The following is a 72089-nucleotide window of genomic DNA, read 5'->3' on the forward strand; positions in this document are numbered from 1 at the left end:
GGAAGGTAATTCTGAAATAATAATTTTTTGAAATAACATGGTTGGTTAAACACTCTTGAAGGCAAGTTAAAGGAGAGCTATTGAAAATATTTTCAGGAATGGCAGCATCCTTAGCATACAATTATTTCAGAGGCTTACATTCAGACAAGAGGCAGTGTGCTATAGTGGAAGGTATATTGGAATATATGCCTAAATAGTCATAGCTACACTTTTTGTGGTAGCAAAACAAAGCAAGTTGGATAAGTATATCTAGAAAGGGTTATGATCAAAAAACCCATTTCTGACCAAATTAAATCCAAGATCTTTACCCAGGCATACAAGCATTATCATCTCCATTCAACAGATGAGGAAATAAACACAAAGAAGGGACTTGTCCAGGGTCATAAAGCTAGTAAATGGAAGAGTCATTATTCAAACCAAAGTCTTTGGATATCAAGTGCAATTTTCTTTAATGCAATATGTTGGGTATATTTGTTAAATAATTACCAATAAATTAATTTAATTTTATAGTTAATCTTCAAGTGTGTGCACAAAACAAGATATAATACTTGTTAATAATATGATAGAATGGAATTTTATATCTCAAGAGGTGTGAAAATGAAGTTTGGGCTATTAAATAGATGTTGAGGTTATTTGTTTTATAGTCCCAGATATCTAAGTATATGGAATTTGCTCCCAGTGAGAACACTGAATGAATGCTCCAGACTGAGGGCACTCATGCACAAAAAGGAGACCTATGAATAATGGTTTTATCTTTTTAATGATGACATAGCCTCCTCTGGTGGAGATTTTCAAAAGACTAGCCCTACTTGGTATGGATAAACACTCTTGTGAGACTTAAAAAATCAACTGCATCACTTAATCTCTATGTCCAGAAACTAAAACTGTTCTTAAGTATAGTCTAATAAAAAAGAGCAGAAATGTACCAGAAAATACATTCACTTTGTTTTTATGGAAGAAAATAATAATGTTTTGTCTAAGACATCCCTCAGGATTTGCCAGCCATGACTTGATTTATTATTTTAAACTTCACATGGAGCATCTTTTTTGTTTTATTTGGCTAAACAAGGGAAATGACAATGTTTTTACTTGAACTAGATTACTTTTGGATGTTTTATATCAACAAAAGGATACATGTCACCATGAACAGTCTTTGCTTATCACCTCTGCTTCCTTACTGCCCATTCATTCCCCAACCCCAATGATCTTGCTTCATTTCTCACGGCCTTACTGAATTTTTTTCCTCAAAAATCATCATCAAGTAAACTAATACATCCAATTGCCATTTTTGATCTTCATCCTCTGTGAACTCTCTGACTCATTTTTTCATCGATAAACACCTCCCCCTTTATACCTTCTCCTTGATTTCTATTCTGGTTTCCCTCTCATCACTGCTCTATTTCTTACAATGGCTCCTTCTACTCCATTAATGAGCTGGTCTCATCCTTCTCTTTTCTGTCTTCATTCTAACCCTTGGTGACTTGTGGTTTCAAATAAAATTTCTGCCCACATACCCTGATAGAAGTATCTCTTTTTAAAAACCCTTAACCTTTCTTAGAATCAGTACTCTGTATTGATTCCAAGGCAGAAGAGCAGTAAGAATTAGGCAATGAGATTTAAGTGACTTGCACAAGGCCACACAACTAGGAAGTATCTGAGATAATATTTGAACCCAGGACTTCCCATCTCTAGGCCTGGTTCTCAATTCACTGAGTCACCTGAACATATACTTTTTAAAGTCAGGAACTATTTCACTGTTTCACTATTTATTTCAACAGTGAAATTTCTGATATATGATAGGATTTAATATTTTTTTTTTGTTTGTTGATAGATTGGTCTCCATATCTACTCTCTCTTTTGAACTCTAGAGGATATCTATGGGGATTCTCAATATGGAGGTTCATGAAGCCAGTGCCTCAAATGCTAACGGTTAAGGCTGAATTCATCATACTTTCTCCCAAGTCAGTTTAAGAGAAATAAAACAAATATCACCATTAACAGCTTATTTGTGAGAAACTGTAATGCTCAAGACATCAAAATAGTTTTTGACTATACCTTTTGCTTACTCTACCATATCCAATGAACCACTATTATTGTTTTTTACTTTCTATATTTAGGAGCCACTGCCATCTATCTCCATATTTTCCATTTCCATACTTGTTCAGATCCTCATAATTTCTCATCCAGACTATAGCAAAACTCTCCTAACTTTCTTCTTTTTTTTTTAGGATTTTCAATTCATTTACATACCACTTCAAGTACACTATCTCTGTTGGGTGACTCTTTAATGAACTATCTCAAACATGTGACTAGACTGTTGAAAATTATTTAATAGTTCATAATTTCCTATCAAATAAAACAAACTCATTAGTCTGGTATTCAAAGACTTTCACATGTTCTCCTTTTCCTTCCTCTATAAGTGTCTTATATCTGAGTTACTTCCACTCTTTATCTCCTGTATGAACATAGTTGTTTGAATATTCTTTCCCTCATTAGAATATGAGCTCCTTGAGGGCAGGGATAGTGTTTTTTTGCCTCTCTTTTTATCTTCAGTGCTTGGAGCATCATAAGTTTGCAACAAATGCTTGTTGATTGATTGACAATTTACCTTCAACCTACTTTTGTAGTCATTTTGTACTAATATTATTATATACTTTGTATTCTATTCAAATTGTTATTTTCTCTCTCTTGAACTTGCCCTATGATTTCCCAGCATTTGTTCACATTGTGTTGTGTTTTACATCCAAAATGTCCTTTCCTCTATATTTGCCTATTAAAATCACAGCCATCTTTCAGAGTTTGAATGCTACCACCATGAAGCTTCCCTCTAATCTTTAAAGGATCTGAAAAGTCTCCTTTCCCTAAACTCTTACATTTTATCTATAGCTCTCTGATGCTCATGTCACTTATTGAATGACCCCTACTGGACTATCTGCCCTTGGAGGACAGGATCTATGTCTCAGTCATCTTTGCTGTCCTGAGCACTTAGCCCATTATCTCACATGTTGTTAGCACAATGCATATTGAACAAATGAATAAAGTTAGTTTTTTTCAACATCTGACAGACTTTCTGTGATTGTTTATGATTGCTTGGCATATGGCATTATCTAAGTTTTGGGTGCATATTGAAAATTATGAATATTTTCAAGTTATTTTAGTTGACTTGATTTCTATATTTGTCATACATTTAAAATAGTACTTTTAGAGAAATTGGCTTCAGGTCTTATGAATAGTAAATATCTAATTATAAAAGCAGCATTTGAATAAAGGAAAAAAGGGAAAAATGGTCTTATTTTACTTTATTTGGTTCTCATCTGAGATCTGCTACCAACAAGATATATGACCTTGGACAGGGTCTCAATGTTCCTCATCAGTAAAACAAGGGATTTGAAACACATGACTTGCCAAAGTTCTTTTAAATTTTAAGATCCTGTGGATTTTAGTAGTATTTTTGGGATTAATGGTGGAGTATATGGAATTATAGCCACAGAACAAGGAGAGGTCATGACTAGCTCACTGTATCATAAATGAATTCTTAGATAGAAAGGATATCTGAAATAAATCATTCTCTTGCTGACATCTTGCATCCTAGCATGTTTCCCTGAAATCATTTTTTATTTTCCTGGCTTTAGACCAATGCTGTGAATTTTGGATTCACTTGGTATGGTATTATAACCATGGTCAGTAAGGCAGGACAGTAGAGGGATAGTTACTGCTGCCAATATCCCTAATGGGCACATCAGCTTCTTATACATTCTGAGGTTAGCTTCAGTCAGTATATCAAGGGAGGGAGTGTGCTGGCTTTTGGGTTGGTGTTGAGTTGATGTTCCCCATACTGGACTTTATATTGATGCCATAGAGGTGCTAGAGAGAGTAAATGGGCCAAGTGAGATTTCTTCATGGCAGATCACTAAAACTCTGGGGCATTAGGTGACCTAGACAAATTTTTTAACAGGAATTTAAAAATTGTCGTGCAAAACACACTTCCATATTGGTCAATGGTAAGAGCAAATTCACACATAACAAAAGCTCCAAAATAAAACCATAAATATATTGATGTGAAAGACGATTCCAACAGTTCTTTCTCCGGAGGTGGATAGCCTTCCCCAGCATAAGTTTTTCAGTATTGACCCAGATCATTCCTTTGTTGAGAGTAGCCAAGTTTTCACAGATAATCATTGTCCAATATTGCTGTTACTGTGTACAATGCTCTCCCAGTTCTGCTTATTTCATTCTATATCAGTTCCTGCAGATCTTTCCAGCTTTTTCTGAAATCATCTTGCTTATTATTTCTTATAGCACAATAGTAGTCTTACCAAACATGTACTATAATTTGTTCAGCCATTCTCCAGTTGATGGATATTCCCTCATTTTCTACTTCTTTGCCACCACAAAAAAAGCAGCTATAATTTTTTTTTTTGGTACAGGTAGGTCCTTTCTCTTTTTAAATTATCTCTTTGGGATATAGACCCAGTAGTGGTAATACTGGATCAAAGGGTAGGTGCAGTTTTATAGCCCCTTGGGCATAGTTCCAAATTAGACAATTTTTCACATGTACTTGGGTATGTATATCTCCCTGAAAATATTATAAAGTGAACTGTATTGCAAGTTACCTGAGATCTTAGGCACAGGGCTAAGAAATGATGACCATTTCACACGGTCAGTGTCATTTACATCTTTGACAACATCTCCTAGGACAGATCCTTTTCTATTCTTTTGGGTGAATTTATGTGAAGTTTGTAGTAACCTGATAGATGTCTACGCTTTTCTTTTGGATCATGTTTTGGAATGGCCCCTAGATGGGTTCTTTCCTTTAATTCCTAACTGGTCCGTAGTCACTGTTATTCTTTGATATCATCCCCTCCTCACAGTCCAAAGGCATGAAGGTTTATCATGAACAAGTGTTGGCATGTCAAGTTTCCAACAATCTTTCCCAACTTCCAGGACTGTGTTTGTGTGCTAATTCTTATGAGTTAAGTTATCAGGTATGGGGAGTGGGCAGCTTCAGACTTTTGCCAATGGGAGTGTAATACCAATTCTTGTTGTGGTTGAGTAGATTTTTTTTTTTTTGCAAGCTACACAGTAGTGGAGCGCAAAGGCTATCTCACAAACAGACATTGGGAGTGGAGCATGGTGGCAATGGCTGCCCCAGCATGCCATTGAATATTGGCCCATTTGCCTTCTTTGGCCTATTTTCTGTAGGTTTTGACTTGAAGTAACAGAGCAATAATATTTATTTTCCAAGGTTATTTATATTTATCTATATCTATATCTATCTATATCTTTGTGACTTGGAACCCACAAGTTTATATGTAGAATTCATGTATATATATATATATATATATATATATATACACACACACATATTTGTGATTTAGAATTCACAACAAAAAGTTGTCAACAACCTAGTAATATTTTATAATGCCTAGTAAAAACTTGGTGTTTCTATATTCCTAAAGAAATTTGATCATTTTGAACGAACTGCATAGTCAGTACAGTTACAGTAAGAACAGTACATTTGATTAAAACTTTTTTTCATCCATTGATTGGTCTTAGCCTGAACTGATCAATTAACCTAGGCAAAATAGTTACATAGCTTTGAACATTCAGGCATATATTTAGTGACAGGGAAAGGGAGTAATTCTGTGTTAATGTGACACATGGATTGGCATTAAAACTTTATTAACTATTAAGCATAGTGGTTGTGGTAGTCTTTACAGTGTCATTTTATTGAACAATTCCCATGGGCACTGTGAGAAAGATGCTCCTTATCTGTCAAAGTTTTTATTGTTCAGTTGTGTTCCACTCTTCATGACTGTTTGTGGGGTTTTCTTGGCAAAGATACTGAAGTGATTTGTTTATTTCCTTCTATAGCTCATTTTACTGATAATGTAACTGAAGCAAACAGGTTAAGTGACTTGTCCAGGGTCATGCAGCTAATAAGTGTGTGAGGCCACTATTTGAACTCAGGAGGAGGAGTTTTTTGGACTCCAGGTTGAGTCCAAAAAAAAAAAGAGTACTTTATCCTCGGCACTACCTACCTGCCAGCTGACAAAATTTGCCTTCAATCAAATTTAAAAATATAAGTATACTAAAAGGTTTAAAAATAGTCTCAAATTAATGTCCAAAGAAAATAATATGGATTCGTCCTTTGAATCTTCAGAGTTGAGAGGAATTTGAGGTCACTGGGAAATATACTTGAGTGGAAAGCATTGACAGAAACCAGTAGACAGTAAATTCCTTGGGGGCAGATACTGTTTCATTATTGTCGAAGACCTAGCTTCAAGTCTTGCCTCTGACACTTAATAGCTCTGCGAACTTGAAACACTCACTGCTCCAAGTATCTTGTGATTCTATGAAATTACATCAATTTGATTATCTGAATGGGAGGGGAGAATTTCCAAAGTGGGAGTTACATACATTGATTAAATCATAGATCTGACCATGAAAAAAAATCCCATCTGGACTTTGTATTTTCTTATATGTGTTCTTATTATTTCTTTCAGAATACAAACTCTCCAAGGGCAGGGACTGCTGTATTTTAGTTGCAGCTTTTGTATCCCTGGAGCATAGAATAATGTGCAATATATAGCAGTCCCTGAATAAATTCTAGATTGCTTGTGATTGCCTAACTGGAGTGGAATGACATATTTATCATGAGGGAGAGGAAGAGGAGAGACCTGGGCAAAGTAAAGGAATAGGGAGAATGAGGTCTGAATTCTTCTTACCTTTGCCTCAACTTACCATTCTCTATATCAGAGACTTAGGGTGGGAAAGAAGAGAAGATTTGTTATAGTTAAAGAAACAGAGAAATAAGGAAAGGGAGAGAAGGGAAAAAAAGTTGCCCATCTGAACCAATTCCCCATAAAGCCTATAATTAAAGCAATTTCACTCTCAGGGCTAGCCTTTTGTATGGTAAGATAAAGGGCAAAAAGTAGGTTCTCCTGTTCCCCATTCAACTATTACCAATTCCCCCCAAACAAATTCTTCAATATTTCTGGGAGGTGAGAGTCCCACCGCCCCAATAACTGATGCTAACCGTAGCAACTTAAAAGCCTTTGAGAATTGACTTAGCTGAAGAATCTGTTACCCAGCAGCCAGTGGTGACAAGCTCTGAAAAGACTTGTTCTGAGACCACAGGAATTTAGCCCATTAATTTATCCCATCCCATTGGGAGTTGAACCACTGTTACCAAGGTGAGCATGGAAACAATGGAAACACGCACTTTGTTGGCATGCTGCTGGAAAATCCAGGGTCATCTCTGCCCCATGAAGCATTGGAGTGGGGGCTTAGTGCAGTGTGTGTGTGTGTGTGTGTGTGTGTGTGTGTGTGTGTGTGTGTGTGTGTGTGTGTGAGTTGCTTAGGATTCCTTGAATAGGCAAAAAAGCCAATCTTCTTTAATTAGGCATAAAGAAATGAAAATGCAAAGACCCAGAGAATGAACACACTGGGGCGAATATGTTTCAGTCAAGAGGCAAATGGTAATTGTAGATTGATTCTTGTTTTAATAGGAGAGTTGGTTAGAGAACAGTAAAGCCCTGGATGTGTGAACTAGAGGGGGAGGGATGACATGAAGGCACAAAGGGAAAACAAATGGTGACAATGTCAACCTTCAAAATTTTGCCTTGGGTCTTTTTCTATGCCACCTAGCAGGAACCGTGTGCATTTGGAATGCCCACATGCACTGAATTGTATTTATCTGGGGTGATTGTGACCACCTATACATCATCCATCAGTAAGGATTACTTTGACTATATTAATTCCAATAAAATCATATGAAAGCACACATAGTTTATGTTCCTGGACATTCTGACTTGATTAGTATGCTAGGCTTCAGAGACAAATTCATTTTCTTCCTGAAGTTTATAGATTATATTGGAGGGTGATACAATTGTCATTCACACAATAACTTGTCTTTCCCATTGACCCAGTGTAGTCTCACCATGGTAATATGTGTAATTTAATACTTGCTGATGGATTCTGAGGAGCTCTTCCAACATCTTCATTATTCAACAGCAACAGACCCCATTCAACATCCACTTTGTCATGAAAGTAAGCATTAAAAAAAAGCACTGATGACTTCTGATTGGGAAAATCTCTCTGCCTAAGGGAGGGTGATGTTTGAAAGTCAAAAGTCCTACTGCTTTTAGAGGCACCATCACAAGATCAATGGGTAGATTTCCTGGCTTCTGCATTTACTGAAAATTGTTATTTATTGAAGCAGCAATTGCAGTAGAAAAAAGTCTGGGATTTTGAGTGAGGGGATACAGGTCCAAATCACAGCTCTGCTACTAACTTATTTATATAACCTGAGGCATATTCCTTCACCTTTGTGGATATCTCAGATACCTCAACTTTAAAATGACAGAGTTGGATAAGATGATCTCTAACATCCCTTTTTGCTCTAAATCTACGAGCCTTTAATTTTCATATGACCCTGAAACTTAGGAAGGAAACAAGAATTTCTATAGTGCCTGCTATGTGCCAGACCCTGAATCAAACACTTCACAAACATTATTTAATGCGATCCTTCTGCTATTATTCCCATTTTTTGGTTGAGGAAACTGAGGCAGTCAGAGAGTAAATGACTTGCCTGGGTCATACAGCTATGAGTCATGAAGAAGGATTTGAACTCAGATCTTCTTAACATTATCCACTCTATCCACTGAGTCATGTAGCTTCCTCTTATGAACACTAACAAAAGATTGAATTCCATTCCATTGGTCTTAATAACAAACACCATAGTAACTAACTATATGTAATTACCTAAAAAAATATTTCAGTGAAGTTTTACTCATCCTTGTCAATTTTAGGGCGCCAAACTAATGTATTAATTAAAATTCTAAAGTACTGCTAGATACTCAGGTTTATTGATTCTACTACAATGCTTCTTGGATCCATTCCTTCTTTTTCTACTCGGGGCCGCAGCTCTTGTTCAAGCCCTTTTTGTTGTATATAGCTAATGGATTTTTCTACCTCAACTTTCTCCCCTCTCCAATTCATCTTCCACAAAGCTGCCAAATTGATATTCCTAAAGCACAGGAAATTTCAGTGGCTTCCAGTTTCCTCCAGACCAAAATACAAACTCCTCTGTTCAATGTTTTAAACCCTTCATTGTCTGGTACTAACATATTTCTAGACTGATTTCACATTATTCTCACTGTTCAACCCAACATAGTGTACACTCCAGCCAGAGTGTCCCTACTTGTTCTCTCTACTCAACACTCCATCTCCAGCCTTCATACCTTCTACTTCTGGAATACTTTCATCCTCTCTGACCACCTGAAATTCTTAGAAAGCTCCCTTCAAAGCTCAGTTCAAATGTCATCCTCTTCATAAAGCTTTTCCTGATCTCGCCAATTGTCAGTACTTATTCTGACCATAACATCCCTTTCCAGAGACTAGCCCAAACTAGAACCTGACCTTTGGAGCCTGAAGGTCTTTATTTGCTGTGCATATTCAGTGATTTTGGGGAGACTGACAGAGAATTGTGGAGATAGAGAGACAACCTAGGGAATTTGGGGCTGCCTTTTACTCTTCTAATCTCAAATAGTTCATTCTTTCCAACCCATCAAGAACCAGAAACAGCTATGTCTAAAAAGCTCCCTGTTTTTGTCCAGTTCAACTCTTTAATGATCTTCACAAAGCTCTTTTTTTAAACCAATCAACAAGCATTAATTAAGCACCTACTATGTAGAGAGGCAGTATAGTACAGGGATAGCAAGCTGGCTTTGAAGCTAGAAAGATATGGTTCAGATTCCTCCTCTGATCCCTTGGGGGGAGGAGTACAAGTCACTTGACTTTTTCACTGTTCTGGGCAGCTCTCTGAGCTAAATTGAAGAGAAGCCACTGACGTATATTGGTACAGATAATTTCTTCACCTAAGAGTTCCTTTTACTAATGAAATCAGAGATTCAGTTCCTATGAAGAAGATAGTCTTTTGGCTTTCTATTCCTGACACCTAGTACAATGCTTGGAATATCTTTAGAATTTAACCAGAATTTGTTGAATTGAAATAAATACTCTGCAGTGTCGCTGTTTTAGAAGTGGAGAGTTTGAGCCTCTTGGAAATTTTGCCTAATGTCTGGGCATTGTGGAAATTTACCCTACCTTCCCGTGGCAAGCTGTTCAGTTCTGAAGAGATTCCAGTTCCAAAACAAGCATATCCATTCAGAAATGCTCAGATAGTGAGATGAGGACACTGAAGTGGATTCTTTCCTCTTCAGTCAGTCCAACAATGCTTCAGGTTGGAACAAAAAGAGGCCAAGAAGCCATCTCTATAGAGACAACTTTTAGATTTTTTTTTAGGCTCAGAAATATTCAGGGTTTCCTCAAAATGATTTCACAGTGAACCATTCTTTACTTACCTATTCTTTTATCTTAAGGCATCATAATACAAACTCATTTGCTTTAGTTTGAGTGTAAATGTTTGTCTTTTGCTTTGTATGTAGTGACCTCAGTGGCTATATGCAGATGTAATTGATGTTATATGGGTAGTTTATTTTTATTCTTCTGTATGGGCAATATAGCAAGGAGTGGAAGACCAAAGTTGAGTTTGAATATGCTTATTAAGCAACTATGATAAAGAAGTGTCTAATGTGGAGTGAAGCTTGATGTTTGTTTGTTCTTGTTATTCATCCTTCATTTTCAAAGAGGACCAATGACATCGTAGAATGATGTCTTGGCTTGGGTGTGAGTTGGATTAAGTAAGGCAGAGTTGCACAAAAAATCATCAGCCTCACTCTCTCTTGAACAGTCACAGAAGTCCAGTGGCAGAACAAAAATCAAAATGACTGGGGATAGCTCCATGATACACTGGATGACCTTGGTGTCTTTGATGCCTGACCAAGCTTGGTATGATTATCTAGATGACTTAGGGTAAGTCACTTAAACTCTTTGGAACTCAGTTTCCTTATGTGTATAATGAACACAACACCATGCTAACATCTACCTCACAGGGCTGCTGAGAAGATCAAATAAGGAAATGAAGGTAAAGTGCTTTGTAAACTTTAAATTACGATTAAGAACCAGATGTCTTTATATGACTGAGATAGCCTGGGCAAGTGACTAGGAAGAATAACAATTAACTTTTATTAAGCATCTCCTATGAATTTAGTACTGAGTTAGGAGTTGAGGATGTAAATGAGAAGAATGCAAAGCACACTCATTTTTAGTTATGGTTCCAGCAGCAACATACTCTATTGAATTGAGGCCAGATTAAAATGATTAATGCTGGGGTTCTTCTCAAGAATTAACATTTGACAATTCTTTATTGTATTTTTATAGCATGTTTGTTTCAGAATTTATTCCTTTCTTTCTCCCCAGTGTGCCATCTCTTATAACAAAAATTAAGAAAAATTAAAAAGTAGTCAATAAAACTAACCAATATATTATACACATTATTGTACATTCATAGTCTTCTATCTCTGCAGCGAAGGGGAAAAGGTGTGTTTTCTCATTTCTTCTCTGGAGCTAGACACAAACCCATCAGTGAATTAGAGGATGCCTACCCAAAGCCTGTGAAGACATTCTCTGGTAGGATGAGTGGATAAGAACAAGAACAAACAAACATGAAGGTGGCTGAAGCAGGTTATATGGAGTCCTTGGAGCTTGGTCAGACATCGAAGATGCCAAGGTCATCTACTCGATCTCAGGCTATTGCTAGTCCTCCTGACTTTTCTCCTTCTACTGGATTTCAGTGACTCTGGAAGAGTGAGGCTGACAACTTTGGGTCACTCTGCCTTACTTAAACCCAATTCTTTCACAAGTTAAGACGTGACCCCATCATGTTGTTAGTCCTCTTTGGAATGAAGGATGAACAATAATTTCAAATATTTTGTTGTAAAAAAGACCTATTAATAATTTGACATATGTAGGACCTTTCTGCCTTTGATATTCTTGGATTATATGTCTATCAATGAGCTCCTTGGGTCAAAGGATAGATAAATTTTCATTACTCCTTGAAAACATGATTCCAAGTTGTTGCACCAATTCATAGCCACATCATCAGTGTATTGGTCTTGTCTTTCTACAGTACTACATTGGCTATTTCTATCTTTTCCATATCATTTCTAAGTGTTTTGGGGCAGATTAAAAGTTGTTAATGAGCAGAACCATGTAGTGCTTCTCAATTTATAGTTCTTAGAAGGGAATTCTTTTATTCCTTGAACCTCGAACGGGGTGCAGTTTCATGGAAATGAGTGTTGGACCTGGAGCTCAACCAACTGAGTTTTGACTTCTGCATCTGTTACTTACTTGGTGACTTTGGTCAGGTCATTAAACCTCTCTGGGCCTTAATTTTCTCATTTGTAAAATGAGATTTGATAATCTCTGAAGCCTTTTATTCCTGAATCTGTGATTGTGGAGACAAAAACATTTGGCTGCCTGATTTTTTCCTTCCCCATATGGCTACTGCTTGGTCTGTGGTTTTGATCACATTAAAATTTCTTTGACCAGCTGGGTAAAAACCCAACCTATCACTTACCCATCAATTAGGGAATGGCTAAATAAGTTGTAAATATGGCCGTGATGGAATACTATTACATTGTAAGAAATGATGAGCAGGTTAATTTTAGAAAAACATGGAAAGAGAGGCAGCAAGGTGGCTCAATGGATAGAGAACCAGTTTGGGTTCAATCTGACCTTAGATACTTCCTAGTTATGTGACCCTTGCCATTCTTCTGTTTAGGAATCAATACTTAGTTATTGATTTTAAGACAGAAGATAAGGGTTTAAAAATGAAAAAGAAGAAAAACATGGAAAGATCTTCATGAAATTATGAAGAGTGAAATGAGCAGAACCAAGAGAACATTGTAGACAGCAACCAAAATATTGTTTGAAGAATGACTTGTGTATAACCATTGGCAGAGAAAGAACTGATAAACAGAAACAAACATGACATGGTTTTAGATATACATATATCTTTTTGTCAAAGAATACCTTCCCTTGTGGGGGGTGGAGAAGGAGAATGGGGGATATTAGGGATTTTAAATGTAACAAACTAATAAATTAAAAAAAAACAACAACCTCTAAATCAATGTTGCTCTAGGGATCAGTCAATTAATGATAATAAAATATACCTCAAAGTAGAATTGAATTTTCTAAAGTTGATCTATATTTTGGTGTTTCTGTCTAGGGTGTGGAGGGATATGGGGGTCAGAGAGTAAGAAGCTAGAAATTACTAGTAGAATTGTTGGTGAGAATACATTATTCCCTGCAGCTTTAAGCCCTAAAATCAGAAGGCACTAGATCAGTGTCAAGTATTAGTAGTGCTTTCTTGTATTTTTAAATATCATCTCAGTGTTTGTGATAAGATCAGCAGATTCCCGTGTATAATCGAAATCGTGGAGACATTTAATACCATCACTACTTACTACTCTGCTGTGAATGGCTATTACATTTATGCCCATGGGTATTTAGCATGTTTTTCATGATGGTAAAATCCAATAAAAGATACTGTAAACTACTACTAAAACACTGATTAAAGCAGCATTTGTCTTCCTCCCCACCTCTTCGTTTGATGTCTACTATCACCTGATAGAACATCGGTCAAGACCTGCGTGGTGTTTAATGGATGTTCCCCTGATTATTGATTATAGAGCGATGCATCAAAAGTAAGTCCCAGAATTAACTCTACAGCTTGTTAATAAATAACAATCAATAGAAGCACATTAAGAAGATCAGGGATTGGTATTTCAAAGAGGAAATGGTCATAGCAGAGTCCACAGTGAACCGTTTTCAGAAATCAAATTACAGATATTCAGAAACTTTCCTATGTGTCTTATCATAGGCACACTTTAAATTCTGGGCCAGCTTTCCCTACTTCCTAGCATATTCTTGGCCTGCTTCTCCTCTCCACTCCCACATAAGTGCATGCTGGGGAGTACCAAGCAATTTGCACTAAGCAAAACATATTTAGGAAGGCAAATGGGCTGGGAAAATAATAAAGTTTTTCCAGAGCTAAATATACATGGCTTTTGGATCATCCAAAGGTTTGAATTGTGCATGGTACAGCTCGTCGTCCCCCTCTCCACCAGGGATAATTGAAAGCTGAAGATAGAAATGGTTAGCTTACTAAAGCTGGGATGCCTTTATAAGAAGCATAGATTCACTTGGGGAGAATTGAATATCTTTTGTATCCAAGGAGCAAACTATATTCAGGCCCTCACTCAGCTTTTCCTGGTTTCAGTGCCCTGAAGGGTTAGAGGAAAAAGCTGAGAAAAATACTGGGGAATTTCTCTGAGAAACCTCAAACAATAGGGCTATTTGGTTTACAGGAAAAGGAATTCATTATTTTTTGACTGCCACTGTTTTTCTCTCATTGGCATGCCTTTTATTTTCTTCTCATTTCTTTCTAATAGGAAAGAGAGCAGAGGTAGAAGAAAACGGCTCACATCTGAGAATGAGATATCATGCAGTGGGTTCCCGAAGCTCTCAAAAAATTGTTTTATTGATTTTTTTATGCCACTGTCACTTTCCTAGAACCCTCCTCTGCAGAGAAACTTCACTGGTAACAAAGAAAAAGAGTTAAGTGAAACAAATCCTCACAGTGACCATGTTTGACAGCACAGGCAACATTCTGTACCTGCTGTCCACCACTTCTCAACCAATAACAGGGAAGTATGTTTCATCACCAATTCTTTGAAACCAAGATTGGTTATTGTACTTAACCAGAACTCTGATGTCTTTTATCTTGTCTTTGGTTACTTTATTGCAGAGCCCCTTTTATAACGCCAAGCTTCTCTGAGAAATAAAATCTATCTTTTCAATAACAATATTCTACTGGTGGTGTATTACGGTGTGTCATGGAATGCTGCAGTTTTGGAGAATTAAAAATAACTATTCCTCAGTGGGGTAGGTTCATAGTGGACTTACATAGGCTAGAACACATCTAAAGAAATAAACTTCAAAAAATTTGGACATTTAGTAAATGGGGTAATAGTTCTGGGGAGGAACGAGCATCAAGAAGAAATCACATCAGTTGAATGCAACCCACAAATCTATTCTACAGAAATGTGACCATGGTTAATGGCCAGGTCTTGCTCTCTAAAAGGATTTTTTTTCTTATCAAATTATTCCAGGCTTCTTATGATGTCTTCAAAGACATATTCCCAGATGTTGATGGTATGGCCCTGGATTAAACCCCAAAGTATTTTTTCTGCAATACTCACTCTGATAATATTTATATGGAATGTCCCAATTCATTATTAGATGGGCTACTGCTACAATAAGCATATGGAAGAGAGAACATTTAGGTGCCTGTAGTCATCGGGTGACTTTATGTCAAATGACTTTTTAGTCATTCATTACTATTGATGTGGGATGAGGAAAGGGATGACTGTGGGAAAGCCAGCCTGAGTATTAAATCGAGAGAGAGAGAGAGAGAGAGAGAGAGAGAGAGAGAGAGAGAGAGAGAGAGAGAGAGAGAAGGGAGAGCAAGGAGAGAGCAAGGAGAGAGGGAGAGAGAGAGAAAGGGAAGAGGAGAGAGAGGAGGGAGGGAGGGAAGGGGAGAGAGAGAGAGAGAGAGAGAGAGAGAGAGAGAGAGAGAGAGAGAGAGAGAGAGAGAGAGAGAGAGAGAGAGAGAGAGACTGTAAAAAACTAGAGTGGAGGAAGATATCTGGGAAATATGTGGTAGAAAAAGAAGATGGGATAGTAATACAACTAGATAGAAGGATAATGGGTGGACTGTCTGTCCCTGGCCTCCACTGAGAAGAAGGCAGCATCTTAGGCAGATTGTTGGTGGCCAACTTACAGGAAGATATTCATGGACAAGACTCTTACAGAATGGTCCAATATGGATGGATAGTCATTTTCATCTGCTTCTGCAGACCTCTTTCTAATCCTGCCTCTGAGGACAGTAATCAGATATCCATACTGATGAACTAAGAGATCCACCTGAATATGATAGTCATTGTATATATTGTTTTCTTGGTTCAGCTTTCTTACCTGTTCTATATTCAGCCTGCCCTACAAGATGCAAATTATGTCACCTTCTGCCAATACTACGTGCCTTTCTCTATCTCACTCACTTCAAACTCCACTAACATCTCTCTTGTGCAGTGCAATGTGAAATCAGTTTTTGATTGGTTTGGCTATTTTCTTGTTTCCCTACCTGAAGTTTGCATTTCTTTCAATACTGTGGTAACTGAATATTGATACTGTCAGATTTGACCAGTAGAGACCCTGCTAACCTGGTGCCTGATCCTGACCCAAATGTTGTCAACCCAATACTCATCCCTAATCATTATGCACTCGAACTCATACCAGAAGGTGGTCTGGTGTAATACCAGGCCCTCTCTGACTCTCAGAAAGCTGGTTAAATTTCTCTTTGAGTTCATTTTTCTGTGGTCAGCAATGCTTGTCTTGGTTAGTCTAAAGGTTTAATGAATATATTTGTCCAATCAGACTCAGATCAATGCTTTCATTCACAAGAGAAAAACTAACAACCCCTGTCCCCCAAAAGAAAACCTTTCACTCTTATCTGAAGCTTACTATGTTCAGTGGAGAGTTTACTTGAAAAGTCATGTCAAAATTGAATCTTTAATCATAATAATAATATAGGAATAAAACTAAATATATATTACATTAACCAGTGTAGTTATTTCTTTAAAACCTATAAAGGCTGTATTTTATATGTATATAAATTTCTAAAATATAAGTTTATAAAATAATTTATATTTTATGTTATTTCCTTAAAAGCCTATACCTTAGGTCAGATACTCCTGAATTCTCTTTTGTTTCAAGAAAATCATTCTTCTCTTCCTCAAGGGTTCAAAACCCTTCCTCACAGCCTTTTGCATGAGATGCTAGTTGATTTTCACCCTGGAGTTTTATAACACAGGGCAAAAACTTCCCAGAGTTTTACTGTCTAGGCAGTGAAATCAGGAACTTGGGACAGTTTTTGTCTCCTCTTTGAGAATTACAATTTAAGGTACCAAGCACATTGGCTTGGTGATAATCTCTCATCCAAATGAACCTGTGTCTGTTTCGGCTCTTGGCTTGACTCAGGTCCACTTGACTTCATGAAGAGCATTCTACCTACTGCACTACTGAGCTGCTTATGCATACATATATGCATGATTTTTGCAGAAGCTATTAAAATTATTTAAAGAAAATCACAGCTAAGTTGGCTAAATTTTCCAGGGAAATATGTATATATATTTCATTTTCCTCCCCTAACTTTTCAGGGCAGCCTGAAGTTATAAAGATAACATATTTTCTGAATTTCATCGTTTCCTACTTTAGATAGTATTTTGCCCTTTCATAGAACTCTTTCTTCAAGTTGTTGACTATTGAACCAGATTTGATTTTTTTTCTTTATGGATTAGAGAATCCACAGATTCATGTTTCTTTTTATTGAGGTTGCCATGAAATAATTGCATACCACAATGAACCTTGATTTTTTTTCTTTGTAATTGAGAAATGCTTTCCAGTCATTGAGATTTAATTTACAAATTGGCCACTTGGATTGTCTTCCCAGAAGTCACACAGCAAGGATAGTAGAATTAGAATCAGAATTGCTGCTTTTTGGGGGATTTCAGTCATATTCCTAATCTGTGGAACCTAATCTGTGAGGTATTATCAAAGAGCATTTGGAGGTGTTTAGATATGGAGGAAGTAATGACTCTGAACCTGAATAGATTCATTTAGAATAAATCATACAATCTCATTTTATTTTTTAATAGTTACTAGGCTGGTCCATCATAGAAACCTGTCATGGGATATCTTGAATACAATACTCCTAAGAATGTCCCTAGTGATATGTTGTGAATAAATGGAGAGATGGGGACTAGGTAAAAGAACTGATTGGATTAGGCCAATTCGGAACCAATTGAAAGACTATGCACAGTGACAAGAAATCAAATTAACCTAGAAAGAAATCTCTGGTAAAGGACTTCCCAAGGCTCTCTTGTCCTTGACATTGTTCTATTCAATATTTTTTATTGTTGGGGTTAAAGCATAGCAAATGCTTTTCAGATATGCATATATACAAGATGAAGAAATAATGTTTAATAAACATATCAGATAATGGAAACAAGACCCTTAAAGTATATATAGGAGAGAATGAAAGGCTAAATCACAGAACATGAAATTTACTAAGTATAAATCTAAAGTCTTTTACTTGGGTTAAAAAAATCAACTTCATGTGAATAGGATTGGAGAGGGGGAACTAAACATCAGCTTATGTTAAAAAGATCTTCTTTTTAAGCTTAACCTAAGCTAACACGACATAATCTCTCTCTCTAGTCAATAAATCAGTCAGCAATAGGGGCAGGAAAGGAAACAAACATTTATTAAGTACTTACTATGTACCAGACATTGTGCTAAGTCCTGAGGATTCAAAGAAAGACAAAAGCAATCCTTGCTCTCAAAGGACTCTCATTCTAAAAGTGGAGGCAACATGCAAACAACCAGGCATATACAAGCAAGATCTCTATAGAGTAGATGGCAGATAATCTGAAAGTGGAGGGGAGGGGGAGCAGGAAGGGTCTCTGGCAGAAAGTGAGTTTTGAGCTGACTTGAAGGAAGATAGGAAAAATAAGAAGAAGAGAGGAGGGGAAGCATTCTAGATATGGAGGCAAGCCAATAAATGGAGACGGAGTGTTGTGTGTAAGGAAAAGTGAGTAGGTCAGTGCAGTTGGATCAGAGTGTGTGGAAGGAAATAAAATGTAAGGCTAGGAAGGTAAGAAGGAACCAGGTTATGAAGAGTTTAAAAAACATTAATTATTTATTTTTAACATTTATTAATTTTTTTGTTCTGAATTCACTCCCTTACTTCTAGTATTCCCTTACTCATTTTGAAGGCAAAAAATGTGATGTTAATTATACATTTTATGTCATGTAAAACATATTTCCATATTATCTATGTTGCAAGGAAAAGAATAAAGAGAAATAAAGTAGAAAAAATTTATGTTCCCATCTGCCTTCAGACTCCATCAGTTCTTTCTTGGGAGATGGGTCTTGGATCATTGTCTTGATCAGAGAAGGCTGTCTGTTACAGCTGATCATCCTTACAATATTGATGTTACTGCATACAATATTCTCCTGGTTCTTCCCATTTCATTTTGAATCAGTTCATATAGATTTTTGCCATCTGTATTCTGGAACCACTCCCCTTACCATTTCTTATATTACAATAGTATTTATCACAATCATATTCCACAATTGTTCAACTGTTCTCCAATTCATGTGATGTCTAACTCTTTGCCACCATAAAAAACGGTTGCCATGAATATTTTTGTATACATAGGTCATTTTCCTTTTTCTTTGATCTCATTGGAATACAGAGTTAGTTGTATTTTTGGGCCAAAGGGTATGCAGAATTTTATAGCCTTTTGGGCATAGTTCCAAATGGCTCCCTTAGAATGGTTGAATTCCACCAATAGTGATATGAAGAGTTTTGAAGGCTATAAGAGGATATTTGCTCTTGGAGGTAAGAGAGATCCATTATAATATACAGAAGGTGACATGGTTATATTTTCTTTTAGAAAAAAAATTGAGATGAGTGTAGAATAGATTAGAGTGGGGGGGGAGATGAGGCAGGGAAGTATTTAAATAATTCACATTGGGTATTTGAACTAGTGTGTTGGGTGTTTGAACTAGTGTGGTAGCTGAGGGAAGAAAGGAGGCTGTATAGGTACGTTGTGAAGGTAGAAATAAAAAAAAAATTCAGAGCAGATTAGATATATTGGGTGAATGAAAATGAGGAATTAAGAATAGAATTGAGGTTTAAGCCTGAGTGATGAGGAGGATGACTATATACTCAATATTGAGTGAAGTTTGAAAGTTTTGAGGGTACAGATGATGAGTCTTATTTTAGATGTGTTAAGTTTGAGATGCTTATGAGTTCTCCAAAAATTGATATACCCCAAAGGTATTATGTGATGTGAGCCTGAGATCCAGAAATGAGGGTAGTACTTGATAAATAAATCTGGGAATCATCTGCATAGAGATGATAATCAAACCCATGGGAGCTGATAAACTCACCAAGCAAGATAGTATAGAGTAAAAATATAAGAGAGCTCAGAACAGAGATCTGGAGGATATCCACTGTTAGTGGACATGACATGAATGAAGAAGGGAGACTGAAGAACAAGCAGACAAATAAGAGTAAAGTGAGATCAGTGACAAAACCTAGAAAGGAGACAGAATCCAGGAAGAGAAGATGATCAACAGTTTCAAATACTTCTGGTAGGTCAAGAAGGATAAAGGTTTTGTAGTTAAAAGTTCATTGGTAATTTTGGAGAGAAAATTTCAGTTTAATGATGAGTTTGGAAGCTAGATTGTAGAAGATAAAAGGAGAGGCTGTGAAGACAAGTAATATAAATGTTCCCCAAGAAGTATAGTCTCCAAGGGGATGATAGCTAGTGGGGTGGTAGTTGAGTGAGAATTTTTTACAGATGGGGGAGACATGGACATATTTGTAGGCAGCAGAGAAGAGACAAATAGAGAGGAAAAGATTGAAGATAATAAAGAATGGGGATGATAGTGGGGGCAATCTTCTGGAGAAGAGAGGGGATGAGATCTAGGGTGCATAAAGAAATGCTGGCTCTGGTAAAAAGAATGGAGAGTATCTGTATAGAGTTAAGGTAGTAAAAGCTAGAGAGTCCAAAGCAAAGTCAGGAGAAGAATAAATTATAGCCAGCCTGGGAACCTCATGAAAATGGAAACCCTAAGAATAAGCTCCCCAAAATGAAGTTTCTGGAAGAAATACATCAATGGGAAACATGGGCCACAGAGGCAGAATATTGGTCCAGGGTGAGAAGGCTGAGGGAAAGAAGGTTGTTCCAGAGTGGAAGCCACAGTTGCTGAAAGAAGTTTCAGGGTAAAAAAGCAGTTCAGACATGTTGGTGAAGTCTGGAGAGTCAGACTGGAACAGAGCACAAAAATAGCACAAAATGGTAGCTATACTGAATTATAATAAGAAATATGCCAATATTTTTAAAATTTAAAAAATCAAGAGATGAATGAAAGAATATCAGACTTGGAATTTTGTTGACATAGCCTTGGGGAACCCAGAGTAACCTCAACATCATGATGGGGCATCCAAGTATACCTTTAGTACTCTTTGGTTTCATTAATAAAGATAGGGAAAGGCAGATCCTGTAGTACCAGAGTACCTTGTGATGGTCAGATTATATTGGAATAGTCTATTTAGTTCCAGATTAATTTAGCAGAATTAGGAAAAATGCAATTAGTCTTCAGATATTGAATTGGGCTCTTCCATGGAATAGAGTAAACTTTTCTACATGGAACCAGAGGGTAGAATTGTGATTAATGGATGGCAGTTGCACAGAAATAGATCTGGGGCCAATGTTAGGGAAACAACAATTAGAGCTGTCCAAAAGTTGAAAGGACTGCCTATAGGAGCTTTTATTTTTATTTTTTAAGAAACTGATATTTATATTGCATTTAAAAGCACATCATGTATGTTATCTTCACAACCATGTTTAGAAATAATTACTAGAGGAACCATATATGCATTTTACAGATGAGGAAAAGTAAGGCTGACAGAGGGTTGCAAAGCTAGTCAGTGTCAGAGGTGCACTTCCAGTCCAACTCTTCCTTACTGAAGGCCTCCAAATAGAGCTGGAGGGCCATTTTGTTGGTAATTTTGCTGATCAGATTCCTTCAGGTATGGGTTAGAAAACAAGTCCCTTCCAACCCTTCAGTTCTGTGAAAAATATTTGCATTTATCTTCAAATTAAATTTCTCATTGTTTCTTTCTGCGACATTATTTTCATGTATTCTTCATGCTTGGTTTTTGTGTTAGGCTGCATGCCACATTCTCTGCCTCCAGAGGAGTATGCCTGATGGAGCATTGAAATGTCTTTTATAACATTCAGTTTTCTCTGACAGCATAACGTCAGTTGCAATCTTCGTTTCAGGATTTGAACTTCAATTGTCCTTAAAATAAGAAGCTGGCGTGTTTCTCTAACTCGGGCGTCCTCTTCAGTTGTCAGATGCCTATTATGGTGTGTGTCGATGGCACTGAAACTAAAATACATATCAAATCAATGAGTGCTCATCAACGCAGTGGCAAAAGCCAAAATCAAAGCCGCTCGTTTGTATGTCATTTTTTACGGGCTGAGCCTACTCTTGGAAAAATAAATGAGAGATGGTGTAAGAAGGCAGTCACGCTAATTCCTGAAGCATAGTACCACAGTGCTACATTTCGAATTCTTGGGAAGGTGGCCTTCAAAACACATTGTATCTTTCACATAATTTAATTTCTTTAATTTCCTTAGATGTTCCATGTAGGGGCTCTAGTATAGGGTATGTGCTCTGAAAAATATGATGGATGAATGGAATATGTCAGGAGTCATCCAGGAGAAAGAAGAAAAAGGGGCCATTCCCAGATGGAAAAGAATTGCCATGTTGATGGTACAAAACCTCCAAAAGGAATTATCTCCTGCCTAATGAATTGTGTTAATTCAATCCTCACTTCTGATGATTCCAGCTACAGAAGAGAATCCTCAGATTTTTTAAAAAATAAAAGATTGTTGGTGCAGTCCTATGTGAATGATACTGACTCCCTCTGGTTATGTCAATTCAAGTCAACAAAAAATTATTAAGCATCCAAATCTAACCCTGCTGCTAAGCACTAAGGATAAAAAGAAAGATGAAAATAATTCTTGCCCTCCAGGGGCTCACAATCTAGGGGGTGAGGAAACCATTTACAAACAATATATATTTGAATGTGTACATATGTATGCTTATATAGCCCAAGAACAGAGGCCCAAAAATCTTAGTGCAGTTTTAAGTTTTTATAACTTCAGAATAATTCATCTATACACACAAATACATAATTTGGAAGTTTCATTATTTAAAATGATTTTTTGTTGCTATTTAGTTATTTCCAGTCATGCCTGACTCTTCATGATTCCATTTGGGGTTTTCTTGGTAAAGATACTGGTGTGGTTTGCCATTTCCTTCTCCAGTTAATTTTACAGATGAGGAAACTGAGGCACAGTTAAGTGATTTGCCCAGGATGACATAGCTAGTAAGTATCTGAGGCTGGATTTAAACTCATAAAGATGCACCTTTCTGACTCTAGTCCTGTACTCTATCCACTCTGCCCCCTAGCTGTCTCTTGCTGCTATAAATTTCTTTACACTTATTTAATTTGATGAATCTTCCATAATAAATTAAAAAAATAATAATCTTAACAAGACAGGGCACCCTCTCATTCATTGTATATCTGAGTTATATTTTCTACAGGTGGTTTTTGGCCAATTCAGGCACCTGATCTATCTCCCTTAGACTTATTTTGTTGTTTATTGGATTAATATTTCCTTTGGGTCTGAGATTCTTCTGTTTCTGAAACTCTTCTCTTTTGATAATATTATTTGAAGGGTTTGTTTTAAGCTGGTTCAATAATATGTATTTGTCTCTTGTGGTCCAGATCACTCTGAACTTCTGGGTTTACTTGGATAGTGCTTGATTCTGGGGCTGATGCCACAGAGTTTTTGCCTCTCTTTGGACCAGTGCTTCTACCTGGAGTTCTTTAAGGAAAATTGCTAAAGCACTGATTGTATAGTTTGAATCTAGGTTTTACCAAGTGTGAGTAGTAGGTTTGGGGAGAACAAATTAGATCCCATTGATTCAATTATCATTTCTGTATAGATGATTCCCAGATTTATAAATCCGGCTCTGATCTTACTCCTGAGCTCTAGGCTCACATCAGTTACAACTTTTCAGACACACTGAATTGGATGTCCCCTAGATGCGTTAAATTCAATACATCCAGACAAGCCCTCAAGGCAGCATATGCAACCTGGATATAGGACAGTCTTTATTTTATCCCACTAAAATTACAGAAAAAGGATTTATTGGCTGTTACTAAAGACCTGGACTCTCTTTGAATTCATTAAAGACATTTCAATTAGGTAGATAGGAAGATGGGTTAAACTGGATGAGGTACCTTGTTATCCCTTGAGGAGCTTCTGTCAAAGAAGGAGCTACTTCAGAACTAAGCAGTTTGGAGGGCCTGGCAAAAGAGAGGAAGGAATCAAAATGTGGACTGGAAAAAATTCCAGCACAGGGGTGACTGGCAAAATTAAAAATTGAGCTGTGGTCAAGAAGGGAAAGACTGAGGAGGGTCACTGACCCTGCAGGCATCTCAAATCAAAAGACTTGAACTGTTACCCACATCCTTAGGGGATAAGGGAAGCAATACTCTTCCCAACTTCCACTTTTTGTGCCTATTAATAGGTTCTGTAATCTCCTCTGCTGCTTCTTGACCCAAATGTTTTGGGCGATGTGAATTTGTCTTAACACCAAGGAGGCCAAGGGTGACAAGAGGGACATATAAATGTATGTTAAGACAGCAAGTCAAACTTCTGCCTAATAATAGTAGAAAATTTTCCAACTGGGGGCTCAGAGCAATAAACGCCCCAAAGCAGCCAAGGAGAGAATGAATCCCAAGGACCTGAAGGTCTATTATGTTGCCCATAGGCTTAAAATGAGCTAATTATCTTAACAGGGTCTTATTTTTAATTGTAGAACCTCTTCTTGTAGGTTTTAAAAAAATTAACCATTAAGATTAAATGGTGCTATTGTTCTTGGGGGCAGTGTAGCTAATACTTTACCAGCTTTCTGTTCTATTTTACTTAATCACTGTGGTTAGGCTGAGCTTTTCAGTTGCTGCACTTTGGTCTTACAAGGAAATCTTGTGTTTTTTGGTTGGTTTATTTGTATTTCTTTAAAAAAAAAAACCAAACAAGCCAGGGGGTTTCAACTACATCAAATTTTTATAATTGCTGTTTTCATTGATCAGATTACCCTTTTAGCAGTTATTATTCCAGCTGCATACTTTAATGACACTTGAACAATCTGCCCTTCTTAGTACTTGAGTAATTTGCTGAGTTAATTTGTCGCTTTGTCTTATTCTGGTCTAAATAATTTCGTCAGGGCTGGCAAGACCTGTGTTACATACCCTCCCTAGTCTTTTTCAATCAATTTCTTTAGAATTTTAATTAGGTAGAACAATCAATAAAAGTTGATGCTAACTAAAGAACTATTGAGGCAAATGATCATGAAGAATATATGCCCACAAGTTCTATTTTATTGAGATACATTAATGTTTTTTTTTTTTACTAAAACATTAATTAATTCATGCAGCATCCCATGAGAAGAGTCCATTGTGATTCAGAGAAGTTTAACAACTCTTTGAAAGTTGTGTGGCAAATAAGAGCCAAAGTTTTTGAAATCAGAATATCTGATCTAAGTATTACATGCCTTTTTTGTGGTAAAAACCTTAATAAATAAGACTTATTTGCAGCCACATTTTACTTTTTTCTTTTTTATTGTCATGTAAAACAAAATTCTATATTAATCATTGTTTTAAGAGCAAATTCATAAACAACCAAACCCCCTAAATAAAGCCATAAACACACTAATGTGAAAGATAACTCCAACAGTTCTTTCTCTGGAGGTAGATAGCATTCTCTGTCATAAATCTTTCAGTATTGTCCCAGATCACTGCATTGCTGAAAGTAGCCAAGTTTCACAGATAATTATCATCCAATATTGCTGTTACTGTGTACAATGTTCTCCCAGGTCTGCTTATTTTACTCTGCATCAGTTTCAGCAGATCTTTCCAGCTGTTTTTTCTGAAATTATCTTGCTCATCATTTCTTATAGCACAATAGTATTCTATCACCAACATGTACCACAATTTGTTCAGCCATTCCCCAATTGATGGACATCCTCTCATTTTCCAATTCTTTGCCAACACAAAAAGAGCAGCTATAAATATTTTTATATAAGTAGGTACTTTCCCCTTTTTTTATTATCTCTTTGGATACAGACCCAGCATTGGCATTAGCAGATCAAAGGATACATATAGTTTTATAGCCCTTTGGGTTTAGTTCCAAATTGCCCTCCAGGATGGTTGGATAAGTTCACTACTCCACCAACAATGCATTTGTGTCTTATTTTTGCCACATCTCCTCCAACATTTACCATTTTCCTTTATTGCCATATTGGCCAATCTGATAGGTGTGAGGTAGCATCTTAGAGTTGTTTTAATTTGCATTTCTTTAATCAAGAGTGATTTAGACATTTTTTTCATATGATTATTGATGACTTTGATTTCTTTATCTGAAAATTGCTTGTTCATATCCTTTGACTATTTGTCAATTGGGGGATAGCTTATATTCTTATAAATTTGACTTAGTTCTTTATAAATTTGAGAAATTAGAGATTTATTAGAGATGTTTGTTATAAAATTCTACCCCCTCAATTTGTTGTTTCCCTTCCAATCTTGATTGGATTAATCTTGTTTGTACAAACACTTTTTAATTTAATATAATAAAAACTATTCATTTTATAACTTATAATACTTTATATCTCTTGTTTGGTCATTAATTCTTCCCTTCTCCAAAGATCTGCCCAATAAATATATTCTATCTTCTCCTAATCTGGTTATGGTATCACTCTTTAATCTAAATTATATATACATTCTGAGCTTATCTTGGTGTGAGATATTGGTCTATATCTAGCTTCTGTCATACCATTTTTCAATTTTCCCAGTAGTTTTTGTTAAAGAGTGAGTTCTTATCCCAAAAGCTGGGATCTTTGGGTTTATCAGACAGTAGGTTGCTAAGGTCATTTACCTCTGTATATTGTGTATCTAATCTGCTCCATTGATTTACCATTCTATTTCTTAGCCAGTACCAGATTTTTTTTGATGATCATCTATTTTATTTTTTTTAAAATAAAACCAATTCCTAGTCTTATTTATTAGTTCTATGGTTCTCTTAATTTCAATTTTATTAACTTTTCTTTTTAATTTTTAGGATTTTTAATTTAGTCTTTAAATGAGGATTTAAAATTTGATCTTTTTCAAGTTATTTTAGTTGTATGCCCAACTCATTGATCTGCATTTTCTCTATTTTATTGATGTAAACATTTAGAAATATAAATTTTCCCTGAGGTATTGCTTTGGCTGTATACTATAAATTTTGATATGTTGTCTCTTCATTGTCATTCTCATTAATAAAACTATTGATTGTTTCTATAATTTGTGCTTTGACCCACCCTTTTTCAGCATTATATCATTTAGTCTCCAATGAATTTTTGATTTATTTTTCCATGGAGCTTTGTTGATTATAATTTTTATTGCATTATGATCTGAAAAGGGTGCATTTATTATTTCTGCTTTTCTGCTTTTGGTTGTGAAGCTTTTATGCCCTAATACATTCTTAATTTTTGTGCAGGAGCCATTTATTACTGAAAATAAGGTATATTATTTCTATTGCCATTCAATTCTCTTCAGAGGTCTTAGTTCTAACTTTTTTTTAAAAAGATTTCATTTGCTTCCTTTACTTCTTTCTTGTTTATTTTTTGGTTTTATTTACCTAGAACTGAAAGGGGGAAGTTGAGGTCCCCTACTAATAGAGTTTTACTGCCTATTTCTTCCTGAATTTAATTTAATTTCTTCCTTAAAAATTTAGAGACCATTCCATTGGGTGCATATATGTTTAGTATTGATATTACTTCATTGTTTATAGTACCTTTTAGTAATATGTAATTTCCTTCCTTATCTCTTTTAATCAGATCTATTTTTGCTTTAATTTTGTCTAAGACCATGATTGCCACTCCTGCTTTTTTTTTTTACTTTAGATGATGCATAATAAATTCTGCACCATCCTCTTACCTTTACTCTGTGTGTGTTGCCCTGCCTCAAAAGTGTTTCTTATAAGCAACATATAGTAGGATTCTGGTTTTTAATACACTGTGCTATCTGCTTCCATTTTGTGGTTGAGTTCATACCATGCACATTCAAAGTATTTTGAACTGAGTATTTTGAACAGTCAACAAATCAAGTCAACTGAGTCTTTATAGCAAGGCAACATTTATGTACCTTCCAAATGAAATCACTATCCAACTCACCTTAGTGATTATTCCAAACCTTTTTAAGCCTTGGGATTTTACCTAATTATTCTGAATCCTTTGAAACCAAGTTTCCTCATTTCTAAACTGAACATTGGATCATTAGCTTTTTATTCTTCTTCTTTACCGATCAGTCAGTTAACAAGTATCTATTAAGTGCCTTCTATGTGCCAGGTCCATGCTAGGTACTCATTTCCATTCCCCAAACTATTTCTTCCTTAGTGATGAAAATCAGATACAGTATAGAAATTCCCCTTGTTGATTAATCCATATTTTGAAGAATATGATTATCATTTAGGTAAATCAAAAAATTATTTGCTCTCTGTATTGGGTACAGAAAGAGCTCTAGTACTTGTTAGAATAATTGAAATCTTCTATCTGTCTTATCCTCTTCCTCTTGTCAGGATTTTGATAGATTTCCTGGATCCCACATTGATTTCCTTTTCCGGTACAGGTCATCTCTCCAATGATAATTTAAATTCTCTTTCTGCCTCCATATTTCTTTCATATGCCCTCTATTGGTGTTCAAGAAGACCTCAGTTCTCTGGTGTGCTTATTCATCTTTGGTGTCTACTTTTCACTCAACTTTCCCTTTGTGGCTCCAAAAAGCTGCAGCATGCATAGCAGCTATACCCAATAATCACTGAGTGTAGCTGACAGGCTTTAAACCTACTGATGATCTAGAGAGAAGTTTACCCCAAGCATGGGAAGTCTTCCCCTAGTGAAATGGTAAATGAGAACAATTTATTCCAGCAGCCATGAAGATGGTTGAAGCAGGTGCTCTGGAGCTCTTAGAGCTTGGTTAGACATCAAAGAAGCTAAGGTCATTCTCTGTATTATTGGCCATTGTTAAACATCCTGACTTTTGCCTTGCCAGTGGACTCTGATGACTCTGGAAGAGGAAGTAAGGCTGATGAGTTTGTGCACTTCTGTCTTATTTAAATCCAAATTCACTTACAAGTCAAGATATCACCCAGTAATGTCATTGGCCCTCTTTGAAATTGAAGGATGAACATGTTTCTCCCTACCCCTTGTAGTTCATATATTTGCTCTTATACTTCTACTTTCTAAAAATGGCTTAAAATATAGGAACAACAGACTATTGGGCAGGGATAAAGTGCATTTAACAACTGTTGGTAAGAATGTGTTTGCTTAGGGTCTTGCAAACATAATCAAAAGGGTACATAGATTTTCAGGGCAATTTCTGGAACAAATTCCTCCCCCCATTAAAATGATCCCCAATCAAGATAATAATTTATTTTAGGAACCAGAAGAACCAAAACTCACAAGTATTTTTTCTAAGGAGGATGGACCTAAGTAGGTAATATGTCTTCAATCCAGCTTACACATTCACCAGAGGAAAACCAAGGACAGTCAGTCCAGCACTGAGGAACTGCTGCTGGGTCTACTGGGGCTGCAGTACTGCAACAATTTCCTGTTCTGAACCCAAGGCATGTGGTTTTCCTCCTGGGGAACCTGGCAAGTAATGAAAGGGAAGCAAGACTGCCTGTTCTCATACTCTCCAGCTCATTAGAAAACTACACTGGGATCGTTGATAGTACTATTATCAAAAAAAGCAACCGAAATTAGCAACTCCTGACCCATATGCCTGCTTTCTCATCTTTTTAAAATTGTTCTGATAATGGTCTGGGCAGAAATTAAGCTTCCCCTTGGTAAAAACAAGGGAAGGTAATAGTCAGGATTTAATAAGCAATTTTCTATAGCAAAGTAACCTTTCATGGTCAGACAATTGACTGCATGATTGGGAGAGAATAATATCCCAATAGTTTTGCTCATAAATAATAATAAATAATAACAATGGTTAACATTTATGTATTATAATATGTGCAAAGCAGTGTGTTAATTGCTTTATAAATATTACCTTATTTTTATACTCACATCAATCCTGGGCAACAGGTGTTATTATTATCATCATTTTACAGTTGAGTTAATTGAGGCCAACAGAAGTTAGGTGACTTGCCCAAGGTTACACAGTCAGATTTCAACTTGGATCTTCCTGACATTTGGCCCAGTGATTTTTCCACTGTGCTCTCTAGCACCCTCCAATTAAAAAAAAAAGATTTACTCAGCAGTAAAATTTACTCTTAAAACTTCTTCACAAATCAGGTAGAATCTTCCAGATACACTATACAGTAAGATCACAAATGAGTTCAAGATAGACATAACTATCAAAATAATTTTGGTTAAAAATCTGCTAATGATAAGCATTAGAATGTGGGAAAAGAAACTGCCTGAAAATGGTCCTCAGCATCGTTGAGGATGTCTTGTGTAAAATCCAAAAGGGTTATGATAGTAGCTGGTATTTATATTCTATTTTAATATTTATAAATCACTTTACCTGGAATCTTAGATTTAGAAAGAATATGAGAGGTTACCTAATTTAACTCCACTTTACATATGAGTAAACCAAGGCACAGAGAGCTGAAACACCTTGCCACAGCTCTCCCTCCTGGTGACAAAATCTGAATTTGAACCTCAGTCTTCTGACTTCTCTTCCAAGATTCTTTATATTCTGCCATATTCATTTGATGTTCACAATCCTATGAAGGAGATTCTCTAAGTATTTTTAAGTTTCCATTTTACATATGAGGAAAATGAAGCTGATAGAAGTTAAATGACTTCCCCATGATTATAGGGTTAGTAAAAAGCAGGTAAGATTTGATCCCAGGATTCTAATTCAACCAACATTCGACACTTTTCCCAAAACCTTATGTTGTTCTCTATCAATTGAGATGTTTCCCAGATTCTCCTGCTTGTGGATGATGCTGTTGACTTAATTGAGTCCTGAAACACTATTGTACCTCCTTGGAGAGCCAGTGTTGTATAGAAAAAAAGAGTGTTGTATTTAGAATTAGGAAATTTAGGTTCAAATATCAAAGCTCATTGTTTCCAGTTGGACTATCGGGAAATCCCTTGCCTTTCTGAGCCTTATCATTTATAAAATAATACTTATATTATGAATCTTATAGAGATGTTTTGGGGAAAGTACTTTGAAAGTTTTAAATCTCTAAGTATATATCAGTTACTATTATTATCATTTGTATTCACTCAAAGTGGTCAAATCATTCACTCTGGAAAAACAAATTGGATGAAAAACGTGTAATGAAGACATGTAAATAGATAACCCATTAAGCCATCAGTACAGAAAATGTCAAACAGGGTACTACAGATCAACAATGAGAGAGGTCCATAATTGGATGGGGGAAGGAATCAAGCTATATCTGTAATTTGGACATCTTGTAAGAGGTTCAATGACTCCAAGTGGCTGCTTGTTTCAAATTTTTTGACAATATCATTTCAATTTTTTGACAATATCATTCTTCTGGTGTTTCTACATGGCTACAAGTGATGGAATACTACAGTCTCAGAAGCATGAAGACTACAGCTGACATGAAAGATGATGCAAAGACTTATGATGAGTGTAAGCAGATTGAATTATATTAATTTAATTATGATTTGTATTCAATTCAATTCCAATTCAGTACTGATTCATATACAAGGAATACCATAAAAGATATCAATAAGGAAAAGTTTGATCAGAAAAGGATGCAGACAATCATGTAGGATGATGATTATTACAGACTGTGCTGCAGTTTACTCCAGCTTGACTCAAGCTGTTAGGTGGGCAGCAGAATTTTCCTCTCTACATGTCCATTTAAAACTTTGCAAATCATAAACTTCTAGTTTTGACCTCCATCATTAATTCAGTTCCTATTTGATCTTGCAAATAATGCTAATCAGTGCCTGAACAAAACCAAATGCCCTCCTGAACTGTAAGAGCTTGTAAACCTTTCTCTCTTTTGAATGTGTCTTGTCCCTCCACCTCAGCTCCCCTTTTGTTCCTCTTCCCAGCACTCAGAAACCACCCCCAGCTTCATTTTACTGCTTGTTCTTTTCATCTTGGCATGGGGGAAGGATCTATTTTGTAGCAGCACAAAACTGCTTTTCTCTGGCAAAAACTAGGGAAGTAAAAAAGAAGACGAGGAGCTTCACAGAAGATATACAGGGCATATATTAGTTTAATAACTTTGATTGGTTGATTTAATAGGGATGTTCTCACCTGATAAAGGTATCAAGGTCATAGTTTCTTGTTGATGTCTTTAAATTGGGTCAATTAACTCAATTGACTCCATACCCTTAAATATGTACAATCCTCTTTTTCTATTTTACTATGTCTATTGCAATGTTCATTAGTGTCTTAGCAGTAGCTCATGGATTAATTGTGCTTGAAAGGAGTATCTCTATTGGGAGCCAGGGACAAATTGGACATACTGAGGAAAGGCAGTTTCAGGATTCTACAAAGAACCCAGAAGAAAGGTTTCACCATACCTGAGGGGTTGGAAGCAGCAGCAGCACAGGAACCTTCGTGCTTAGTTCTGGAAGCTAGAATACCCAGACATCCTCATTTGTTGACTATTTGTTGGATCATAGGATTATAGTCCTAGAGCTGGAAGGGATCTTTGAAGCCTTGAACTCCTCCTGCTTATTTTATGGATGAGTGTAAAATTGAGATTTGAACTCTGGACTTCAATCCCCACAAGCCCTTGCTCCACTTCCCCAAAATGCTTTGTAATCTCATGGAATTCTGAGGTGGGCGAGATTGAGAAGGTACTTAAGCTGATTGCAAAGGCTTTTGAGGGCTCTTCTCTCTTTTTGGACTTCCGTTTTGGAGCAGATGTGGCTCTTTCCATAATGTAGGTGAGGTCTTGTCTAGGCCTCTGGCCTAGGCACGTTTTCCTTATCCTGTATTTTCTTTAATCCTTAATCCTTTAATAAACCTCATAAAATATAATACTCCTTGCAGAGAGAAACTAATTTCTACCTGCCTCAGTCTCCCCTAAATTTTAATCTTTACATGAGGAAACATAAACTCAAAGATTAAGCACCTTAGCCATGGTAGTGTGCCTTGAATCCTCAGGGCAGAGTAACATGCGATGAGCAAAAATGATGAGAACTGCTGAGAGCAATGGTAAGACATAGAAAGTCCAAAAGCTATGCTAGTTTCAAGAAATATGAGGAAAATGGAGAAAACCTTCAACATGTTGAGTTGTTCCTTGTGGGAAGACATGTATAAGAATTCCATAGTTTGAGACAGTATGGATAGACCAGGACAGTGATGGTGAACCTTTTACAGACAGAATACTTAGCCATGCCCCATCCCATCCCCCAGCCTGTAAAGATTAAATTTTAGGGGAGATGGGGAGACTGAGGCAGGTAGAAATTAGTTTCTCTCTGCAAGGACTATTATATTTTTTAGAGGTTTATTAAAGGTTAAAGATTAAAGAATATACAGGTAAGAAACACGTGCCTAGGCCAGAGGCCTAGACAAAATAACCTCACATCACGCAAGAGACCGCCTGCTCCAAAACGGAAGTCCAAAAAGAGCCAAGAGAGAGAGCGAGAGCCTCAAAAGCCTTTGAATCAGCTTAAATACCTTCTCGATCTCGGCACAGGTGAGATTACAAGGCATTCTGGGGAAGTGGAGCAAAGGCTCGTGGGGATTGTAGTCCTGTATTCGAATCTATTTTTTACATTTCCCCATGTGATCATTTTTGGAAAAATTAATTTTCCCCCAAAAGGATCATAAAAACATAATAAACTTAAAAGATTACAATAGTGTGAGTATAAGAGAAAAAAGAATAAAACCAATAATTGCGGAACACATTGACAAAAAGCCGTTAGGGGGCAGTCCCCTTTGGCATAAAAGTATACATACAAATAAATGTTCAATCAACCACACCCAAAGTTCAATTTTGTGCAACTTGTGGTCTGTAGGCTTCTTCATGGTGGCTTCTCCAACAGTTCAGTTCTGGATTCAGAGAGGTAGCATCTTCTTTACCTAAAATTCTTCTCAAAAAGAATTTAAACTTTGCAATTTAAATAATGATTTTTTTTAATAAAAGTAAAATCTTAAACAAAATTCTTGGATTTTTATAAAAAATACAATCTCAAACAAACAAAAAAATTAAAAAAAAATTCTTAGATTTTAAATTAAAATACAATCCCCCCTGAAGTAAGTATTAAAAAATATATCAAGTTTAGCTCAGAATGCAATGTTCAGTTATGGGGGTGTATGTGTCAATTATCAAAAGAATAGAAAAATAATCAAAAACATAAGAAAAATTCAAAATAGGCCTTGTATAGGTCCAGTTTAAAGTAATTTCTATCCCACAAGTATGTAGGACAGAATGCAGTAATATTTCACTTAGCCATTTGTAGCCAAGACTACAGGAAGTTGCCATAATATAAGAAGAAAAGAATTAGAATTCTATTTTGATGGGGAAATGTCATTCCCTCATCTGATTTTTTTTCCTCAGGGATATAGGGAGCCAGCATGATAGTCAAGCTTTGTACTTGTTTGATACTTCGAAAAGAGTGTAGATACAAGGAAGTCCTACAACTTAAACATAAGTTAAGCGTCGCAACCTCGAGTCTCACTTTAATATTTCTTGTGTGCTCTATTGGCACTATTCAGGTTTAGTCTGTGCTCCTTGTTTTTATCCCTTCGAGTCTATTTTTTACAGCCTGAATGTCATGCCCTGCCATTTCCCCCTCCACCAGCCTCAATTTCCCCCTCATACCCCTTATCCCAGATGGGGGGTGGGGGTAGAGGAAGCATTCTCGTTGGGCTGCTAGGGAGAGGGGTGGGTGAAGTGAAGAATGTCCTCAGGTACATGGAGAAACAGCCCCATATCAAGTCACTCTGGCTTTCTAGTAATGAACTCTGGCAGGTGATTGAAGACATGCCCACAGAGAGGACTCTGCATGCTCTTTTTGGCACATGTGCCATAGCATCGCTATCACTGGACTAGGAATTTTGAAGTAGAAGGAAAATCCCCAATAATGGGAGCAAATACATCAGTAAGACTACATCAAGCAGGAGTTTTATGCCAGGCACTGGAAATAGAATCAATCAATCAATCGATAATCAGTAAGCATTTATTAAGCATTTGCTATGTGACAGGCATTGTGCTAAATGCTAGGGATATAAAAAGGGCAAAAGGTAGTCCTTGCCTTCAAGAAACTAAAATAAAAGGGCAAAAATGAAATTTTTTTCTTCAGAAAATTTTGTTCTATCTATCCATTGAAGTTCTGTTTTTAGGGGATAGACTTTATATCTCTTTTTAACGATTATAGATATCTCATTTTCAAGGAGAACTCAGGAAGGTGTGAAGCAGATACAGACTTCTTTATAAACTGGTAAGGGATGGGTCTGGGTGGTTCACTATTTGGGAGAGGAGTTATGGGCTATTTACACACAATAAAGGTAATGATGCAATCCAGTAGGTGTAGGTCAATGACCTCATTTCCTTGGTTTAACTTTCTGTACTGGTTCAAATTTATTTGAATGGAAATCTGGAAATGAATTTAGGAATTAAATGAGTTCTGGGAGGATCTAACTCTTGGGTTTTCTGACAGCTACTGCTATTTTTGGCAAAGCCTTCTGAAATGAAGTTGAGGGTACAGGATATTGTTAAGAGTTTCAAGGAAGAATTAAAATACTATGTTCTCGTTCTTCTTTATAGGCGGCCTTCTGGGTTCTCTCTGAACTTTCTCTATTACATCACAGAAATGTCTTCATCCTGGAAGGTCATTCCACTCCGAGACTTACATTGGAAGGGCTTTTGGCCTATGTGATTTCCCTCCCTCTCCCCCAAACCTCTTAAGTGGAGGCCCAGGGCAATTGGGTCTTCATTCCCCTCCAAATTCACCAAGGGACTTTATAATATGTTCTCTCACTCCAGGTAGCTTTATCTTCACTTCACAACTTTTCCACATCTTATGTATCTTCCTCCATTAAAATGTAAACTTGTAAACTCCTTGAAGGCAGCTCTCTCTCTCTCTCTCTCTCTCTCTCTCTCTCTCTCTCTCTCTCTCTCTCTCTCTCTCTCTCTCTCTCTCTCTCTCTCTCTCTTCTCTCTCTCTCTCTCCCTCCCTTCCTTTCCTTCCTTTCCTTCCTTCCTTCCTTCCTTCCTTCCTTCCTTCCTTCCTTCCTTCCTTCCTTCCTTCCTTCCTTCCTTCCTTCCTTCCTTCCTTCCTTTCTTCCTTTCTTTCTTTCTTTCTTTCTTTCTTTCTTTCTTTCTTTCTTTCTTTCTTTCTTTCTTTCTTTCTTTCTTTCTTTCTTTCTTTCTTTCTTTCTTTCTTTCTTTCTTTCTTTCTTTCTTTCTTTCTTTCTTTCTTTCTTTCTTTCTTTCTTTCTTTCTTTCTTTCTTTCTTTCTTTCTTTCTTTCTTTCTTCCTTTCTTCCTTTCTTCCTTTCTTCCTTTCTTCCTTTCTTCCTTTCTTCCTTTCTTCCTTTCTTCCTTTCTTCCTTTCTTCCTTTCTTTCTTCCTTCCTTTTTCTTTCTCTCTCCCTCCCTCCCTCCCTCCCTCCCTTCATTCCCCCATCCCTCCCTCCCTCCTGAAAGCAGAGCACTTAATAAAATGCTGGATTTGACACACTATCTGCAAGAAAATGGAACACAGACAGGACACAGACATTTCTCTGGCTACATAGAACATGATAAGAGAGGGTTCAAAGACATTACATTCTTGTGGGCACTGCTTAACATAGCTGCCTGTTTTCTGATGTAATAGAACTTTACTTCTAAGGGCAAAGGTTCTCCTTTTGGAAAGAAAAGATTGATTTATAATCAAGAAAATTTCTGGGCATTAACTGTTTCTATTACGAAGAAAAATAGCTTAGGAGTTTCCCTTTTTTTTTGTATCTCAATAAAATAATTGGAACTTAAGTCTCTAGGGGCTAAGTTAAAATAATGATAATAGAGACCAGGCTTCCTTCTATGACTTAGTAGATAGATCAGCTGAGGTTTCTAGTTGAAGCCAGAAGCTAAACTTTTACAACCACATATACAATGGCAAAGACCATGGAATTGGTGGAGCACCACGAAGAAGATGCCATACTCTACATCAGACCATTAAGAAGACATCTTAAGCAAAAACAGTTCAATGATACCACAAGGAGACACTGGTGGCCTTTTAGCACTGGAAGTGATAATTGAATCTTTTTGTATATTCCCAAGGTCAGACTTTACAGTGATATTGTCTTTTTGGGAGGATGTGCCACAGGTTTATAGCAGAAATATTCTGTTCCTACTTTTCTTATGCTATCTGATTTTAAAATTTCTTTAAAAACATTCCAAACCGAATAAATGCCAGATAAAATGAGCATAGCTATAGACATAGTAGAATAGAAAAGAAAAAGAGGACTGTACATGTTTAAGGGGAGAGGCCAATTGAGTTAATCCACTCAGCTTAAAGAAACCAACAAGCAACTGTGACCTTGATACCATAATCAGGTGAGAACATCTCTTCTAAATCAGCCAATCAATCAGTCATTAAACTAATGTCTGCCCTTGCTATATACCCTGTGGGTCTTCCATGAAATAGTAAGCCAATTGGAAGCTTTGAATTATTCAAGTATCTCGTAATTTAGGGGAGAGATCAGTCCTAAGCAAGTGCTTGAGAAGACCTCATTTGGGGGTGGGATGAGAGGAGAGGAGCCTTGATCCCTTTCCTATACCTAGACTAGAGGGAGACGTTTTGAATTTTGGAGGGTCAGAAGATTTGGACTTCTCATCAGTGTTTTAGCAGCAACTCCTGAATTAATTGTGCCTGAAAGCAGTCTCTGCTTTGGGAGTCAAGGACAAACTGGACATACTGAGAAAAGGCAGTTTTCAGGACTCTAGCAAGAATGCAGCAGAAAGGTCCTCCGTACCTGAGGGACACATATTGGGGCTTCAGAAGCTGTGTTACCCCCTTTTTCATATGTGTTCTAAATTTGAGCCCATTTTCGCATGGGCTCTGCATATTACTTGTGGGAGACTTTTCAGGGGGAATGTTTTGTACCAACTGCTCTTACTATACTAACTGAATAAATACTCATTTCCAAAAGCTAATGAAGTTTGGCTGACTAATTGATATTAACTGATATGCAAAAGGAGAAGGACAATATTGATAGCTATAGTTTGTGAGGCATAGCATTAGAAAGACACTTCAGGGTCCGCCCTCCAGGTTCCCAACCTGCCAATGATCAGAGGTCTTGGGAGGGAAGCTGTCATCAGAGAATTTCTGACTTGATTTTCTTACTCTCATTAAGATTACTTAAGAGCAGGTCATATACTTAGCTAGAGTTTATAAACTTAAATTTATTAACTATTGATTTATTCTAAACCTGGAAGTTTCCTATTCTACCTGTTGTAGACTTCTCATCCCCTCTTTTCTTTGATATATGAATAATTACTTTTTTCTTCTTTCTGTAAAATTCCCTTGTTTTCATCCTGGCTCTGCAACTAAAAACCTATATGAGGCTGCTAAAACTGATTTTTGGGGTTCACTGATTTTTTTGTTCAGTGATATTGATGCTCTGAGAATACCAAACTACAGTTTTTTTCCTGTATCCTGTATTGTTGATTGTATAATTGGCAGCAGTATATAATCAACTAATCCTTGGAAAGTTTTTGTTCCAAAGCCCAAGAATATGTGCGACAAATGAAACTGTGTCTCTAGTATGTAAGGTTTACTTTTCTTTTCAAGGATGTAATAAATTCAGCACATGACTTTGAAAGCTGTTCTGTTTGTCTGTGATTCCTTCTGTTCTCTTGTCTGTGATTCCTTCTGTTCTCTTGTGTGTATTTGAAAAAAGTGCTTCAATGACTTTTATTTATTTATTTTTTGGGTGGCAGGAGAACAAGAGGGGTAACCTTATTCTTACTCATTTTCCTTCCCACTTTCCACTGGAAAAAAACCACTTACAATAAATATGGATAAATCAAGCAAAATTAATTCCCTTGTTGGTTGTGTTCAGAAATGTATACCTTATTCTGCACCTTGAATCCATTACCTCTTTATCAAAAAGCATAACATGAATGATATTGAATTCACTGGAATCGTGATTAGTCATTGCAATTCTTAAGTCTTTCAAAGTTGTCTCTACAGTGTTCTTGTTGCTGTAGAGATTGTTCTGGTTCGTTGGTTTCATCCTGCACTGATTCATGCAAGTCTTCCCAGGTTTCTTGGAAAACATGCTTTTGATAATTTCTTATTGTACCATAATATTCCCATTCTTCTTATGCTATTGCATTAAATGCCTTCTCTTTGAATTGTGTCTTTAGATTGTCCAATAAAAGTAAGCATGTTGCTTAGGGTTTGTGTGTGACACTTTTGAGCATAAGTAGGCTTATAGATCATCTTTTAAAAAAACCTTATCTTCTAGTTTACAATCAATATTGTTTGTTGGTTCCAATGCATGAGTGGTAAGGACAAGGCAGTGGGGATTAAGTGACTTGTACAGGGTCACACAGCTAGGAAGTTCTGAGGCCAGAACTTACAGAGTATTGAATCTGGGTGCCTCCTCCATGTGATAGAAGGGATGTCATTGTCAATTGTCAATAATATTGTCAATAATTCATTGTCAAAAACATTGTCAATAATAATATGTTAGTTAATAAACATATTAAATGTGGATATTTTCCACTGGTTCAATTGAGAAAGGTGGACCTGGACAAGCAACTTTTTACCCTATTTTCAGTGACTAAGAGAGTAAGATTTAGGAGATGGACAGCTTTTTTACTTTTCTCCTGAAGCCTTTCTCTGCAGTCTTAAGTGTAGCTGAACTTCCTAGGGCCAATCTCCTCGCCTTTCAGTCTGCCAGGGAAGTGCTCAGGTGGGGAATCTCCCATGGCTGCTGTGTGGCCGACACCGGTCTTCCAGCTAAATCAAACGAAGCGAGTAAGTCAAGCTCTCATAAACCATTTGCTAAGTGTGATGACAGGAAGACTTTTTTTTTTCTCCCTTTAGAAGAAATGACAGTAAGCATTTTTTTTAAGCTTGTGCCCAGAATGTAACGAGTACAGTATTTTTTATTCTGGTGCTGCTTGGCTTGCTTCATTGGCTTTTATGATGGTGCTTGGGTACGATTAAATGACAATTTAATGTGTATAATAACTCATTTAAAGTTTTAGAGAGGGCTTGAATGAAGGTGATGGGTTTGAGTACATTTCCAAGGCATAGCATATTGTTTCAGCACGTCAGTCTTGTCTTGGCAGAGAAAGCCCCCCAATTTCTTGTTTCCTCCCCTTTCCTGAGTGTCTCTTTCCTGCTTGGTTTTAAATCTTTGTGGGGTAAGACAAGTATGTGATTGTATGGTGTGACAGTTTATTCCTCACCACATACTTCTTCTTCTTCTTCATTTTTTTTGGCATCTACTTAAGGTTTGGGCAAACCTAGACCTGGAGGAGATAGCTAGGTGAAAACATGTATTTTGTTCCAGGTAAATTCTCTTTATTCTCCTGGAACTCTGGAGCCCATTAGCATTGTGTCCCTTGTGTGAAAAGGACAAGTGGAGGAGGAAGTCAGAAAATCTTGGACATAAGATAATGTGCCTAATCTTCTTTGTTTTTTCTTTAACACAAGTCTAATATAGCATGTTGCCCAGCTCTAGGTCTGGGAAGGGTTAATTGATCAGGGTAATTCTATAAAAATTTAAGATAGTTACTATACCAGGGAATAACAAATGTAAAATAATTTTATTTGTAGGGCATATGAAGGCTTCTAAAGAACATTACTCAAAGCAAACCTGTGATGTAGGTCTTATAAATTGAATTATACTCATTTTGCAGATGAGAAGACTAAAACTTTGGTTCTTTACCTTTTTTTGTGTGTGTGTCATGGATTCCATTAGGAGTCTTATGAAGATTATTTCAGAATAATGATTTTTAATATATAAAATGAAAAAAAGCATAGAGTTCCAAAGGAAATGAACGATATTCAACAGATGTGTATTATTCCCATCTAAGTTAATAGGCCCCCTTGAAATATATCTATTGACCTGGGTTCATGGATCCCAGTTCAAGAATCCTGGCTTAAAGAGTGCTTAACTAGTCCATATAAGAGAATAGTGTTCAAACCAAACTCCAATATCAGTGATCTTGTACAATATATCAGGGCTCTGAATTCTGGAGTTAGGAGACTCAGATTTAAATCTTAAAAATTTGACAGTTACTTTGACCATGTACAAGCCCACTCCCGGCTTCAATTTCCTTGCCTAAGAAGGAATAGTGCTGTTTGCATCACCTCTCTCACAGATTTGCAATGAGGAGGCAGCTTGTAAACTTGAAATACTTGTCATGCTTATTATATTAAAAGGATCACAGCCTTTATCAGTCAAGAAGGGATGGACAGAATGGCATAGAAAAGTATGAATTCCTTTCCTTTTCTCAAGTTTCCCAAATAGTATGACAAATCTGATAGAAGTGAGAAGGAACTACAGTCCTCATTTCATTAACAGTCCTGCCTACCTTCCTGAACCTTGTGGCTATGATGGATTGGTCATGAAACAGAGAAAGCACTTGGGGATCTTGGTTCAAGAAGGTCTCCTTAGCTTTTAATTTTACCTTTATAATTAAGTAGGTTGAAGGATACTTTTTTAGGGCCAGTGTCCTTGGTTCTGAGCTATAGACAAACTGCTAAGTATTTAGAAATATAGTACTTTGTGAATGAGGGATAGGGATAATGATAGGGACAAGGACTGGACCTGTGATTTAAATGATATAGAGAACTCTTTGGGTAAGGAAACATGGTAAATCCTTAATAAATGCTTTATCTACTTACCTAGCTATCTATCTACCCAATTCATCTATCATCTATCAATCCATTTTCTATTTATCCACCTATCATCTATCCATCCATTATCTATCCATCTATCATCTATCATTCATTCATCATCTATATTTTCATCAATCTATCATTCATCTATCCATTTAGTTATCTTCCATCCATCCATCATCTATCTACCTACCCATCATCTATCTTTTCATCCATCCATCATTTATCTATCTACCAATACAGATGGTGCCAAATGTGCACATTTTTTGGTAAGTTACACTCTTAGAAAGCTGCCTGGAGTTTAAGTGACTTGCTCAAGGTCACACACACACACACAATATGAGTCAGAGGTAAGACTTATACTCAGATTTTCCTGTCTTTGAAGCTAATTCTCTATCCTTTACACTATATGGTACAGTGGAAACAGGGCTGAAATTGGAACCTTAAACTCCAGGGAGTCAATGGACTTGAATTAAAATCCTGTCTCTACCATAGAATCTTGCTTCCATGACCTTGGGCATATTATATAGCTTCTCTGGGTATTCGTTTCCTCATCTATAAAAAGAGGGGATTAGACTAGCTGGGCCCTCAGCTCCCTTCTAGATTTAAAAGTGTAATCTTCATTTTATAGGCAGAATGGTGGAGTGGATAAAGAGTTGACTTTGAAGCTAGAAAGTTACATCCTAGATGGGTAACCCAGGGCAAGTCTTGACTATAACCCCCAACTACAGGTTGGTTACTTTATCTCTAGAGCAGAGCCTTCTTGAGTCAACCTGGGACATCTGCTCAGTCAGGAAAGTTTAACCAGAACTTTTATGGACAGCTATTAGTTGATTTTTAAGAACCATTATTTTTCCACCTAGAAATACTCACTTCTGGTTTGGAAGCCATGGAATTTTATATATGAGGAACTGAAAATAGTCCAGTATGGTCAAATTGTAGAATACATAGAGGAAAGGAGAATGTTAGAAGATAGGAAAAGTATGAAGGGGCCAAGTGGAGAGGAGCTTTACATGTCAACTTGTCCAACCTTTTTGGAGAGTAATGTAGAATTATACTCAAAGAATTATAAAAACTGTGTAGGCTTTTTGACCCAGTAATACCAAAACCTAATACCACATATTAGGTTTATTTCCTAAAGTGATCAGGGAAAAAAGGAAAAGAAACTAAAGGTTGAAAAATATTTCTAGCAGTTCTTATTGTGGTGGCAAAGAACTGGAAACTGAAGGGATGTCCATAAATTGGAAAATGGCTGAACAAAGCTGTGCTATGTGATTGTAATAGAATACTATTATGTCATAAGAAATGAAAACGAAATGATGAGAAAAAAAATCTGGAAAGATCTATTTGGGGTGATGAAAAGTGAAATGAGCAGAATCAGGAGAACATGGTACATAGTAATTTCAATAACATATGCTGATCAAATCTGAAGGACAACTATTATTCAACAAGGCAAGGTTCAAGACAACTCCAAAGGACTCTTGATGAAAAAGGATATTCATGCCCATAGAAGGAACAAATGGGGTCCAAATGCAGATGGAAGCATGCCATCCTTCATTTGTGTTTTCCTCTATGAAATTTTCTCTAGTGTAAGCAATATGTGCTTTGTTTCACAACATGATGAACAGGGAAATATGTATTATAAGATAATATATGTGCAATCTATATCATATTGCCTATCTTTTTGGGGAAGGAGGAGAGGGATGGGTAGGTGGGAGGGGAAAAGAATGAGACGAAGATTTTTGGACATAACTAATGTGAGAATTGTTTTCTCTTAGATAAGCAATTTGTTATAATTTATTACACATTTATAACAAATTATATGTATTATTATATTACATATTATGTTATATATTAAAGAAATAAAAATCCAAACCAAGGACTACATGTTGGATCTTAGAGATAATGGGATCCACTAGAGTTTATTGAGTAGGGAGCAGGTAGCATAGTCTAACTCATGCTTTGGGAAAATCATTTGGGCAGCTGAGTGGATAATGGATTTGAGTGGGGACAAATGAGGTAGGGTAACCATTTGAGAGGATACTACAAAAGGGCAAGTGAAGAATGATGAACACCTGAACTAGGGTGGTGGTGAGTGAAAAGAAAGGAACTTATGAAAAATACGTAGAAGAGGAAGGAATCATAAGGTTTGGCATTAGATCTGCTGGATGAGCCAGAAAGAAATGTTGAGAATGACACTGAATTTGTAAACCATGGCTACTGACTGATTGAGAGTGGTGCCCTCAACAATAAGATACTTTGAAAGAAAAAAAAAGACTAAAAAAAGATACATTGAAAAAGAAATCATTTTTTTGGGAAGGATGATGAGTTCTGGTTTGGATATGTTGAGTCTGAGATGCCCAGGGGACACCCAATTTTAGAGGCTCAATAGACAGTTGGTGGCATGTGACAGGAACTCAGGAGATTGGGACTGGATATATGGATATGGAAATTACCTGGATAGAGGATAATAATTGAACTCATGGGAGCAATATTTCCTTGGTAGGATATAAATAAATTCCTCTAGAGCAAAAACTACCCTTTCCCCCCACTTTTTAAGTCTAGCACCTGGCATAGAGTCTTTTATAGAAGTATTTAATAAATAGTTTATTTATTTAATATTATATATATAATATATATTCATCTAATATTTATTTATTTATATAATATATATAATATATTAATATTATAATAAATAAAAATTGAGTTGAATTGCCTGTCTTTGTCATTGTCAATCATGAAGTTGTGGTAAAAGGTAGCTGGAATCATGTTTATGCCAAAGGAGTTCTTAACATGGGGGCTGTGAATTTTTAAAAAAGTGAACTGCATTTGAATATAATTGGTTCCTTCATAATTCTATGTATTTTTTATTTATGTACTTAAACACATTATTCTATGAAAGGATCCATAGGCGTCAGCAGACTGCCAACACAATAAAGGGCAAAAAACTCCTTTTAAGGATTCTTCAAGAGGAACAAAGAGTGCCATTACAGCAAAGTTGACCTTGAAGGGAACCCTCTTCATGGTCTTAGAGTGGGCTGCAAGGAGAAATGACAATCTGGCTAAGAGTCTTTTTAGCTCAAACCTTTCTAACCCTACATGAGGAGAGCCTCTTAATTAGATGTGCTTATCAGCAAAGAGAGGATGCTAGTTCTCCAAACACAAACCACACAAGTACTGGAATGTCAAGCTTTAAAGTCATTTATTTACATCTCAATGGTCCTCTTGGAAAGGAGGGTGCTTGGAATACTTGTGGAATAGCAGGGTAGCTTGGGTGACAGTGGGAATGCCACTTTACTGGACAATTTAGGAGAGGAAGTGAAATCACAACCCCTCATTTATGTGTTGGTAATAATGTTGAGTGAATGACAGGGTGTTTTTCTGGCAAGATCTTTCTCTGGCTAGAGAACAAGGCTAGGCTTGAAACAATCAGCTTTCTGACTAGTGTGGGTTATTCTTTCCTTTTTCCCTGATCAAGGGACACCACTGATGAACACCACCTCTGAGATGGTGACATTTCAGGAGGGAGGTGGTAAAGGGAGGACGGGATAGGGAAAACCAGGAAGGAACATGAGCTACTTCCCATTTTCCTCTTTCATTCCTATTTGGTTCTTTTTAGTGCCAAATTTTGTAGTAAGAGCCAGGAAAAGGAAACAAGCAGATGGTAGAGAACGAAAGAGTAAGCCTGGTGGCGCGAAGGAAGCCTTCTGTCCCTCTCCTAGCCATGGTGCCTAGCATTTGGATTGTAAGACTTATTTTTTTAAACATTGTTTTATTTGGTCATTTCCAAACATATTTCATTGGGAACAAAGATCATTTTCTTTTCTCCCCCCCACCCCCCCACCTCTCCCATAGCCGACATGCGATTTCACTGGGTATGTAAGACTAATTTTGACTCAATTATTAGAGTCCAGGGAGAGAAGGTCAGTGTCTGAAAACTGAGCAGTTAAGTTTGTCCAGAATTTTCCCTTTTGCTTGCTGAACAGGGTACCATGTAACTTATTGGTTCTAAGCTTTAATAAGGATTCAAGAAAGAACCATAAATATGATTTGAAAAAATGGAAACTAATGCAGCTATTCACTTAAGCATTCTGTGATAGAACTTATAGGGTGCAAAGAGATTTAAAGATAATATTTTATATGTCTTCCCGTGAGAAATGTAAAACTTAGCAGTAATGATTAGGTGATGACAGAGATGAATTTCGTGGAAATTAGAATGTTTTAAGTAATAAGGCTCCACCAAAAACTTAATCTGTTGCTTGATAGTGAAATAAAAGTATTTGAGTGCTAAAGAAGGATACAGGAAGGTGATATAGCTATGTGATGCTGGGGAAGGCACTTACCAACTGCCTGCTTCAGTTTCCTCATCTGTAAAATGGGGATAATAATAGCATCTATTTCATAGGGTTAAATATATACCCAAGGTGCTTTGCAAACCTTAAAGCACTATAAAGATGTTAGATATTATTCTTTTTAGATATTTTGAGATGATGCCAGTGGATCTCTGGCAGGTTCAAGGTAGAGAGCCCTAGCAGTGTAAGCTTCTGTGAAGAACTTATTACTACAAAAGAAAGACTGGCAAGCAAGTGCAAGCAATGGAAGCTTGAAGATCTGTAAACCAGGAAGATTCCAAAGGAGAATGTGGCCAGGAGGAAGGCAGTTTGAATAAGCTGGCACAAACTGTTTTTACTCACCTTTTCTTCCTTGGACTCTGAGGAAGGAGCTATCAGAGATTTACTCTATCTTTCTGGCTACTGGCTTCTCTTTGAAAGGTTTGTGGCATAGCTCTGAAGATCTTTTCAAGTTACTAACAATATCCCTTAAAGACTATTCAACCTTACTTATATTGAATTTATTAATAGATTAGGGAAATCATAAATTCTCTCCCTCCTATCCCAACTCCCTAACCCTTCCTTCATTTAAAATAAATTCCTGTTTTCAGTATTATAGAGTGAGATTAGTCTGTTAAGAGCTGCAGTCAACTTACCAACTTTGAATCTCTGTTGAAACCACCAGAAGGAAGCAGGAAGTGGGTGGGGGGAGGAGAAGTGAGAATTCAGTCTCTCCTTAACCTTATTTCTTAGGGTCATTGTGCCAGCCTTTCCCTTTCCCTTAAATACTTTAATAACTGAGCATCGAACACACTTCCTAATACCTAATACTCAGTGAGTCTCCTCTCTGTTTCTACCCAGTGCCTAGCAGAGTGCTCTGAATGTGGTAGATGCTGCATCTTGTTGAGTTGCTGCCCAAGGAGAATCCAGTTGAGTGTGATATGTAGGTTCTCAGAGTGATTTCAAGGTGACTAAAAATACCCCATAACAACTCACAAAACCATCCACTAAGGTGAGAAAGCTTTGTGAGTAGGAAGTGGAGGGGTTGGTCACCCCAATAAAATCAGAGATCTCTTCAAGTATTGAACTATCAGAAATTAAAAGTGCTATAACTCAAGATCATGGAACCAGAGGAACGAATGCCTTGGCTCACAATAATGGCCCCTATGTGCATAAAAGTTTATTATATAGGAGAGTAGTGACCAATTATTCTCCAGCAGTATGTGCTGTAAATAAGTGGGTGTTAGCCACATTGTGAGGAATTTAGGTTAGCTTTATGGAAGAACATTCTGATGGTATGGATAGTTAGATTTGGCAGTTTTGTAAATGGATGTGGATCCATTTTCCATCATCAGGACTTTAAGCAGACCAGCTCCTCCTTTGACTGGGATTCTTTTTTTTCCCCCTTTAAACATTATTTTATTTGGTCATTTTCAAACATTGTTTGTTAGAAACAAAGATCAGTTTCTTTCCCTTCCCCCCCCCCCCATTGGCGATTCATGATTCCTCTGGGTATCACATGTGTCCTTGATCCGAACTCATTACCATGTTATTCATTTTTGTCTTAAGGTGTTCATTTAGAGTCTCTCCTCGATCATATCCCCTTCACCCCTGTAGTCAAGCTGTTGACTTTCCTCCGTGTTTTTACTCCCATCGTTTGTCCTCTGCTTCTGGGTAGTGTTTTTTCTTCTTGATCCCTGCAGATTGTTCAGGGACATTGCATTGCCACTAATGGGGAAATCCATTACGTTTGATTGTATCACAGTGTATCAGTCTCTGTGTACAATGTTTTCCTGGTTCTGTTCCTCTCACTCTGCATCATTTCCTGGAGGTTGTTCCAGTCTCCATGGAATTCCTCCACTTTATTATTCCTTTGAGCACAATAGTATTCCATCACCAACATATACCACAATTTGTTCAGCCATTCTCCAATTGAAGGGCATCCCTTCATTTTCCAATTTTTGGCCACCACAAAGAGCGCAGCTATGAATATTTTTGTACATGTCTTTTTCCTTATTATCTCTTTGGGGTACAAACCCAGCAGTGCTATGACTGGATCAAAGGGCAGTCTTTTATCGCCCTTTGGGCATAGTTCCAAATTGCCCTCCAGAATGGTTGGATCAATTCACAACTCCACCAACAATGCATTAATTTGACTGGGATTCTTGAGTGGAGTTAGAACCATAGCACTTTTTGCACTTGGGGGGGGGGAAGGGAGAGGGAAATAGGGTAGGTAACTTAAGGTTGATCCCCAAGATGGGGACAGAGCCTTCCCCAGACACTTAAAATGCTTCCACACTGCTAAAGATTTGGCAAATGCAGAGAGGTCAGAGGAGAGGTACCAAGAGGGGAAGAACTGGAACTAGAATTACTAATGTCAAGGGAAGGAAGCATGCCCAAGATAGTGCTACTGGTGCTTTCTTTTCTAAGTCTCCCCAAATAGAGCAAAGTCCTCTCATAACTCCAATCATTTCCTAAGAACTAAGTGCAAATCATAAATCTGATTTTAATAATTTCAAGCTAAAAGAAGGAAATACATTTTCAAGGAACATGAAGGTAGGTTTCAAGGGATTGATATACTTTCAAGAGTGAATGTTGTCTATGTAAAGTTTAGCTTTTGGCTGCTGTCAAGAAATGGTTTTAAATCTGATTTTTTCTGTTACACATGAATCTTGTCTGATCAGCAGTCCTTTGTTCCACAGGGGCTAAAAATTATTTTGTTTTCAAATGAGAAAAAATGCCTGTGTTTACCCTACTTTGCTTGGTGAAATTAAATAACAGGGAGTCCATGAATAATACAAAAATAATAAGGACTATGAAACTAATGTTGTTATATAACACAGCTAAATTGAGATGAGCTTCTGGAAAGCAAAACTCAGTAGAGAAAAGCCTACACCTCCCTGGCATGGAATAAATGGGATTCTGGAAGATAGGGCATCAAGCAGCATCTACCTCCCTACTCCAAACTTTCAGGCAGGTGAATGTCTAAACTGTCCTGGTAAGATAATTGTATGAGTATGAGAACCTATTATCCTGGTGTTTTTATCATTCTGATGCCAACTCTTGGCAAAGTTTGTCTTTGGTACCTTCTGCAACTTTATCAAGATGATCTTAATTTTTTTTTTTGAGGACCTGTGTTTTGATGATCTTTCTCTACACTGGTGAAGACCCTAGATAAAATTTCACGTTCAAGCCTTTTTTTCTGACCATTTCTCCTCAGCAAAATCTACTCCAGGCATTACTTAATTTCTAATAAAATTGGCTAATGCATTAATGAATTATTATTATTATCCCAGGTGAGATATTGACATTTTCCAAGGGTGCCTGGAGAACTCCAGGCATGACAGTAGGTTCCTAAACAATGTATTTTTTTTTGGCATGTGATTATCAAGTTCAATCATAACCATTCTTACTGGTATCATCAGCCATGTTGATGGTCAAGAATGATTGAAGTTGTGGGACTGATTGGGAGATGTTGACCAATTTACCTTTAAATAGAGAAAGGATTGGGCTTTGCCCTTCTCAGTGTTAGGATGCAACTCCTCATCATCCATTGAACCCACTGTTGACTGGTAGTGGCATTTTAGTTTTTGAATAGCTCCGAAATCACTGCTTTGCTGATTTGAGGATGCATCTAATGGATTTTCCATTAATGTTTATGGACATCATGTGTGAGAAGTTTGAGGTGGTAACAGAACTGCCTGGACTGTTCTTTCTCATTCCCCAGTAATTGAAGATCAGTATAAAAAACACTTGTGTTTGCAGCAGGTTTTGTGAAACAAAACCTGAATTTTCCTTTTCTTGGTGTCAACAAAGATGGATACAGTTGGTCTTAAAACAGTCTTTTCTAGCTGCTTCCAACAGTGAACAGAGATATTTAGTCACTTAGCATTTGCATAGAGCATCTCACTTTCAGAACCTGATAGTATCTGATAAGGCATGATTTAGAAATCACTGGCAGGAACTGAAGAGGGATAACAATATTGAAAACAGCTTGAGGAAGTTGGGATTGAATTTAATCTGCAATCTTTCATGTGGATCCTAAAGTATTTTGATAACATCTACATGCTAGGAACCAATTTTACATCTGATCTCACTGAATAACTGTTTATGGCAAGGGTTCTTAAAGTTTTTGGTCTCAGGATAATCCCTTTATGCTCTTAAAAATTATTGACCTTTTTGATACATGTAAAACCCAGTGGAATTGCTCATTGCCTATGGGAAGGAGGCGGGAGGATGGGAGGGAAAGAGCATGAATCATGTAACCACGGAAAAATATTCTAAATTCATTAATTAAATAAACAAACTTAAAAAGAAAGACTAAAAAAATTGACCTTTTGTTTGTGTGCTATATCTGTCCATATTTTACGACATTAGAAATAAAAAGCATCTTAGTGTTTTTAGGAAAATAGCTTTGACCCTGACAGGATCTTGGGGACATCCAGAGGTCTCTGTGCCACATTTTGAGAAAGAACTGTTGTTTTGGGGGATAGAACCGAGTCTTAGGGCAAACACTGACTCAGAAATACCTCTGATGCCACTTCTGAAATGTCTCCTCACAGACTCTGCATTAACCTTTTGTCATTTAGATATGATATCAAATACAGTTGCTCTCTTCCCACACCTGCTCCACTGCCACCTCCAGCTACCTTCCTCTTGGTTAGTGTGTCAGAAGGAGACACCAAAATATACCCAAATGAAAAAAAAAAAGTTTGTTCTTGAGAAATACAAACCATATTAACAATTCTCTTTATATGACCTAAAGGCTCACCTGGATTTTATTCTTGTTCCATGATCTATTCAGACAATTAAAGGTACAAGGGTTGGACAGTGTAACTAAATATATAGGTTCTGGCAACAATATTTCTTCTTCATTAAAATGTCAAAACCTCATTGAATTTGTGGGTACTTAAAAAACTCTTCTTGGTATAAGTTCTAAGGCAAAAGAATGGCCAAGACTAGACAATCCAGGGTGAGTGACTTGCCCAGGGTCATACAGGTAAGAAGCGTCTAAGGCTGACTTTAGGTCTGGCCCTCTATCCACTGTCTTCTCTGTATGTCTCTGGATATTTCTGATGTATGTACTTCCATCAATGGTGCAGATATCAACCCATTCACTCTATATCCCATGCAATTTTTATTTATGTCTTTATCATTTTGCATGATGGGCCAACTCCTAGGTTTCTAATTCTTTTAAAAATAAGTTTTTATTACTGTCTTTTGTTGTTTACATCACCATTGTTTCCTCTGGAGTAGTTAGTTGGTACAATGGATAGAATGCTGGATCTGAAGTCAGGAAGATATCTACTTGAGTTTAAATCTGGCCTCAGTTACTTATTAGCTGTGAGATCTTTGGTAAGTCACTTAACCCTCTTTGCCTTAATTTCTTCATCTATAAAATGAGTTTTTTAAAACTAGAAAACAAATTAAAAATCTCTAGATGAAACCTAAATTAGAGATCCTAAAAATTAAAGGAGAAATTAATAAAACTGAAAGTCAAAGAACTAAGCAAACCACTCCAGTATTTTTGCCAAGAAAACTTCAAATGAGGTTATGAAGTCAAACACTGAACACAAGCAACATATTTCCCGTTAGAATACCTCTCCTTTCCCCTTCCAGAGAGCCTTCTCAAACAGTAGTTTTAAAAAGAAAAACAAAAAATCCCAGCATGACAAATCAGTTCATTGAAAAAGTCTGACAATGTGCAATATGGGACATTTGTGGACCTCCCACCTCTACCAAAGGATTGGTTGTCCCCCAGGCTTTGCCACCTCTTGTGCCTCCATAACTACAGTGAAATGAAGTCCAGTTGTGGAAACTTTTATTCATTGCTGAATAATCCAACTCTTAGTTCACCCTTAAGACTATATTATTAATATTCTCAACTTCCAGAGAAAATGATGTGTGCTTTGTCCTCCTTAGGGGTCCCTGAAGGAAATTTGTTCATAGCATTCAAGAAAGAGCTAAATTCTTCCTCTAAATCAAGAAGCTGCCAATGGCTCTCTATCTACCTGTTGTCAATTGGCTACTCCAGTTCTACACATTCAGTAACCCTCATGGTACACTCAGTGCTCTTACTTGGGACACTCCTTTCTATGGCCTTTCTTCCTTCTGCCCATATGATGGAGAGATGTACAGTATGTTGATGCTCACTCCAATTTTACTCTTCAAGAGATTCAATCTATCAGCACCAGCATTTTCCTATTCCCTGTTGCTATTCTTTTAATATCTTTAACAATAGCTTCATATGCCCACATCAGTGGTTTAAAAGGTCATCTTTCAATACTCTACTACTATTTGTCTTTTCATTGGATGCTACCAAGCTATTTCTGGTTTTGCTCCAATGGCTGGGGATTTGGTTGACTTACTTCTTGAATAACATTGTCGGGATAGATATGGAGCAGATTTACTAAGACCAGTGGGGTTGCACCCAACATGCAATGGGGGCCACTAATCTGTACATAAGGATCTCTGAGGGTCCATCTGTTGAATTAGTTTCAAAATGAAATATAACCTGTGTTTTATTGCATTTTTGTTTATTTTAAAAATATTTTCCAATTACATTTTAATTTGGTTCTGGCTGAGATTGGGAGTTTTGCAGCTTGCATACCTTGTATTTGATAACTCTATTCTAGACCACCTCCATGATCCTTAAATTCTGTAACTTTTAGTCAGCCTCCTTATTCAACTAGACGGTCTTTATGAATAAGGCATAAACAGTTGGGAAAAAGGACTATTTTAGGCACATGGCCCTTTCCTGTAGTCACAAAGCTAACCATTCTAAATATTGACCTGTTTAAAGGCAAATAGTTTGTCATCAGATTTTTCAGGCTACAGGAAATGGGCAATTTTGGAGTACAAATACATTAAAATTGGGAGGAATATGGTAAATCAATAGAGTATATAAATTACAGCATAGTCTACAGCATAATAGAGTATAGACTCTTGTTTAAATGAAATATTTATTCTGAGAATTGGGAAATGGATAAAAGTAATGACACTGACCCTGGTTATCAACTACTTTTAAAAGAAATTTAGTACATACAAAACAGTCTTCTATAATAAAGAGACTGAAAAATGTAATATTATAGAGCCATTAATACTCAGGACCTTGCTGTCCACAATGGAAAAACAAATGAATAATGCCCATCTTATAGCATATAGTTGGAGTTACATTAAACAAATATTGCAGGTGGGAAAATAAACCAGGCTGAAAATTAGAAGACTGCATTTGGGAAATATGTACTGTTTTCATGCCTCCAAGTTTTTTGCTGCCACAAAAGCCAATTAAAAAAATACTCAATATTCTTGCGGTGATTCTGTGTAGTGATGAATTATGATCAGTTCAGTCTCAGAAGAATAAAAATTGCAAGTGAGCCAAAGGTCAATGGAAAGATGCAAGGTAGAGGATGTGAGTGTGCTACAGCATAATACTAATGATGAGTTGTGTGCAAGAAAGTGAATAAAGGGTATCATGAAGGACATCTATAATCAGGAAAGAATGTGGTCTGTCCTTCTGTCTATGCATCCTTTCTTCCTCCCTCCCTCCCTTTTTTTTTTTTGATTCTTAACTATCTTCCAAAGTAATTTTTAACCTTTAGGTAACTTACTAATTTCTGTGTCTTTGATTTCTTTTGTGAGCAGAAGACTTTCCCCCCTTACTTAATTTGCTTTGAAATCCTTAAGCTTCAAAATGCTATTGTTCTATGTCAAGGCAGGTGCTTTGAAAACTTTCATTATTGATAATACAAATGCAGTGAAGATGAGGCATCTCTGGGGATTTCTCCATGGCCATTACTACTATCTGTAAATATTCATTAATCTGCTATCATGAAAGTCAAATAGAATGTCACAAAATTACTTGTGGGGAGTAGGGAAAACCCTGAAGAATTTGGAGGATGTATTTAATTTTCAGGTTTAGAATGAAGAAAATGATCTCTTTTTATGCTTGCAAATTGTGGTATTCTCTATAATATCAAATATAATATCCTGACACACCACAATAGATTTATTTCTGAAAGTTCTGGGGGAATGCTTGATGTGGGTCAGATAGTGGGGCTCATCTCCATCATTGTGGTGCCAGAGCGAAGGTTCTTTTTCTTCTTCCCTGCCACCCTATTTTGTTGCTACAGCTACCGAAAAGGCATTAGAGCAGACAACCTTAAAGCTGTCCTTTCTAAAGGTGCTTTGTCTTATTCAGTGATAGGAGCAGTGCTTTAGACATTATCCCTATGACCCAACAGCACTATTATGTTTAATTATACTTTAATATTTATATATATATATATATATCCTATATATAACTAGGATAGGGCAACTGGAGCTTTGTCCACAGCACTGTCAGAATTTGTACTCTTTTAGTAGCTGGACAAGACATAACTATACCTATTTATTATGAGAGAGGGCATCTATTTTTTGAGAAAAGTGAATTAGTAAGCAGTTTTTGTGATATGAAAAGAAATAAAATAGCATAAAAATATTAAAAATAAATGAAGAAAACCAAGATTTTGGAAAGTTACATACAGCAGGTATCTTTTTAACTTTAGTCTACTTAAAATATTTAAGCTGTATATAATAGAAATTCAAAGTTTTGCCTACAATCCTCGCCACCCCTATAGTCTAGTTATACCTAGTTAGCAAGAAAAATTAGTTGAAGTAGGAAGCTAATAGATAATGAGCTCCTTTGCCCCTGGGTTTCTGTACAATAGGCTTGGTTCTTCTTAGCTCTGGCCAAGATACTTGTGAGTATCTTGGGGATCAGGTCAGAGGAGCAGAGTCTCTCTCCCTTTGGGGGAGAAGCATAACTCACCACTAGTATTTTCCCTGAACCCCAGCACTGCTCTTTGTCAGTCTGGTGCAGATTTTTCTGTTTTCTCTTTTGAGGTAGCCATGTGAGCTCATTTAGGTTCAGAGGTCAAGGGCGAAGTGCTGTTGGTTCCAGCAAACTGATAAAGATGGTGCATTTAATTACCACTTGTTTCCAGAGAGGAACTTCTGGTCTTTGGAGTCACTTAAGGAGAAATATAATCTAGAAAATTAAAAGCATCAGCAATATTTGCAGTCATGGAGCTTCAAGGTCAGGAAACAAAGAAGGGAAGGGCACTCTTGTCACTGATTTCAAAGGAACTAATTCTTAGGGTTATTAGCTGCCTCAATTTACAACGCTATATACTCGTGAACACCAAATGCTCATTATCAAAAATTAAAGAAGCGTGGAGCTGAGATTTGAATTATATTTGAGATAATAGATTTTGGAACATGTTTCCTATTGTTAAGACTGACCTGCCTTTAACACTAATAAGGGCTTACGGTGGGCAGTATCTCAGAAGAGCGCAGAGTAATATCTTGTTTCAGTGGGCATAGGGAAAAGGGACAAGGACGAGCTCCTTCCTTTCTGTTTCCAGGGCTGTTACCAAGGCTGATCCTAGGTAAGATTGTAAAACAATAAAGTGTGTCTTCAGCCTTCTCTGCTCCCCCTTGGGGGTCCTTTTTCTCATCTCATCAATACTTGCTCCCCGCTCTGCTCAGGCATCCAGTCCAATATCTAGTCCAATATTCCCATAGATACATTCACCTTTTGATTCAAAAACTCTGAAAAGGATTTGAAACTTCCTAATAGTTGCAGCAGCTTGAGACTATCTTAAATAAAAGAATCAAACTGTACAATACAGAAATTCACAATTTCATATACATTTTTTTTGCATTTCAACAGAGATGACAATTTAAATCTGGGGTTCTTAACCTTTGTGTGTGTGTCATGGACCCCCATGCAGTCTGGGGAGGCCTATGGACCCCTCAGAAGAATGCTCTTTAAATGCTTAAAACAAAATGCACAGGATTACAAAGGACATTGATGATATTGAAACAAAGTTATCAATAAACACACACACAAGTTTAAAGATACCAGATTAAAAATATCTATTTGAAAAGAATGGAATTGGCATGTAGGGAAGTTTTTTGGTGGGGGAAGCAGATCTCATGGTTTTCCCACAAATCAATCAACGAACATTTATTATGTATTTCCCTTGTGCTGTAATTTCCAAGTGGAAAGGAGGGAAGGTTATTATAATTAATCCCAAAACATAATTCCCATAAAACTATCTTAAAAACTAAGCTGAATACATTGTTTCCCCAAACACAATCTCACAAATAGAGTCCAGTATATGAGCCAAGATCTTCAGAAGACAATGTCCAAAGCAGGTCCAGCAGAGAAGTGGTTCTTCGGTCTTCTGTCCAGCAGCCAGTCCAAGCAGGATCTCTCTCACTTAATCTGGTATCTCCCAAAGGGCCAGAAACCTGGTAGACAAGTGGAAAACCTCCAATTTCCCCAAAGCCTTCTTCAGGAGAGAGTGTATTTTTTCAGTTGGGACCTTAGAATTCTTGACTCAGGCTCCCATGTGACCTTCCATCAAACGTCCCTGTCAATCAATTGAAAGTTCACATTGCAAAGTCCTTTTGCACTCTTCCTTTTCTTATTACAATGCTAGGTATTGCGCTAAGCACTGCCTAGAAAAGATATAAATGAAATGGTCCCTATTTAATATTTACTTAAAATTTAAATTAATTAATTAAAATTACTTATTTAAATAGTCCCCTATCCTCAAGGAGCTTGCAATGATAAGTATATACAAAATAAATACAAGTTAATCTTTTTTGGGTGTGTGGCACTAATAACTGGGGGAATCAGGACAGGCATCATGTAGGAGGTGGCATTTGAGCTGAGCTTGGAAGGAACCTAGAGACTGTAAGAAAGAGAGACAAGAAAGGAATGCATCCAAGCATGGGGGACCAGTGGCTGCTGCAGAGGGTCAGAGGTAGGAGATGGAATATCCAGAGGGAGGACCAGTTAAGAAGGCTAGGTTGGCTGGAAGGAAGTATAAGTGACGAGAGTCATGTTGCCATGATCCCTGATATCACGTCACACATATAGTTCCAAGAGACTGGTCATGGCCATTTTCTTATCTGTTTCCTCCTTTATACCATCATGTCTGGGTTTCTATTCTAGTTTTTCAGCTGATGGCCCCAGTCTTCTCGTCCAGCCCATTTTATAACTTAGATCCAGTTTCTAAAAAACATGACTCAAGAGGTGTTAAAAAAACTCACTTAGAGCATATTTATTGTGTCACAGAATTGTTCTTTCTTTTAAACAAATGATATAAAATATGAAGTCTTCTGCTTGGCCCCTAAAGTCCTCCATGAACCTTTGAACCCTGTACCCTTCTGCAAACAACTTTTCTTCTTTCTTCTGACTCCACTATTCTCCTCTATTCGCACATATGCCTTATTTTTTCCTGGATTTGTGGTCTAGCCAAGTAGATGTCATGGCCAGATCCTATGGTTATTATTAGTGAATGCTCCCGAGTTATCTGTTGCATTCCTTCTAAATTCTCTTTTCTTTTTAAAAAGCAGTTGGTATGGACAGAGGGCTAAATTCAATCAGGAAGGCTTGAGGTTAATACCCTGTTTTTGATGTCTCCTGTGTGATAGGGGACACTTTAAGTCTGATTCTCAGTAGCCAAATCTGTAAAATGGGTTTAATAACTGTAGTATTAACCTCTTGAAGTTATCTCAAGGCTCAAATGAATGTATATTGCATGAAAACATATTGAATCTATATTCACTTACTCATATTACTTTCCTTCCAACCAAAATGGGCAATTCTTGGAAGGTTTTACTCTTATCTGTGAAAGAGTTCTTCCTGTCTCATAGCTACTATCAAACTGGCTTAACAGCCTTCTCTTCTACCAACTGAATAATCTCTATTCTTTGAATCTTTCTGTCTTATATTTTAACCTTTGAAGTATCCTTATGGCCCTCCCCTGAAGGCCATCCAGGTCCCATGTGCCTCTTATTCACCCATAAACAGATATAATGATAGTGAGAGTCTGACAAGGAATACCAGAGCTAAGAAGCATTTCTACCCAGTTCATAAAAGTTCTATTTCAAATAAATGTATTCATGAATTCATTTATAGAAGGAATATTTATTAAACAGCAACAATGTGCAGGAATGTCCATTGACTATGTTCTTCCTTTTCAAAAAAGATGGCATCAAGACAATCATGATTTATGGTTGACTTACAACTGTCTAAAAAACATCAAAGATCTTTTCCTATCATGCTGGCTCTTGGCCTGTCTGTCTCCATCTTACTGTACTGGGGGAGGGAGAATTTGTTGTTTCTTAGGAGAACTACATCAAATATGACTGTATAGAACCTCATTCTTTTTGTTTTATTTTATTTTCTTTTAATTAACTTTTGGTTTGCCAAAGTCAAAATTGAGCTCAGATTCTATTTATTGTCCACTCTACTTACCCACCATTTCCAACTTCCTAAGTGGAGTTTTATAACAGCTCTTTGATGATCAAGAAAGTCACTTATTTTGTGTAAACAGTTGGCTTTCTGATAGCATGTGCTATTTATTTTTCTATGTCCTTCAATGATTGGCTACAGATAAATTCATGAAGTTAGCACTTGTTTTTTTTTTTTATCATCTCCCTGCCCCAAAGTTCTTAAGTTTTCTCCTATATTCCTAGTCTTTCCTTTCATAAAGAAAGTCATTTTATAAACTCATTTACATTATAATTAGGAACTTAAAAGTGTTATCCTTTCTTAGAACAGCCTCTATTTTAAAAGAAGATTGTGGGGAGAAGGCAATTCTTAACCCCAAGAGGTGAATTATTGCTGCTAGAATCTCGGGCAGCCATGGGAAGAGCATTTTTGGGTAGAGGGACCTGCTTTCCAAGTGACAAATTTTACCACAAAGACAGCTGACCACAAATCAGGCTTACCTTCATGGCAAGTTCTGCCTCTTCTGCACAAAGGCTTTTGATAATTCTCTAAACCAGTTGAAATTCACATTCTTTAAAATTCATTAAAAAAAATTCTGATTTCTTTCTATTTCCAATGATTCATGGTCACTTTTTTGGTAACTTTTCTCCCTGGCAGTATCTGCTCATTATCACATTTTTCTGTGCTCAACCCTTTGGGGGAATTCACTTTGGGGGAGGTTTCACTGTATCTATTTGGATATTTTTTTTATGAGTCCCATTTCTCTTCTGGCTTTGCACACCATGGGGCTGATTTGAGTGTAGAGCTCCCACTGACTTCAAAGGGACATGAAATAAGTAGGGGAAGAAGGATGTCCATATAATTTCCCCAAGATATCTTGACTTTATAACAGACTGGATAATATTTTAAACAATATGGATATTGGTCCTACCAAATTAATTTTGATATTATGAGTATCAGATATAACACCTGAGAAACACAACTAAGAAATAACCCTTTGATGTGAGAAAAACTTTTTCATTTAATATGATAGAGAAACTTCTAAGTACATACTTTTGAGAGTTGAAATGTTTTCCTAGGTAGTATAAATCCTTTTTCAGTTTGGGTGATCAAACACAAAAATATCTTATATGATTTCTGACTTTTCACATATAATGAGAAACTTATGAAGGAAAGGTGATTACAGTTTTACAAAGTAGGCTATTCTGTATGGATTCCTATAGACTTCTCTGTTCAATGGGGGTGTAATCTAGATAAGTGCTCCTTGGTTGACTCAAGTTCAGTTGGGAGCTTCTATGATCTTCCAGCTCAGGTCATATATAGCTAGAATAAGATAATAGATAAGAAACATGCCTTTTAAAAGCAAAACATTTAATTGAGAGTAAATTCATTAAAGGATTGGAAAATAACATTCAGTTCATTTCCTCTTGGAATTGGGGTTTCACCTTGAGAGAATAATGGGGGAAATAACTTCCTTTGTGGCTCTCGCTCTGGGTTAGGGATGTGTGTTGCCAAGATGAAGGTCCATGTAGGTTTCACTTCCATCTTTGTGGCTCTCCATTGTGCCCTCTCCACCATCAATAGCTACCGTAGGAGCCTCTTGGTCTTTGTCATCTCAGCTCTTGGCAGCTATAAACAAGCTGTGCCCCTGCCATTCTGCTTCTTGCCCTAATTACATAGATGTTTCCTTCAGATACATAGTCTTAGAGGTCCTGGCAGCTTCAGGTAGGCTACCTGTCCTTGAGACCTAAAGTTGCATGGAGAATATTTCCCTCTAACATGCTTCTATTGCTCTATCAAGTGGGCTTCATGTGTAAAATGGGCATAGAGATTTTTGTGCCATTTTATCTCATAAAGAGGTTGTCAGGGACATCTTTAAACATTAAAATGCTACAAAAAATAGGACTTCTTGCTCTACCATGTGTATGTTTTGAGATGGTTTTTTTCTGGGCTGTCATCCTGACTTTCAAGATTGTCTCTATGACACAGAAGCCTCTTCATCCTGGAAGTTTGCTCCACCTTTGGACTTCTCACCCTGGAAGTACATTCTGTCCCTCTGGCCCATTCTTCTGATGGGCAATTCTGCTAGGAACATCTATTTTAAGAAAAGCACTGAGGCTGGCCATTTGTTTGGTTCCTTTCTAGACTCTACTCCTTTTTTTATTCATAGGAATGTTTCTTCCATGCTCCCAACTCCCTTTCCTCACTTGCCTTTTTGGTTTCCTTTTCTGTGTTGTCTTCCCTCATGAAGTGTGAGCTCCTTGAGGGTAGGGACTGTCTTTAGGCTTATATTTGTATTTTCAATGCTTAGCATTGTGCTGAATAAATGCTTGTGGACTTAACTTTTGAAATATTTTGTCTAAACACTCTAAATGTCCTAGAGAAAGTTAGTTTAAACCACCAATAGAATATAGCCTGTGACTACTATAGCAACATGAAATATGACTAAAGAATTTGTGTCTAAACATAGTTTCATTTTCCTGCTCTCTTTCTTCTCATTTCTGTTCTCACTTAAGAAAAGAAAAACCTTATAAATTATCATGTGTCTGGGTCCTCCTATTTTTTTTTTTGTGAGAAAGAGTTACTTTTCATTTTCCTGAAATATTGAGAATTGGGGGTGGGGAAGGTGTGTGTGTGTGTGTGTGTGTGTGTGTGTTGGGAGCTCACAAAAGGACCTCTAAGTTTCTTTAGAACTGAAATTCTGTGAAACAGTATAGTAGAAAGAATACTTGGCATCCTGGATTTGAATCCAGACTTAGCCACTTATTTAAAATTTTCCTAGACCTTAGTTTCCTCATTTCTAAAATGGTTTTAGATCAGTGGAGTCAAATTAAAATGGAAACAGGGGCCACTAAACTATATATAATGATCTCTACTGCCACACAGTAACTTTGAAAGCCACATCTTAACATTATCTATGTTATATTGTATTTTGATTTATTTTATTAAATATTTCCCAATGGCATTTTAATTGGGAACATCTCTGGTCCAGATGACCTCTAAATCGATGATTTTATGACTCTATTTGGCAGTTTTGTCATAGAGTGCTTTCAAGAAAGAAGTGGGTCTCCTAATCCTGTGACCTTGGGTAAGTTAACTTAATCCTTCTTAGGCAGCCCTTACTCCTCTTCTGCCTTGGAACCAATACCCAGCATTGCTTCTAAGATGAAAGGTAGGGTTTAAAAAAAGATAGGCTAGGGTCAGGGGAAGAATAGGGAAGAAACAAGGGAAATAAATATATTTTATAAATCATGAAAAGGATTTTTGGTGGGAAAAAACTATTTGCTTTTCTACTTATCCTCATTTGGAAGAGGGAGAATCTCTGGTTTGGAAGCAGACAATTGTCTGCTCTCATTCTCTTTCTTGTTCATTTGTTCAATCACATTAAATGAATACCATAAGCACAAGAGTGGAGACACTCAGCTTGCTTTATAGTAAACCAGTTATTAGTGTGTTTCCCATTTACATAAACACAAGGCTTGAAGCTCATTGATAAAGTAAACAACTGACCTTGTATTTCTGGAATAGCGGTGGGTTGTTTTACATTCACAATGACAGGCGTATAACTCTAGCAGCATACTTAGCAAAACTATATTTCAGTGGGAATATATGGCACCTTTTAGAGGAAAGAATAAATAACCTCTTTCCTAATTTTAAGTGAAGGTGTGATCTTCATGCTCTTTTGCTGGTCTAGTCACTAACTCTAACTCTTATCAGGTGTAATTTATCCCTGCTGGCAGTTTGATTTAATTGGGCTTGTGGTAACTGATTCAATTGAGCACTTTAATTAGGTAATTATTTTGTTATAAAAGCTGCTTCCCAGCTTGCCAGAGAGATGGGCTTCTCCATTTTCCTCAAGCTGAAATGGAACCTGGATTCTTTTCTTTTATAACAAAGAGGAATATAAATGGTCCAAAATAGAATTAGAAAGACATTGAAATTGAGTAGTAGGATAAAGAAAAATAACCTTGACTTATCTATCAAGAAGATGCCAGTGTGATTTGGAGGACTAAAGAAAGGATGAGAAATAAGGGTCCTGGGAATACTAACCATCATTTGGCCATTAGCCTCTAGTGTGAACTTTGCCTACCCTTTCTGTGCCTCAGTTTCCATCTGTAAAAAAAAATCAAGATTCTTATTTTACAGATTTCATTAGAAAAACAACGGATGAAGATGATGTTGGTTTAATGTCTTGGAGCTGGGGTACAAGCATTAACAAATGAATTAATTAGGCTTCTCTTTATAGATCTATTGTAAGTTATTATCTTTTGTTAACTCAAGAAAGATCCTGTGTGTTGCTGAGAGCTCATTCTCTGAAAATATTGGTGAGGTTTAGCTTTGAGGGAAAACAGGACTATGTAGTTGCTACATATTTTGGGAAATTCAAGTCCATTATATCTTATTGATAGGAAGTAATGATTATAAATAAATTAAGGGGTCCTCAATTCAAACAAACAAATAATTATAGTTGACAGTAGAAGTGTAAGAATAACCCTAATTAACTATCCCCTATAATAGACTCCTTAAATTGAATTTTTAGCTACACACACACACATACATGCAACCATCAAATTCTCCCACTCTCTATCTCTTTTTTTGTTTTTGTTGTTCCTAAAGCAAGCTCCAGGACATCCTTAGGGCTCCCAACCTCACCATTAATCAGGTTTCTTGGCTGACAGCTGCTTTTCTAGCTTTTAAAGTACAAAGTCTAATTCAAAATACCATTCATATGGAAACTGTATGTGTTACAAGTATGCAGTCAACTAACATCATATTTATGATTTGCTTGAGGTTTTCTTTTTTAAAGTTCTACCTCTTAAGCAAGGATAATAGAAGCAACTGAACCATTTCCCCAATTAAAAGCCTATTTAAACAAATGATGTAGAAATTGAAATCTTCCTTGGTGGCTGATGGGAATGATAGAGAGTTCCGTTTCAGAAACCCACTGAAGAGGAAAAGAAAAAAGGATTCTAAGAGGAACCAAGGCAACATCTTTCTAAATTCATATTGGAAAAAGACTGCTTTATCCTCTGATTTCTTTCTCTGTCTTCATTTAATATCTTCATTCAGAGACTTTGGTTCTGCAAGAAAATGTAGCTAGAATTAAGCAACTTGAAAAAAAAGATAAATTTTGTAGGCTTGAAGTTTTGCCACACCTTTTGTTTGGTCACTAGTGTTCCAGAATCACAAGGACACAGTTCTCCAGGTTTAAGAGAAAAAGACTAAATCTTTAGAAATGTTTCTAATAAAAACACTCCTGTGGTTGAAGCTCCCCATCAGTCATTTTCCAGGATTTCCCTTTGAAATATTAGAATTGAGCTCAGTTTCCATATGCAAGGCTAATGAAACATCAAATAAGGGAAAAATATATTGGACTGCATAAAAATACCAAGTATTTGCATGGATAAATAGTTAGAACAATTCTCCTTTGAGGACTTTAAGTTCTACCAGGAATGTCTAATTGTTTACTCCCACATTGTTTTGTCATGGCAGTCCATTCCTTGTTGGCTCTGGCTCCTACTTCAATTTCTTTATATTACCAATTCCTTTCTATTTCTTTTTTAATTAAATTTTTATTTCATTTCCCCCAATTACATATAAAAACAGTTTCCAATATTCTAAAAAGAATTTTGAGTCTCAAGTTCCTTTCTATATCTTGAGATGGCAAAAACTCATAGATTTTACATATACAATCATACAAAATTCCATATTAATCCTTTTGTGGAAGGAAACTCAAACAAAAAAAATAAGAAAAAGGAAAAAGTTTACTTGAGTCTGGTTTCAGATTCCATCAGTTTCTTTTCTGGAAGCAGATGCCGTATTTATTTTATTTTTATTTTATTTATCTTTTATTTTATTTTTTAAACATTTTATTTGGTCATTTCCAAACATTATTCATTGGAAACAAAGATCATTTTCTTCCCGCCCCCCCCCCATAGCCGATGCACGATTCCACTGGGTATCACATGTGTCCTTGACTCGAACCCATTTCCCTGTTGTTGGTATTTGCATTAGAGTGTTCATTTAGAGTCTCTCCTCAGTCTTATCCCCTCCAACCCTGTAGTCAAGCAGTTGCTTTTCATCGGTGTTTTTACTCCCACAGTTTATCCTCTGCATGTGGATAGTGTTTTTTAGATCCCAGCAGATTGTTCAGGGACATTGCATTGACACTAATGGAGAATTCCATTATGTTCTCTTGTACCACAGTGTATCAGTCTCTGTGTACAATGTTTTCCTGGTTCTGCTCCTTTCGCTCTGCATCACTTCCTGGAGGTTGTTCCAGTCTCCATGCAGATGCCATATTTTAATGTGAGCCTTTTGGGATTGTTTTAGATCGTTGTATTGCTGAGAATAGTGAAGTCATTCATAATGGTTTATCATACAATATTCCAGCCACTGTATATAATGTTCTCCTGGTTCTGCTATTTTCACTCTGCTTCAGTGCATGCAAATCTTTATAGATTTTTTTTTCTGATCTCTTGCTTATCACTTCTTATAGCATAATAGTGTTTCATTACAACCATATACTATAACTTACTCAGCCATTCCCCAGTTGATGGATATCACCTCATTTTCTTTACCCCACAAAAAGAGCTGCTTTACATACTTTTATAGATATGCCCTTCTCCTTTTTGCTTTTTATCTCTTTGGGATACAAATCTAGTAATAATATTGCTGAGTCAAAGAGTACATATTGTTTTGTAGTCCTTTAGGCATAGGTCCGAATTGTTCTCTAGAATGGTTGAATCAGTTTGCAACTCCCCTAGCAGTACAATTTTCCCAGATCCCCTCCAATTTTTGTCATTTTCCTTTTCTGTCAAAATAGCCAATTTGATAGGTGGGGAGTGGTTCTTCAGAATTGTTTTAATTTGCTTTCCTTTAATTAATAGTGATTAGGAACATTTTTTTGCATGACTATAGAGAACTTTAATTGTTTTGTCTAATAACTGCCTGGTCTTTTTCTTTGACCATTTATCAATTGTGGAGTGACTTGTCTTCTGATATATTAAATTAATTTCTTTATGTATTTAAGAAATGAGGCATTTAGAGAAAGACATCATATTTCAGACCCTCCTATCGTTTAATGTAGAAGGTGATAAATTTTGTGTTATTCTGACTGTGGCTCCATTATATTTGAGTTGTCTCTTTTTGGTTGCTTTGACCTAGGAGTTCTGAAATTTGGCTATACTATTCCTGGGAGTTATCCTTTTGTGATCTCTTTTAGGAGGTGACTGGTGGATCCTTTCAGTTTCTATTTTACCCTCTGGGTTTAGAATATCTGGGCAGTTTTCCTTGAAAATTTCTTGAAAGATGATGTAAATGCTCTTTTTTAGGTTACAGTTTTCAGATAGTCCAATAATTCTTAGATTTTCTATTCTGGGTTCACTTTCCAGGTCAATTGTTTTTCCCATGAAATATTTCACATTTTCTTCATTTTAAAATTCTCTTGACTTTCTTTGTTTGTTGATGTCTTATGGAGTCATTAGGTTGCTTAATTCTAATTTTTAAGGCATTATTTTCTTTCTTTTAAAATTTTTTTTATTTAATTAGATGATTTGGAATATTTTTCCATGGTTACAAGACTCATGTTCTTACCCTCCCCTCTCCCCACCCCCTTAATGTATCTGACACACAATTCCATTGGGTTTAACATGTGTCATTCATCAAGACCCATTTCCATATTATTAATATTTGCAGTAGGGTGATCATTTAGTCTGCTCTCCCAGTCATAGCCCCATCAACCAATGTGATCAAGCAGTTGTTATTCTTCCCTGTTTCTTTTTCCACAGTTCTTCCTCTAGATGTGGATAGTTTTCTTTCTCATATGCCCCTCTGAATAGTTCTGGATCGTTGCATTGCTACTAGTAGAGAAGTCCATTACATTTGATTGTACCACAGTGTATCAGTCTCTGTGTACATTGTTCTCCTGGTTCTGCTCACACTGCATCAATTCCTGGATGTTGTTCCAGTTCACATGGAATTCTTCCAGTTTATTATTCCTTTGAGCACAATAGTATTCTATCACCAGCATATACCACAATTTGGTCAGCCATTCCCCAATTGAAGGGAAATTTCCAGTTTTTTGCCACCATAAACAGTGAGGCAATGAATATTCTTGGACATGTCTTTTTCCTTATTATCTCTTTGGGGTACAAACCCATCAGTGCTATGGTTGGATCAAAGGGCGGACAGTCTTTTATTGCCCTTTGGGCATAGTTCCAAATTGCCCTCCATAATGGTTGGATCAATTCACAACTCCACCAGGAACACCATTAATGTTCCAACTTTGCCATATCCCCTCCAGCATTCATTACTTTCCTTTACTGTCATGTTAGCCAATCTGCTAGGTGTGAGGTGATACCTCAGAATTGTTTTGATTTGCATCTCTCTGATTATAAAGAGATTTAGAACATTTTTCATGTGCTTATTAATAGTTTTGATTTCTTTATCTGAAGAATTGCCTATGCATGTCCCTTGCCCATTTATCAATTGGAGAATGGCTGGATTTTTTGTACAATTGATTTATAGTTCCTTATAAATTTGAGTGATTAGACTGTTGTCAGAAGTTTTTGTTATAAAAATTGTTTCCCAATTTGTTGCTTCCCTTCTAATTTTGATAGCATTGGTTTTGTCTGTATAAAAACATTTTAATTTAATGTAATCAAAATTATTTATTTTGAATTTTGTAATTTTTTCTAACTCTTGCTTGGTCTTAAAATCTTTCCTTTCCCAAAGATCTGACAAGTATACTATTCTGTGTTCACCTAGTTTACTTAGTTTCCTTCTTTATGTTCAGGTCATTTACCCATTCTGAGTTTATCTTGGTGTAGGGTTTGAAATGTTGATATAAACCTAATCTCTCCCATACTGTTTTCCAATTTTCCCAGCAGTTTTTGTCAAATAGTGGATTTTTGTCCCAAAAGCTGGGATCTTTGGGTTTATCATAGACTGTCTTACTGAGGTCACTTATCCCAAGTCTATTCCATTGATCCTCCTTTCAGTCTCTTAGCCAGTACCATATGGTTTTGATGATCACTTCTTTATAGTACAGTTTAAGATCTGGTACTGCAAGGCCACCTTCCTTCGCATTTTTTCATTATTTCCCTTGATGTTCTTGATCTTTTGTTCTTCCAAATAAACTTTATTATTGTTTTTTCTAATTCTATAAAAAAAGTTTTTTGGTAGTTTGATGGGTATGGCACCAAATAATTACATTAGTTTGGGTGGGATTGTCATTTTTATTATTTTAGCTTGTCCTACCCATGAGCAATTAATATTTTTCTAATTATTTAGATCTAGTTTTAATTGTGTGGAGAGTGTTTTGTAGTTGTTTTTATATAGTTTCTGTGTTTATCTTGTCAAATAGATTCCTAAGTGTTATATTGTCTATGGTGATTTTTTAAAGGGAATTTCTCTTTCTAACTCTTGCTGCTGGGATGAGTTAAAAATATATAGAAATGCTGATGATTTATGTGGGTTTATTTTGTATTCTGCAACTTTGCTAAAGTTGTTGATTATTTCCACTAGCTTTTTAGTTGATTCTCCAGGATTCTTTAAGTAGACCATCATATCATCTGCAAAGAGTGATAGCTTGGCCTTCTCATTATGTATTTTAATACCTTCAATTTCTTTTTCTTTTCTAATTGCTACTGTAAATGTTTCTAGTATAATGTTAAATAATCGTGGTAATAATGGGCATCTTTGTTTCACTCCTGATCTTATTGGAAATGCTCCTAATTTATCCCCATTGCAGATGATGCTTGCTGATGGTTTTAAATATATACTGTTTATTACTTTTAGAAAAGACCCATCTATTCCTGTGCTTTCTAGTGTTTTCAACAGGCTGTATTTTGTCAAAGGCTTTTTCTGCATCTATTGAGATAATCATGTGGTTTTTGTTGGTTTGCTTGTTGATATGGTCAATTATGTGAATGGTTTTCCTGATATTGAACCATCCTTGCATTCCTGGTATAAACCCTACCTGATCATAATGAATAACCCTTGTGATCACTTGCTGGAGTCTTTTTGCTAGTATTCTATTTAAGATTTTTGCATCTCTGTTCATTAGGGAGATTGGTCTGTAGTTTTCTTTCTCTGTTTTTGATCTACCTGGCTATGGAATCAGCACCATATTTGTGTCATAAAAGGAATTTGGTAGAACTCCTTTGTTTATTCTGTCAAATAGTTTGTAGAATATCGGAATTAGTTGTTCTTTGAATGTTTGATAGAATTCATTTATGAATCCATCTTGTCCTGGGGATTTTTTCTTATGGAGTTCTTTGATGGTTTGTTCAATTTCTTTTTCTGATATTGGGTTGTTTAGGTATTCTATTTCTTCCTCTGTTAACCAAGGCAATTTGTATTTTTGTAATAGTCATCCACATCACCTAGATTGCCATATAATTGGGCATAATAGTTTTTAATGATTGCCTTTATTTCCTCTTCATTAGAGGTGAGGTCTCCCTTTTCATCTTGGGTACTGTCAATTTGGTTTTCTTTTTTACTTTTTTAAAATTAGATTGACCAGTACTTTGTCTTTTTTATTTGTTTTATCAAAGTACCAGTTTCTAGTCTTGTTTATTAATTCAATAGTTCTTTGACTTTCAATTTTATTAATTTCTCCTTTAATTTTTAGGATCTCTAATTTAGTTTTCATCTGGGGATTTTTAATTTGTTCCCTTTCTGGTTTTTTAATTTGCATGCCCAATTCATTTACCTCTGCCCTCTCTAATTTGTTAATATATGAACTCAAGGATATAAATTTCCCCCTAAGCACTGCTTTGGCTGCATCCCATATATTTTGAAAGGATGTCTCATCATTGTCATTTTATTAAATGAGATTATTAATTGTTTCTATGATTTGTTCTTTAACTAACCAATTTTGGAGAATCATATTATTTAATTTCCAATTCATTTTTAATTTGCCTCTCCATGTGCCTTTCCTAATTATTATTTTTATTGCATTATGATCTGAAAATGTTGCATTTATTCTTTCTGCTCTTTTGCATTTGTTTGCAATGTTTTTATGCCTGGTACATGGTCAATCTTTGTGAATGTACCATGTGCTGCTGAAAAGAAGGTGTATTCCTTTTTTGTCCCTATTTATTTTTCTCCCTATATCTACTAACTTTAATTTTTCTAAGCTTTCATTCACTTCTCTTACCTCTTTCTTGTTTGTTTTTGGTTTGATTTATCTAGTTCTGATAGAGGAACATTCAGGTCTCCCACTAGTATTGTTTTACTGTCTTATTTCATCTTTGAGCTCCACTAGTTTCTCCTTTAGAAATTTGGATGCTATGCCATTTGGTGCATACATGTTGAATACTGATATTTCCTCATTGTCTATATTGCGTTTTATCAGGATGTAATTACCTTCCCTATCTCTTTTAACTAGATCTATTTTTACTTTGGCTTTGTCAGATCTCATGATTGTAACTCCAGCCTTCTTTTTCTCAGTTGATGCCCAATAAATTTTGCTCCATCTGCTTACCTTTATCCTATGCATATCTACCTTCCTCATGTGTATTTCTTGTAGACAACTTATTGTAGGATTTTGGTTTCTAATCCACTCTGCTATTTGCTTGCATTTTATGGGTGAGTTCATCCCAATCACATTTAAAGTTATGATTTCTACCTGTGCATTCCCCAACATTTTGATTTTCTCTCCTTGCCCTGCCCTTTCCTCTTTCAGTATTTTCTTCTACAGTAGTGTTCTATTTTTAATCAATTCCCCTAATCCCCACCCTTATTTTACTTTCCTTTCTCCCTCCCTCCCTTATTCTTCTCTTAATTTTCTTTTGGGGTTGTTTTAAGCTATCCCATACACTCTCCCTCCTTGTATTGCTTCCCTCCTCACCCTCCCTTTCTGCTCCCTTTCTTTTAATTGCCTTTTTATTTCTTTAGGGTCTATTAAATTCCTTCCCCCTCTCTTCCCCTTCCCCCTTTGCCTCCCTAACTTCCTGCCCCCCTTAGTTTTCCCCTCTTAACTTCCCTATAGGGTATGATAGAATTGATACCCCAGTGAATCTAGATGCTCTTCCCTCTTGGAATTAATTCCACTGAGAGTAATGTTTGAGTATTACCTTTTAGCACTCTCTTCTTCTCCTTCTTATAGTTGTATTTTCCCCCTCCCACTCCCGTGTGCCTTTTTGTGTAATATAGATTATCCCAATTTTCTTATTTCTTCAAGTTTCTCTTGGTGCCATTTTCTCTCCCTCCCCATTTCTTTCTTCTTTTTTAAAAAATATGATTTTACATCACTTAGTACCCCAATCTCTACCTATGGATTATTCTTCTAACCACTATAATAGTGAATACAATTTTTGACAGTTACAAATAATATTTTTCCACATAAGAATATAAACAATTTGGACTTATTGAGACCCTCAAAGAAGAAGAAAAAATAAGAATCCTCTCTTTCTTATTTATCTTTTCATGTTTCTCTTGGTTTTTGTATTTTGATGTCAAATTTTCTGTTTAGTTCTGGACTTTTCGTTACAAATATTTGGAAGTCTTCTATTTTGTTGAATGTCCATACTTACCCCTGGAAGTATATAGTCAATTTTGATGGGTAGGTGATCCTTGGTTGTAGACCCAATTCTCTTGCCTTTCTGAATATCGTATTTCAAACCTTGTAGTCTTTCAGTGTGGAGACTGAATTGTCTCTTTCTGGCTTCTTGTAATATTTTCTCCTTAGCTTGGAAGCTCTTGAATTTGGCAATTACATTCCTGGGGGTTGTCTTTTGAGGATTTATTGTACCTCTGGACTCTTTCAATGTCTATTTTGCCCTCTTTTTGCAGAACCTCAGGGCAGTTTTCTTGGATAATTTCTTGTAGTATGGTGTCAAGGTTTCTGTTTGTTTTCAGGTAGATCTATGATTCTCAAATTCTCTCTTTGAGATCTATTTTCAAGGTCAATGAGATATTTTGTGTTGCCTTCTAATCTGTCATTCTTTTGACTTTGCTTTATTAATTCTTGCTGTCTTGTGAGGTCATTGGCTTCTACTTGCCAAATACTAGTTTTTAATGACTGGTTTTTCAGCTAAGATCTTTTGATTTTCCATTTCTGTTTGATCTATCCTGCTTTTCATGGCTTCCAGCAGGTCATTTCTGGTCTTCAATTTGCTTATTATTTCATTTGATTTCTGGGCTTCAATTTCCAAGTGGGAGATCCTGTATTTTAAACTGTTATTTTTCTTTTTTAACTATTTCCCACCTTTCTTGCCATATCTCTTCCATTTTTCTGACAATCTCAGATTTAAAGTCTTCAAGCACTTGTGACCAATTTCCATTTTTTTGAAAGTTTGGGTGTGTTTAATTGATTGTCATCTTCTGCTGTCTCTTCTTTAGTCTGGGTCGTTTCTGCATAAAAATCATCAAGGGTCAACATTTTCTTCTTGTTTTTTTTTTTTGTATTTGTAGATTTTTAGTTCCTGGGAGTTGGTGTCCATTGCCTTGTTACTTCCTGGTCAGATGTCTAAGTGAGGAATGTGGGAATGTGGGTGATCTTTGTATTGGGCTCTGGAGAGGTTTTTGCCCTGAAGATATTTTTCCCAGTCCTCAGCAGTGTCCAGCTGCTCTTAGTGGCACGTCCAGCCCCTAAGAACTTATAGATTGCCTGGAAAGAGGTCTGGGTGTGGAGTGTAGAGAAGTCTCTGTATTGAGCACTGGAGAGGTTTTAGCCCAAGGGCTTTTTTTCTGTTCTCTGTGGCATTTTGCTGTGAGCAGGCCCCTTTCCCCAAGTTCTGCAGCCTATCTCAATGTTTCCTCAGTCTCCCAGTGTTCTGAGTCTAGTTTCTCATAGAGGTAAGTCTGTGTTGATCTCAGCCAGCCTCTGTTCTAGAACTTAGAAGTTTGTCCCATGCTTGCTTGGACTCTGGAGAGGTAGGTGAAGTGAGGGAGGGATGATGAGTTCGCCCCTTGGTGGGGGGAATTTCTCCCCCTTTTA

This window comes from Monodelphis domestica, chromosome 6 (assembly GCF_027887165.1).
Source record: "Monodelphis domestica isolate mMonDom1 chromosome 6, mMonDom1.pri, whole genome shotgun sequence".
Taxonomy (NCBI): Eukaryota; Metazoa; Chordata; class Mammalia; order Didelphimorphia; family Didelphidae; genus Monodelphis; species Monodelphis domestica.